The sequence below is a fragment of the Daphnia magna genome, unplaced genomic scaffold (genome assembly GCF_020631705.1).
Source record: "Daphnia magna isolate NIES unplaced genomic scaffold, ASM2063170v1.1 Dm_contigs262, whole genome shotgun sequence".
NCBI classification, from domain to species: Eukaryota; Metazoa; Arthropoda; class Branchiopoda; order Diplostraca; family Daphniidae; genus Daphnia; species Daphnia magna.
This window is the reverse complement of record NW_025533210.1, coordinates 4,780-76,868: the sequence shown is the minus strand read 5'-3', so window position 1 is coordinate 76,868 and position 72,089 is coordinate 4,780. Positions and strand designations below refer to the sequence as shown.

Genomic DNA, 72,089 nt, shown 5'->3' with positions numbered 1-72,089 from the left:
ACAGATAACAGTTTGGCTTGAGGCCTAGGGGAAGGAGAGCACTGAGAATGGATGACGCGACACGGGTTCCGATGACAGCTGCCATCAACTCGGTCTGCGGAATGGTTAGTAACTTTTTCTCCGTTTTCAGCGGGGCGACGCGAGACTTGGAGAACACGAACGAAGAGGAGTCGTCATTGCAAAAATATGCGACGGCCCCGTAGGCCAGTTGGCTTGCATCAACAAAAACATGGAGCTCTTTGATTTCTCCAGTCTTGAAGTAAGAGCGATTGAAAGAAGTTTTTGAGTCTTCGATGGAAGTTGCGATTCCTTTCCATCTTTCTATCAGCTCAAATGGAATGGGATCGTCCCAATCCAGCTTGAGTTTCCAAATTTCCTGGATGAGCATTCTTGCTGGAATGGTGAGGGGAGTAATGAAGCCAAGAGGGTCGTAGGTAGCTGAGATGCCACGCAACACTTCCCGTTTCGAAGTTTGTGGATGTGAAAGATGAGAGAGCTTAACACAGGGAACATGAAGACGATCTTCTTCACGTTCCCAGTCGAGGCCAAGGACTTTAGTGACTTGAGATTTGTCGCCGACTCCTTCACTTTTGCTGCTCTCACTGTGAGTTGGTCATCGTTTGACCCCCACGATTGAAGATTGAGACCGGCACTTTTTAACACATTGTTGGCTTCAGAAAAGTAAGACACTGCATCTTCGGAAGTTTCACAGCCTGAGATGAGGTTGTCGACATAAATGTTGCGATTGATGTCGTCAGCTAGTAGCGATGAACTATCTTGTAGATGTTTTTTGATCACTGACAGGAGGATGAAGGGCGAGCTGCTGGCACCAAACGGAATCACGCGGAAACGGTACGACTCGAAATCCGATTTTGAGTCGTATGGGTCCTTTAGCCAAAGGAACCGCACGAAATCTCGATCCTGCTCGTGTAGACCAACTTGATGAAACGCCTTTTCAATGTCGGCTGTCAAGCCGATTGTGTGTGCGCGAAAACGGAGAAGAATAGCCATCATGACGTTCTGTAGTGGAGGGCCAATTTCGAGGCAGTCGTTCAAACTCACTCCAGCTGAAGTTTTGCAAGAACAATCGTAGACAATACGAAGGGGTGTAGTAGCCGACTCTTTAAACACTCCGAAGTGAGGAATGTAATGAGATGGCTTGCTCATTTCACTAGATGGAACCTTCTCGATGAAGCCTCGGTCCAGCTGTTCTAGAATGATTTTGCTGTAGAGCTTGAGTCCATTTGGATTTTTTGATGCTAGTCGGTTGACGGTCCCTCTCGTTCGCTTTTGGCAAACTTGTAGATTGGACGAGAGGGGCGGATGATTTTCACTCCAAGGAAGCTTCGCGACGTATTTTCCATCACGAAACTCGACTGAATTCTTTTGATAAAACTCAGTTGTCTTTGTTGACTCCAGATCCGGCTGGATTCCCAGGGTCTCAAGATTCCAGAATTTAGTGACGTCGAGTGCTTCTTCCACCGAGATATGCAGACCAACAGTTTTCTGCTCGACTTTTTCACCTGAATATTGTAGACGTCCAGAGATGAGATAGCCGATTTTTGAGTCAACGGCCGTTGGGCCAGATCCACGGATGACCTGATCACCAACGATATTCCAGTAGGTGTCTGCACCTACTAGAATATCCACCTCGAATGTTGATTTTGTCGACACTGGGTGTGCCAACTTGAGCCTTTTCAGATGGGGAAGAGACAACAACTCGGCTCGATGTGGATCGGAGAGAGGGTCCACGATGTGAGGAATGACGATCGCTTGCACAACGATGGGAGATCCATGCCGATCGATAATAGAGAATTGTACGACGTCGTAGTGTTCGGCAACTCCACGGCACGAAGTGAAACCGAAAAGAATGAGGCTCTCACGTCTGAGAGGTGGTAGATTCAACAATTTAGCCAGCTTTGACGTGATGAATGTGCGTTGAGCACCTTTGTCGACTAAAATGTTGCCATCCAATTTAACAAATTGTGACTGAACTTTGGCAATTGCCGTTTCCAAAAATACAAAAGAGTTTTGTTCTACAACGTCTGTGGCCGATAACACCACTGACGTTGGGGGAGACCAAGAAAGAATAGTAGCGCCAGTAACTCTAGAAGGATCGGCTTTGTGCAGACTGGTATGATGAGCTCGATTGCATACACGACAGCGATACTTGGATGGGCAATCGGATGATGCCTGATGCATCTTTCTTAAACAGTTAAAACAGAGCTTTTTTACCTTTGCGATGTCGTACCGCTCTTCCACAGTTTTTGCTGTATCGCAGTCGGTGGGCCAATGATCTCCGGTGCAAAAGGGACAAAAGAGCTTGCGATGGGGAAACTCTTTTGTAGATGGCTTTGCTCCCAAGAGCATGACGTTTGTCTTTTTGGGAGGTTTTAATGCCGATGAGTGGGAGATTGAACTTTCACTGTCTTCGAGAATTTCGATTTCTTTGAGCAGGCTCTTTCGAAGGATATCGAGGTCCCACTCAGCGGCGTCACTTTGTCGTGCCAGGTTACGACGCAGATCAGCTGAGAGTTTGTCGAGAAGGATGCAGACGAGCAGATCGCCATATGAATCTGGCGTCTTGTTCAGAGCTTCGAGTCCACGGATGTGCGACTCCAGAGAATCCACAAACTTCCTTAACGAAGCTCGGTCAGTTCCGGGCTTCGGTAAGGCCACTAGCGCTCGCATGTGAGCCATGATGATCTTCGCCGGCTGGCCCAAAACGCTTTTTGAGTAGATCGATGGCGACAGTGTAGTTGTCGTTGGTTGGCACGAGGCCGAGAAGAAGCGCCTTTGCGTCGCCGGATAGACGAGAGTTAAGAAAGTTGAACTTAGTAGCATTGGAGTAGCTCTTTTTGAGATGAACTTCCACTTCGAATACGTCCCAGAACGCATTCCAGAGTAGAATATTTCCACCAAATTCAGGGAGATTAAACTTGGGGAGATGACTTGAATCGGTGGCAGTGGTCACGTTGATGGTTGGAGTGATTGTAGGTGCTGGAGGATTTGGATTGGCAGCTGCTGCTGCAGCCGCAGAGGCAGCAGCAGCTGGTGCTACTTCTGCGGCTTTTTCATCCATCAGAGTCTTGAGAGTGAATTCTGCTGCGTCACGAGCGTCGTACGCTACAGCATTGGTAGTACCAGCACTGGACATTTCAGCTTCCACATCAGCCGCGGCCAACAGGTCAACGATTTCGGTATCAAGCGCCTCAACTACCTTTATTTTGTCGTGAAGATCTTCCAACTTCTTGTTGAGTTCGTAGATTTTTCGGTCTCTGTGCATGGTAGCATCGGTGATGATGTCGGAAAGTTTGGTGATGAGTCGAGTGACCGCACCGCGATTGCCACCTCGCTTGGACGTGAGAGTAGCCACGCTCGCCATTTTTTTCGAAGGAAATGGTGAGCGTAAAAGATGATGATATCTAGCTTGTCAGTTGCTAGCGAAGGAAACCAAGCTTGGTAACCAGAGGAAGAGTTGGGCCAAGCGTGGCCACGAGGTCGATGATTTCACTGCTGTGAAAGATGAGAGAAAAGCCAGTCGACTATTCACTTGAGAGACGAAATGAGAGTAGAGATTGGCCAAGTCTGGCCACGAGGTCAGCACGTGGTGGCTGACGAAAGATCGAGAACACGAGGCTGAGCACAGCCACGAGATTCGTCACAAGCGAAAAGTGTCACGAATCTCGATAAATCAAGGTGAAAATTCAAACATCCGATGTTTAAAATTTCAGGGAAGTTAGTTTTAAAGTCAAAGTAAGTGTTAATCGCACAAGGAACAAGAGATGAACCCGAGGGACGAAGATATTGCCGACCACGCTAGGCCGACAAATCCTGGTTACGGCACCAATGTCGGAAAAAATGGAGCTAGAATTGCACGACTAACTTTGAGGGGGAGAAATTGAGAGGCACACGTAAATAAAGAAATACGTACACCGTGATTGAGTCCTACGTTGTGTTATTTTATTTATGATTGAGCCTGAGCGGACACTTAGTGGAACATTCTTGATAGCCATCAAGATTCAGACTGACGAGTCTAGACAGGAAGACTCGTCAGTCTCAGAACATAAAACAAAAGAAGGGTGAATCGCGATAGCTCGGGGGTGATTAGCAAAGGGGGTGAGAAAAGCCAAAACGAAAGGGGGAAAACATATTTTTAAGAGAAATGAAGTTTAAGTTGGAGAATTTTCGACAACCATGAGTTTTTACTTCTATATGTAAACTGCATGGAATATACTTGTATTCAATGTGAATACACTGTTATACCATGAGTTTTTAGTTCTATATGTATACTGCATGGAATATACTTGTATTCAATGTGAATACACTGTTATACCATGAGTTTTTACTTCTATATGTATACTGCATCAAATATACTTGTATTCAATGTGAATACACTGTTTTACCATGAGTTTTTTCTTCTATATGTATACTGCATCAAATATACTTGAATTCAATGTGAATACACTGTTATACCATGAGTTTTTACTTCTATATGTAAACAACATCAAATATACTTGTATTCAATGTGAATACACTGTTATACCATGAGTCTTTACTTCTATATTTAAACTGCATGGAATATACTTGTATTCAATGTGAATACACTGTTATACCATAAGTTTTTCCTTCTATATGTAAACAGCATCAAATATACTTGTATTCAATGTGAATACATTGTTATACCATGAGTTTTTACTTCTATATGTAAACTGCATGGAATATACTTGTATTCAATGTGAATACACTGTTATACCATGAGTTTTTACTTCTATATGTAAACTGCATGGAATATACTTGTATTCAATGTGAATACACTGTTATACCATGAGTTTTTACTTCTATATGTAAACAGCATCAAATATACTTGTATTCAATGTGAATACACTGTTATACCATGAGTTTTTACTTCTATATGTAAACTGCATGGAATATACTTGTATTCAATGTGAATACACTGTTATACCACGAGTTTTTACTTCTATATGTAAACAGCATCAAATATACTTGTATTCAATGTGAATACACTGTTATATCATAAGTTTTTACTTCTATATGTAAACTGCATGGAATATACTTGTATTCAATGGGAATACACTGTTATACCATGAGTTTTTACTTCTATATGTAAACTGCATGGAATATACTTGTATTCAATGTGAATACACTGTTATACCATGTGTTTTTACTTCTATATGTATACTGCATGGAATATACTTGTATTCAATGTAAATACACTGTTATACCTTGAGTTTTTACTTCTATTTGTATACTGCATGGAATATAATTGTATTCAATGTGAATACACTGTTATACCATGAGTTTTTAGTTCTATATGTAAACAGCATCAAATATACTTGTATTCAATGTGAATACACTTTTATACCATGAGTTTTTACTTCTATATGTAAACTGCATGGAATATACTTGTATTCTATGTGAATACACTGTTATACCATGAGTTTTTACTTCTATATGTAAACAGCATCAAATATACTTGTATTTAATGTGAATACACTGTTATACCATGAGTTTTTAGTTCTATATGTAAACAGCATGAAATATACTTGTATTCAATGTGAATACACTGTTATACCATGAGTTTTTACTTCTATATGTAAACAGCATGAAATATACTTGTATTCAATGTGAATACACTGTTATACCATGAGTTTTTACTTCTATATGTGTACTGCATGAAATATACTTGTATTCAATGTGAATACACTGTTATACCATGAGTTTTTACTTCTATATGTAAACTGCATGGAATATACTTGTATTCAATGTGAATACACTGTTATACCATGAGTTTTTAGTTCTATATGTAAACTGCATGGAATATACTTGTATTCAATGTGAATACACTGTTATACCATGAGTTTTTACTTCTATATGTATACTGCATGGAATATACTTGTATTCAATGTGAATACACTGTTATACCATGAGTTTTTACTTCTATATGTATACTGCATGGAATATACTTGTATTCAATGTGAATACACTGTGATACCATGAGTTTTTAGTTCTATATGTATACAGCATCAAATATACTTGTATTCAATGTGGATACACTGTTATACCATGAGTTTTTACTTCGATATGTAAACTGCATGGAATATACTTGTATTCAATGTGAATACACGTTTAGACCATGAGTTTTTACTTCTATATGTAAACTGCATGGAATATACTTGTATTCAATGTGAATACACTGTTATACCATGAGTTTTTACTTCTATATGTAAACAGCATCAAATATACTTGTATTCAATGTGAATACACTGTTATACCATGAGTTTTTACTTCTATATGTAAACTGCATGGAATATACTTGTATTCAATGTTAATACACTGTTATACCATGAGTTTTTACTTCTATATGTAAACAGCATCAAATATACTTGTATTCAATGTGAATACACTGTTATACCATAAGTTTTTACTTCTATATGTAAACTGCATGGAATATACTTGTATTCAATGTGAATACACTGTTATACCATGAGTTTTTACTTCTATATGTAAACTGCATGGAATATACTTGTATTCAATGTGAATACACTGTTATACCATATGTTTTTACTTCTATATGTATACTGCATGGAATATACTTGTATTCAATGTAAATACACTGTTATACCATGAGTTTTTACTTCTATATGTATACTGCATGGAATATACTTGTATTCAATGTGAATACACTGTGATACCATGAGTTTTTACTTCTATATGTATACTGCATCAAATATACTTGTATTCAATGTGAATACACTGTTATACCATGAGTTTTTACTTCTATATGTAAACTGCATGGAATATACTTGTATTCAATTTGAATACACGTTTATACCATGAGTTTTTACTTCTATATGTAAACTGTATGGAATATACTTGTATACAATGTGAATACACTGTTATACCATGTGTTTTTACTTCTATATGTATACTGCATGGAATATACTTGTATTCAATGTGAATACACTGTTATACCATGAGTTTTTACTTCTATATGTAAACAGCATCAAATATACTTGTATTCAATGTGAATACACTGTTATACCATGAGTTTTTACTTCTATATGTAAACAGCATCAAATATACTTGTATTCAATGTGAATACACTGTTATACCATGAGTTTTTACTTCTATATGTAAACAGCATCAAATATACTTGTATTCAATGTGAATACACTGTTATACCATGAGTTTTTACTTCTATATGTAAACTGCATGGAATATACTTGTATTCAATGTGAATACACTGTTATACCATGAGTTTTTACTTCTATATGTAAACAGCATCAAATATACTTGTATTCAATGTGAATACATTGTTATACCATAAGTTTTTACTTCTATATGTAAACTGCATGGAATATACTTGTATTCAATGTGAATACACTGTTATACCATGAGTTTTTACTTCTATATGTAAACTGCATGGAATATACTTGTATTCAATGTGAATACACTGTTATACCATGTGTTTTTACTTCTATATGTATACTGCATGGAATATACTTGTATTCAATGTAAATACACTGTTATACCATGAGTTTTTACTTCTATATGTATACTGCATGGAATATACTTGTATTCAATGTGAATACACTGTGATACCATGAGTTTTTACTTCTATATGTATACTGCATCAAATATACTTGTATTCAATGTGAATACACTGTTATACCATGAGTTTTTACTTCTATATGTAAACTGCATGGAATATACTTGTATTCAATGTGAATACACGTTTATACCATGAGTTTTTACTTCTATATGTAAACTGCATGGAATATACTTGTATACAATGTGAATACACTGTTATACCATGTGTTTTTACTTCTATATGTAAACTGCATGGAATATACTTGTATTCAATGTGAATACACTGTTATACCATGAGTTTTTACTTCTATATGTAAACAGCATCAAATATACTTGTATTTAATGTGAATACACTGTTATACCATGAGTTTTTACTTCTATATGTAAACAGCATGAAATATACTTGTATTCAATGTAAATACACTGTTATACCATGAGTTTTTACTTCTATATGTAAACAGCATCAAATATACTTGTATTCAATGTAAATACACTGTTATACCATGAGTTTTTACTTCTATATGTGTACTGCATCAAATATACTTGTATTCAATGTGAATACACTGTTATACCATGAGTTTTTACTTCTATATGTAAACTGCATGGAATATACTTGTATTCAATGTGAATACACTGTTATACCATGAGTTTTTACTTCTATATGTAAACAGCATCAAATATACTTGTATTCAATGTGAATACACTGTTATACCATGAGTTTGTACTTCTATATGTAAACTGCATGGGATATACTTGTATTCAATGTGAATACACTGTTATACCATGAGTTTTTACTTCTATATGTAAACTGCATGGAATATACTTGTATTCAATGTGAATACACTGTTATACCATGAGTTTTTACTTCTATATGTAAACTGCATGGAATATACTTGTATTCAATGTGAATACACTGTTATACCATGTGTTTTTACTTCTATATGTATACTGCATCGAATATACTTGTATTCAATGTGAATACACTGTGATACCATGAGTTTTTACTTCTATATGTATACTGCATCAAATATACTTGTATTCAATGTGAATACACTGTTATACCATGAGTTTTTACTTCTATATGTAAACTGCATGGTATATACTTGTATTCAATGTGAATACACTGTTATACCATGAGTTTTTACTTCTATATGTAAACTGCATGGAATATACTTGTATTCAATGTGAATACACTGTTATACCATGAGTTTTTACTTCTATATGTAAACAGCATCAAATATACTTGTATTCAATGTGAATACACTGTTATACCATGAGTTTTTACTTCTATATGTATACTGCATGGAATATACTTGTATTCAATGTGATAAACTGTTATACCATGAGTTTTTACTTCTATATGTAAACAGCATCAAATATACTTGTATTCAATGTGAATACACTGTTATACCATGAGTTTTTACTTGTATATGTAAACAGCATCAAATATACTTGTATTCAATGTGAATACACTGTTATACCATGAGTTTTTACTTCTATATGTAAACAGCATCAAATATACTTGTATTTAATGTGAATACACTGTTATACCACGAGTTTTTACTTCTATATTTAAACAGCATGAAATATACTTGTATTCAATTTGAACACACTGTTATACCATGAGTTTTTATTTCTACATGTAAACTGCATGGAATATACTTGTATTCAATTTGAATACACGTTTAGACCATGAGTTTTTACTTCTATATGTAAACTGCATCAAATATACTTGTATTCAATGTCAGTACACTGTTATACCATGAGTTTTTACTTCTATATGTAAACTGCATGGGATATACTTGTATTCAATGTGAATACACGTTTAGACCATGAGTTTTTACTTCTATATGTAAACTGCATGGAATATACTTGTATTCAATGTGAATACTCTGTTATACCATGTGTTTTTACTTCTATATGTATACTGCATGGAATATACTTGTATTCAATGTGAATACACTGTTATACCATGAGTTTTTACTTCTATATGTATACTGCATCAAATATACTTGTATTCAATGTGAATACACTGTTATACCATGAGTTTTTACTTCTATATGTAAACTGCATGGATATACTTGTATTCAATGTGAATACACTGTTATACCATGAGTTTTTATTTCTATATGTAAACTGCATGGAATATACTTGTATTCAATGTGAATACACTGTTATACCATGAGTTTTTATTTCTATATGTAAACTGCATGGAATATACTTGTATTCAATTTGAATACACGTTTAGACCATGAGTTTTTAATCTATATGTAAACTGCATGGAATATACTTGTATTCAATGTGAATACACTGTTATACCATGTGTTTTTACTTCTATATGTATACTGCATGGAATATACTTGTATTCAATGTGAGTACACTGTTATACCATGAGTTTTTACTTCTATATGTAAACAGCATCAAATATACTTCTATTCAATGTGAATACACAGTTATACCATGAGTTTTTACTTCTATATGTAAACAGCATCAAATATACTTGTATTCAATGTGAATACACTGTTATACCATGAGTTTTTACTTCTATATATAAATTGCATGGAATATACTTGTATTCAATGTGAATACACTGTTATACCACGAGTTTTTACTTCTATATGTAAACAGCATCAAATATACTTGTATTCAATGTGAATACACTGTTATACCATGAGTTTTTACTTCTATATGTAAACAGCATCAAATATACTTGTATTTAATGTGAATACACTGTTATACCACGAGTTTTTACTTCTATATGTAAACAGCATGAAATATACTTGTATTCAATTTGAACACACTGTTATACCATGAGTTTTTACTTCTATATGTAAACAGCATCAAATATACTTGTATTCAATGTGAATACACTGTTATACCATGAGTTTTTACTTCTATATGTAAACTGCATGGAATATACTTGTATTCAATGTGAATACACTGTTATACCATGAGTTTTTACTTCTATATGTAAACTGCATGGAATATACTTGTATTCAATTTGAATACACGTTTAGACCATGAGTTTTTACTTCTATATGTAAACTGCATGGAATATACTTGTATTCAATGTGAATACACTGTTATACCATGTGTTTTTACTTCTATATGTATACTGCATGGAATATACTTGTATTCAATGTGAATACACTGTTATACCATGAGTTTTTACTTCTATATGTATACTGCATCAAATATACTTGTATTCAATGTGAATACACTGTTATACCATGAGTTTTTACTTCTATATGTAAACTGCATGGAATATACTTGTATTCAATGTGAATACACTGTTATACCATGAGTTTTTACTTCTATATGTAAACTGCATGGAATATACTTGTATTCAATGTGAATACACTGTTATACCATGAGTTTTTATTTCTACATGTAAACTGCATGGAATATACTTGTATTCAATTTGAATACACTGTTATAGACCATGAGTTTTTACTTCTATATGTAAACTGCATGGAATATACTTGTATTCAATGTGAATACACTGTTATACCATGTGTTTTTATTTCTATATGTATACTGCATGGAATATACTTGTATTCAATGTGAATACACTGTTATACCATGAGTTTTTACTTCTATATGTAAACAGCATCAAATATACTTGTATTCAATGTGAATACACTGTTATACCATGAGTTTTTACTTCTATATGTAAACTGCATGCAATATACTTGTATTCAATGTGAATACACTGTTATACCATGAGTTTTTACTTCTATATGTAAACTGCATGGATATACTTGTATTCAATGTGAATACACTGTTATACCATGAGTTTTTATTTCTATATGTAAACTGCATTCAATATACTTGTATTCAATGTGAATACACTGTTATACCATGAGTTTTTATTTCTATATGTAAACTGCATGGAATATACTTGTATTCAATTTGAATACACGTTTAGACCATGAGTTTTTAATCTATATGTAAACTGCATGGAATATACTTGTATTCAATGTGAATACACTGTTATACCATGTGTTTTTACTTCTATATGTATACTGCATGGAATATACTTGTATTCAATGTGAGTACACTGTTATACCATGAGTTTTTACTTCTATATGTAAACAGCATCAAATATACTTGTATTCAATGTGAATACACAGTTATACCATGAGTTTTTACTTCTATATGTAAACAGCATCAAATATACTTGTATTCAATGTGAATACACTGTTATACCATGAGTTTTTACTTCTATATATAAATTGCATGGAATATACTTGTATTCAATGTGAATACACTGTTATACCACGAGTTTTTACTTCTATATGTAAACAGCATCAAATATACTTGTATTCAATGTGAATACACTGTTATACCATGAGTTTTTACTTCTATATGTAAACTGCGTGGAATATACTTGTATTCAATGTGAATACACTGTTATACCATGAGTTTTTACTTCTATATGTAAACAGCATCAAATATACTTGTATTTAATGTGAATACACTGTTATACCACGAGTTTTTACTTCTATATGTAAACAGCATGAAATATACTTGTATTCAATGTGAATACACTGTTATACCATGAGTTTTTACTTCTATATGTAAACAGCATCAAATATACTTGTATTCAATGTGAATACACTGTTATACCATGAGTTTTTACTTCTATATGTAAACTGCATGGAATATACTTGTATTCAATGTGAATACACTGTTATACCATGAGTTTTTACTTCTATATGTAAACTGCATGGAATATACTTGTATTCAATGTGAATACACGTTTAGACCATGAGTTTTTACTTCTATATGTAAACTGCATGGAATATACTTGTATTCAATGTGAATACACTGTTATACCATGTGTTTTTACTTCTATATGTATACTGCATGGAATATACTTGTATTCAATGTGAATACACTGTTATACCATGAGTTTTTACTTCTATATGTATACTGCATCAAATATACTTGTATTCAATGTGAATACACTGTTATACCATGAGTTTTTACTTCTATATGTAAACTGCATGGAATATACTTGTATTCAATGTGAATACACTGTTATACCATGAGTTTTTACTTCTATATGTAAACTGCATGGAATATACTTGTATTCAATGTGAATACACTGTTATACCATGAGTTTTTATTTCTATATGTAAACTGCATGGAATATACTTGTATTCAATGTGAATACACTGTTTAACCATGACCATGAGTTTTTACTTCTATATGTAAACTGCATGGAATATACTTGTATTCAATGTGAATACACTGTTATACCATGTGTTTTTACTTCTATATGTATACTGCATGGAATATACTTGTATTCAATGTGAATACACTGTTATACCATGAGTTTTTACTTCTATATGTAAACAGCATCAAATATACTTGTATTCAATGTGAATACACTGTTATACCATGAGTTTTTACTTCTATATGTAAACTGCATGCAATATACTTGTATTCAATGTGAATACACTGTTATACCATGAGTTTTTACTTCTATATGTAAACTGCATGGAATATACTTGTATTCAATGTGAATACACTGTTATACCATGAGTTTTTACTTCTATATGTAAACTGCATGGAATATACTTGTATTCAATGTGAATACACTGTTATACCATGAGTTTTTATTTCTATATGTAAACTGCATGGAATATACTTGTATTCAATGTGAATACACGTTTATACCATGAGTTTTTAATCTCTATATGTAAACTGCATGGAATATACTTGTATTCAATGTGAATACACTGTTATACCATGTGTTTTTACTTCTATATGTAAACTGCATGGAATATACTTGTATTCAATGTGAGTACACTGTTATACCATGAGTTTTTACTTCTATATGTAAACAGCATCAAATATACTTGTATTCAATGTGAATACACTGTTATACCATGAGTTTTTACTTCTATATGTAAACAGCATCAAATATACTTGTATTCAATGTGAATACACTGTTATACCATGAGTTTTTACTTCTATATATAAACTGCATGGAATATACTTGTATTCAATGTGAATACACTGTTATACCATGAGTTTTTACTTCTATATGTAAACAGCATCAAATATACTTGTATTCAATGTGAATACACTGTTATACCATGAGTTTTTACTTCTATATGTAAAACTGCGTGGAATATACTTGTATTCAATGTGAATACACTGTTATACCATGAGTTTTTACTTCTATATGTAAACAGCATCAAATATACTTGTATTCAATGTGAATACACTGTTATACCATGAGTTTTTACTTCTATATGTAAACAGCATGAAATATACTTGTATTCAATGTGAATACACTGTTATACCATGAGTTTTTACTTCTATATGTAAACAGCATGAAATATACTTGTATTCAATGTGAATACACTGTTATACCATGAGTTTTTACTTCTATATGTAAACTGCATGGAATATACTTGTATTCAATGTGAATACACTGTTATACCATGAGTTTTTACTTCTATATGTAAACTGCATGGAATATAACTTGTATTCAATGTGAATACACTGTTATACCATGAGTTTTTACTTCTATATGTAAACTGCATGGAATATACTTGTATTCAATGTGAATACACTGTTATACCATGTGTTTTTACTTCTATATGTAAACTGCATGGAATATACTTGTATTCAATGTGAATACACTGTTATACCATGAGTTTTTACTTCTATATGTAAACTGCATCAAATATACTTGTATTCAATGTGAATACACTGTTATACCATGAGTTTTTACTTCTATATGTAAACTGCATGGAATATACTTGTATTCAATGTGAATACACTGTTATACCATGAGTTTTTACTTCTATATGTAAACTGCATGGAATATACTTGTATTCAATGTGAATACACTGTTATACCATGAGTTTTTACTTCTATATGTAAACTGCATGGAATATACTTGTATTCAATGTGAATACACTGTTATACCATGAGTTTTTACTTCTATATGTAAACTGCATGGAATATACTTGTATTCAATGTGAATACACTGTTATACCATGAGTTTTTACTTCTATATGTAAACTGCATGGAATATACTTGTATTCAATGTGAATACACTGTTATACCATGAGTTTTTACTTCTATATGTAAACAGCATCAAATATACTTGTATTCAATGTGAATACACTGTTATACCATGAGTTTTTACTTCTATATGTAAACTGCATGCAATATACTTGTATTCAATGTGAATACACTGTTATACCATGAGTTTTTACTTCTATATGTAAACTGCATGGAATATACTTGTATTCAATGTGAATACACTGTTATACCATGAGTTTTTACTTCTATATGTAAACTGCCAAGAATATACTTGTATTCAATGTGAATACACTGTTATACCATGAGTTTTTACTTCTATATGTAAACTGCATGGAATATACTTGTATTCAATGTGAATACACTGTTTAAACCATGAGTTTTTAATTCTATATGTAAACTGCATGGAATATACTTGTATTCAATGTGAATACACTGTTATACCATGTGTTTTTACTTCTATATGTAAACTGCATGGAATATACTTGTATTCAATGTGAAGTACACTGTTATACCATGAGTTTTTACTTCTATATGTAAACAGCATCAAATATACTTGTATTCAATGTGAATACACTGTTATACCATGAGTTTTTACTTCTATATGTAAACAGCATCAAATATACTTGTATTCAATGTGAATACACTGTTATACCATGAGTTTTTACTTCTATATATAAACTGCATGGAATATACTTGTATTCAATGTGAATACACTGTTATACCATGAGTTTTTACTTCTATATGTAAACAGCATCAAATATACTTGTATTCAATGTGAATACACTGTTATACCATGAGTTTTTACTTCTATATAAATATGTAAAACTGCGTGAAGAAATATACTTGTATTCAATGTGAATACACTGTTATACCATGAGTTTTTACTTCTATATGTAAACAGCATCAAATATACTTGTATTCAATGTGAATACACTGTTATACCATGAGTTTTTACTTCATATATGTAAACAGCATCAAATATACTTGTATTCAATGTGAATACACTGTTATACCATGAGTTTTTACTTCTATATGTAAACTGCATGGAATATACTTGTATTCAATGTGAATACACTGTTATACCATGAGTTTTTATTTCTATATGTAAACTGCATGGAATATACTTGTATTCAATGTGAATACACTGTTATACCATGAGTTTTTATTTCTATATGTAAACTGCATGGAATATACTTGTATTCAATGTGAATACAACGTTTAGACCATGAGTTTTTAATTCTATATGTAAACTGCATGGAATATACTTGTATTCAATGTGAATACACTGTTATACCATGTGTTTTTACTTCTATATGTATACTGCATGGAATATACTTGTATTCAATGTGAGTACAAAACACTGTTATACCATGAGTTTTTACTTCTATATGTAAACAGCATCAAATATACTTGTATTCAATGTGAATACACTGTTATACCATGAGTTTTTACTTCTATATGTAAACAGCATCAAATATACTTGTATTCAATGTGAATACACTGTTATACCATGAGTTTTTACTTCTATATATAAACTGCATGGAATATACTTGTATTCAATGTGAATACACTGTTATACCATGAGTTTTTACTTCTATATGTAAACAGCATCAAATATACTTGTATTCAATGTGAATACACTGTTATACCATGAGTTTTTACTTCTATATGTAAACTGCGTGGAATATACTTGTATTCAATGTGAATACACTGTTATACCATGAGTTTTTACTTCTATATGTAAACAGCATCAAATATACTTGTATTTAACAATGTGAATACACTGTTATACCATGAGTTTTTACTTCTATATGTAAACAGCATGAAATATACTTGTATTCAATGTGAATACACTGTTATACCATGAGTTTTTACTTCTATATGTAAACAGCATCAAATATACTTGTATTCAATGTGAATACACTGTTATACCATGAGTTTTTACTTCTATATGTAAACTGCATGGAATATACTTGTATTCAATGTGAATACACTGTTATACCATGAGTTTTTACTTCTATATGTAAACTGCATGGAATATACTTGTATTCAATGTGAATACACTGTTATACCAATGAGTTTTTACTTCGTATATGTAAACAGCATCAAATATACTTGTATTCAATGTGAATACACTGTTATACCATGAGTTTTTACTTCTATATGTAAACAGCATCAAATATACTTGTATTCAATGTGAATACACTGTTATACCATGAGATTTTACTTCTATATGTAAACAGCATGAAATATACTTGTATTCAATGTGAATACACTGTTATACCATGAGTTTTTACTTCTATATGTAAACAGCATCAAATATACTTGTATTCAATGTGAATACACTGTTATTACCATGAGTTTTTACTTCTATATGTAAACAGCATCAAATATACTTGTATTCAATGTGAATACACTGTTATACCATGAGTTTTTACTTCTATATGTAAACAGCATGAAATATACTTGTATTCAATGTGAATACACTGTTATACCATGAGTTTTTACTTCTATATGTAAACAGCATCAAATATACTTGTATTCAATGTGAATACACTGTTATACCATGAGTTTTTACTTCTATATGTAAACAGCATGAAATATACTTGTATTCAATGTGAATACACTGTTATACCATGAGTTTTTACTTCTATATGTAAACAGCATCAAATATACTTGTATTCAATGTGAATACACTGTTATACCATGAGTTTTTACTTCTATATGTAAACTGCATGGGATATACTTGTATTCAATGTGAATACACTGTTATACCATGAGTTTTTACTTCTATATGTAAACAGCATCAAATATACTTGTATTCAATGTGAATACACTGTTATACCATGAGTTTTTACTTCTATATGTAAACTGCATGGAATATACTTGTATTCAATGTGAATACACTGTTATACCATGAGTTTTTACTTCTATATGTAAACTGCATGAAATATACTTGTATTCAATGTGAATACACTGTTATACCATGAGTTTTTACTTCTATATGTAAAATGCATGGAATATACTTGTATTCAATGTGAATACACTGTTTAGACCATGAGTTTTTACTTCGATATGTAAACTGCATGGAATATACTTGTATTCAATGTGAATACAATACACTGTTATACCATGAGTTTTTACTTCTATATGTAAACTGCATGGAATATACTTGTATTCAATGTGAATACACTGTTATACCATGAGTTTTTACTTCTATATGTAAACTGCATGGGATATACTTGTATTCAATGTGAATACACTGTTATACCATGAGTTTTTACTTCTATATGTAAACTGCTTGGAATATACTTGTATTCAATGTGAATACACTGTTATACCATGAGTTTTTACTTCTATATGTAAACAGCATCAAATATACTTGTATTCAATGTGAATACACTGTTATACCATGAGTTTTTACTTCTATATGTAAAATGCATGGAATATACTTGTATTCAATGTGAATACACTGTTATACCACGAAGTTTTTACTTCTATATGTAAACAGCATCAAATATACTTGTATTCAATGTGAATACACTGTTATACCATGAGTTTTTACTTCTATATGTAAACTGCGTGGAATATACTTGAATTCAATGTGAATACACTGTTGCACCATGAGTTTTTACTTCTATATGTAAACAGCATCAAATATACTTGTATTTAATGTGAATACACTGTTATACCACGAGTTTTTACTTCTATATGTAAACAGCATGAAATATACTTGTATTCAATTTGAACACACTGTTATACCATGAGTTTTTACTTCTATATGTAAACAGCATCAAATATACTTGTATTTAATGTGAATACACTGTTATACCACGAGTTTTTACTTCTATATGTAAACAGCATGAAATATACTTGTATTCAATTTGAACACACTGTTATACCATGAGTTTTAACTTCTATATGTAAACAGCATCAAATATACTTGTATTCAATGTGAATACACTGTTATACCATGAGTTTTTACTTCTATATGTAAACTGCATGGAATATACTTGTATTCAATGTGAATACACTGTTATACCATGTGTTTTTACTTTTATATGTATACTGCATGGAATATACTTGTATTCAATGTAAATACACTGTTAAACCATGATTTTTTACTTCTATATGTAAACTGCATGGAATATACTTGTATTCAATTTGAATACACGTATAGACCATGAGTTTCTACTTCTATATGTAAACTGCATGGAATATACTTGTATTCAATGTGAATACACTGTTATACCATGTGTTTTTACTTCTGTATGTATACTGCATGGAATATACTTGTATTCAATGTGAATACACTGTTATACCATGAGTTTTTACTTCTTTATGTAAACAGCATCAAATATACTTGTATTCAATGTGAATACACTGTTATACCATGAGTTTTTACTTCTATATGTAAACTGCATGGAATATACTTGTATTCAATGTGAATACACTGTTATACCATGAGTTTTTACATCTATATGTAAAAAGCATCAAATATACTTGTATTCAATGTGAATACACTGTTATACCATGAGTTTTTACTTCTATATGTAAACTGCATGGAATATACTTGTATTCAATGTGAATACACTGTTATACCATGAGTTTTTATTTCTATATGTAAACAGCATCAAATATACTTGTATTTAATGTGAATACACTGTTATACCACGAGTTTTTACTTCTATATGTAAACAGCATGAAATATACTTGTATTCAATTTGAACACAATGTTATACCATGAGTTTTTACTTCTATATGTAAACAGCATCAAATATACTTGTATTTAATGTGAATACACTGTTATACCACGAACCAGAGTTTTTACTTCTAATATGTAAACAGCATGGACTTTAGAAATATACTTGTATTCAAAAAATTTGAACACACTGTTATACCATGAGTTTTACTTCTATATGTTTACTTCTATAAACTGTAAACAGCATCAAATATACTTTTATTCAATGTGAATACACTGTTATACCATGAGTTTTTACTTCTATAGCATGTAAACTGCATGGGATATACTTGTATTCAATGTGAATACACTGTTATACCATGAGTTTTTACTTCTATATGTAAACAGCATCAAATATACTTGTATTCAATGTGAATACACTGTTATACCATGAGTTTTTACTTCTATGAAATGTAAACTGAAACATGGAATATACTTGTATTCAATGTGAATACACTGTTATACCACATATGTTTTTACTTCTATATGTATGATTTACTTCTATATGTAAACTGCATGGAATATACTTGTATTCAATGTAAATACACTGTTAAACCATGATATTTTTACTTCTATATGTATACTGCATGGAAATAAATATACTTGTATTCAATGTGAATACACTGTTATACCACAAAGTTTTTACTTCTATATGTAAACAGCATCAAATATACTTGTATTCAATAATGTGAATACACTGTTATACCATGAGTTTTTACTTCTATATGTAAACTGCATGGAATATACTTGTATTCAATGTGATAATACACTGTTATACAACATGAGTTTTTACAACACAAGTTTACTTCTATATGTAAACAGCATCAAATATAAAAAACTTGTATTTAATGTGAATACTACTGTTCACCATGAGTAATTTTTTTACTTCTATATGTAAACTGCATGGAATATACTTGTATTTAATGTGAATACACTGTTATACCACGACTTTTTACTTCTATATGTAAACAGCATGAAATATACTTGTATTCAATGTGAATACACTGTTATACCATGAGTTTTTACTTCTATATGTAAACTGCGTGGAATATACTTGTATTCAATTCGAATACACTGTTATACCATGATTTTTTACTTCTATATGTAAACAGCATCAAATATACTTGTATTTAATGTGAATACACTGTTATACCACGAGTTTTTACTTCTATATGTAAACAGCATGAAACATACTTGTATTAAATTTGAACACACTGTTATACCACGAGTTTTTACTTCTATATGTAAACAGCATCAAATATACTTGTATTTAATCTGAATACACTGTTATACCACGAGTTTTTACTTCTATACCCGGGTAGGAAACAATACTGACCATTCTTAATCCGATGTTGATTTTTGGTCGGTTCACGTCGTAAATGCGTTATAAGTTACATGAGATTGGTCCATGGTTGGAAAAATATTGGAATGTGGTTTTTCAAAAACCAACTCAATTCCATCCTGAGCCATTCTTAGAAAGTTGATTTTTAACGATGCATGTATCCCGCTACTAAACCAATGTAAATCCAATTTCGAACCTTTGCTGTTGTTCGATATCGACTAGCCAATAATAACCCAATGTCCAAAACACAAATTTCAACGATGTATATATCCCAATATTTATCCAATGTCAATACAATTTCCATTTTTTGCTGCTGTTCGATATCGAAATGCCAATAGTACCCCAAAAACAGAAACCCAAGTTTAAACGATACATATATCCATATACTAATTCAATGTTGGTACAATTTCGAATTTTTGCTGCTGTTTGATATCAAAATGCCACTAGTACCCCAAAGTTAGAAACTCAAGTTTAAACGATATATATATCCATATACTAATCCAATGTTGGTACAATATCAAATTTTTGCTGGTGTTTGATATCGAAATGCCACTAGTACCCCAAAGTCAGAAACCGAAGCTTAAACGATACATATATCCATATACTAATCCAATTTTGGTACAATTTTGAAGTTTTCCTGCTGTTCGATATCAAAATGCCACTAGTACCCCATAGTTAGAAACTCAAGTTTAAACGATATATATATCCATACACTAATCCAATGCTGGTACAATTTCGAATTTTTGCTGCTGTTCGATATCGAAATGCCACTAGTACCACAAAGTCAGAAACCGAAGTTTAAACGATTTATATATCAATATACTAATCCAATGTTGGTACAATTTCAAATTGTTGCTCTTGTTCGATATCGAAATGCCAATAGTATCCCAAAGTCAGAAACCGAAGTTTAAACGATTTATATATCCATATACTAATCCAATGTTGGTATAATTTCAATTTTTTGCTCTTGATCGATATCGATTAGCCAATTATAAGCCAATATTGGACAAACAAGATTAAACGATCTTTATACCACGATACCAACCAAATGTCGATGCGATACGAATTTTTGTTGTTGTTTAATGATAATATTATTGGTATGTATGTATATATGTATAGTTTTGGGGTAGAAGTCGGGGAACGGTAAACACCCTGTGTTTGGAACTGGTTTTTGGAACCGGGTTTAATTTTAGCGAGGAATTTTTAACATAGGTCCTACGATGTTACCTAGTCTCGTCATTCGATAACTGATATAAGTGCAGAATTCCATCATTGGCCGAGCATTGGCTTGCCAATAGAAAGCTTGTATTTTTGTGCATCAATCCAAGCCTATACGAACATCGGATTAGTTTTGGCGAATGTTGTTTCCTGCCCGGGGTATATATCGAACAATAACATAAATTCGAAATTGTATCGACATTAGATTAGTATCGGAATATATAGATCATTTAATCTTTTTTTCCTAATTTTGGTTTAGTATTGTCAAATTGATATCGATCAACAGCAAAAATTCGAAATTGTTTCAACATTAGATTAGTATCGGGAGATAAACATCGATTTCTGACATTGGTTTACTGTTGGCTAATCAATATCGAACAAGAGCAAAAATTTGAAATTGCACCAAAATTGGATTAGTATATGGATATATAAATATCGTTTAAACTTGGGTTTCTGACTTTGGGGTACTATTGGCATTTCGATATCGTACAAGAGCAAAAATTTGAAATTGTACCAACATTGGATTTGTATATGGATATATATATCGTTTAAACTTGGGTTTCTGACTTTCGGGTACGATTGGCATTTCAATATCGAACAAGAGCAAAATTTTGATATTGTACCAACATTGGATTAGTAGATAGATATTTACATCGTTTGAACTTGGGTTTTTGACTTTGGGGTACTATTGGCATTTTGATATCGAACAGCAGCTAAAATTTGGAATGGTACCAACATTGGATTAGTATATGGATATATATATCGTTTAAACTTGAATTTCTGACTTTGGGGTACTATTGGCATTTCGATATCAAACAGCATCAAAAATTCGAAATTGTATTGACATTGGATAAATATTGGGATATATAAATCGTTGAAATTTGGGTTTTGGACATTGGATTATTATTGGCTAGTCGATATCGAACAACAGCAAAGGTTCGAAATTGTATCGACATTGGTTTAGTAGCGGGATACATGCATCGTTAAAACTCAACTGTCTAAGAATGGCCCAGGATGGAATTGATTTGGTTTTTGGAAAACCACATTCCAATATTTTTCCAACCATGGACCAATCTCATGTAACTGATAACGCATTTACGATGTGATCCGACCTAAAATCAACATCGGATGAAGAAAACAGAATGGTCAGTATTGTTTCCTACCCGAGTGTGCTTTTTAAATTTGTTATTTTTAATTACATTTTTTGTTTTATTTTTGAAATGTTTGGTCTAAATTAACGATTAAACATGAAAATCAAATGATTGTTGTGTAAATTAGTATCTATAATCAGTAAAAATAATAAAACTGTAACCACGTACTAAATTTAAACTAACTTTGGTTTTCACTGGGAAATTTTTTCTAAGTTTTTAAACAAATTCCGGAATTACTCCGGAAAACATATTACTGAACATGTATAGAAATAGCTAAGTGGATAAAGCGTCTGAAAGATGAAGTTGTTGTACAGTGGTCTAGGGTTCAAATCCGGCAAATCCGGCTAGGTCTGTCTTTACTTTATGTTACGATGAATAAAGCTATTGTTTTGTTTTAGGCTACTATTTAATTTCTGATGTTGGAATGTTGAATGTTGGTCCAATGTTGTTTTGCGCCATTATTGGCTGCATATCGAAAACGCACATCGGCCCGGGTCATTTCCAACTTGAGTTGCCAAACCTTGTCCATTTCTGTTATGCCACTACTGATAAAATTATCCCGGATAAACACTGCTCGCCAATGTTCTACCAAAATAAATTTATAACATTGGTTAGGTGTTCAATTTTTTACATTGATACAATGTTGTTTTGCGCCATTATTGGCTGCATATCGAAATCGCACATCGGCCCGGGTAATTTCCAACTTGAGTCACCAAACCTTGTCCATTTCTGTTATGCCAATATTGATAAATTAATCCCGGATCAACACTGCTTGCCGGTGTTCTACCAAAATACATGTGTAATATTGGCATAGCAGAAATGGACAAGTTTGGCGACTCAAGTTGGAAATGACCCGGGCCGATGTGCGATTCTGATCCTGAACCAATGGCCGATTCTGTATCGGCAACAACATTGGACCTAGATAAAATTCCTACCCGGGATATGTAAACAGCATGAAATAAACTTGTATTCAATTTGAAAACACTGTTATACCATGAGTTTTTACTTCTATATGTATACTGCATCAAATATACTTGTATTCAATGTGAATACACTGTTATACCATGAGTTTTTACTTCTATATGTAAACTGCATGGAATATACTTGTATTCAATGTGAATACACTGTTACACCATGAGTTTTTACTTCTATATGTAAACTGCATGGAATATACTTGTATTCAATGTGAATACACTGTTATACCATGAGTTTTTACTTCTATATGTATACTGCATGGAATATACTTGTATTCAATGTGAATACACTGTTATACCATGAGTTTTTACTTCTATATGTATACTGCATCAAATATACTTGTATTCAATGTGAATACACTGTTATACCATGAGTTTTTACTTCTATATGTAAAATGCATGCAATATACTTGTATTCAATGTGAATACACTGTTATACCATGAGTTTTTACTTCTATATGTAAACCGCATCAAATATACTTGTATTCAATGTGAATACACTGTTATACCATGAGTTTTTACTTCTATATGGAAACTGCATGGAATATACTTGTATTCAATGTGAATTCACTGTTATACCACGAGTTTTTACTTCTATATTTAAACTGCATGGAATATAATTGTATTCAATGTGAATACACTGTTATACCATGAGTTTTTACTTCTATATGTAAACAGCATCAAATATACTTGTATTCAATGTGAATACACTGTTATACCATGAGTTTTTACTTCAATATGTAAACTGCATGGGATATACTTGTATTCAATGTGAATACACTGTTATACCATGAGTTTTTACTTCTATATGTAAACAGCATCAAATATACTTGTATTCAATGTGAATACACTGTTATACCATGGGTTTTTACTTCTATATGTAAACTGCATGGAATATACTTGTATTCAATGTGAATACACTGTTATACCATGTGTTTTTACTTCTATATGTATACTGAATGGAATATACTTGTATTCAATGTAAATACACTGTTAAACCATGATTTTTTACTTCTATATGTAAAATATACTTGGAATATACAATTGAATACACGTTAACAGAGTTTTACTCTATATGAAACAGCATCAAATATACTTGTATTCAATGTGAATACACTGTTATACCATGAGTTTTTACTTCTATATGTAAACTGCATGGAATATACTTGTATTCAATGTGAATACACTGTTATACCATGAGTTTTTATTTCTATATGTAAACTGCATGGGTATTCTTGTATTCAATGTGAATACACTGTTATACCATGAGTTTTTACTTCTATATGTAAACTGCATGGAATATACTTGTATTCGATGTGAATACACTGTTATACCATGAGTTTTTACTTCTATATGTAAACAGCATCAAATATACTTGTATTCAATGTGAATACACTGTTATACCATGAGTTTTTACTTCTATATGTAAACTGCATGGAATATACTTGTATTCAATATGAATAAACTGTTATACCATGAGTTTTTATTTTTACATGTAAAATGCATGGAATATACTTGTATTCAATTCGAATACACGTTTAGACCATGAGTTTTTACTTCGATATGTAAACTGCATGGAATATACTTGTATTCAATGTGAATACACTGTTATACCATGTGTTTTTACTTCTATATGTATACTGCATGGAATATACTTGTATTCAATGTGAATACACTGTTATACCATGAGTTTTTACTTCTATATGTAAACTGCATGGAATATACTTGTATTCAATTTGAATACACTGTTATACCATGAGTTTTTATTTCTATATGTAAACTGCATGGGTATACTTGTATTCAATGTGAATACACTGTTATACCATGAGTTTTTACTTCTATATGTAAACTGCATGGAATATACTTGTATTCAATGTGAATACACTGTTATACCATGAGTTTTTACTTCTATATGTAAACAGCATCAAATATACTTGTATTCAATGTGAATACACTGTTATACCATGAGTTTTTACTTCTATATGTAAACTGCATGGAATATACTTGTATTCAATGTGAATACACTGTTATACCATGAGTTTTTATTTTTACATGTAAAATGCATGGAATATACTTGTATTCAATTCGAATACACGTTTAGACCATGAGTTTTTACTCTATATGAAATACGAAAGTGAATACTTGATATGTTTTACTTCTATAAACTGCATGGAATATACTTGTATTCAATGTGAATACACTGTTATACCATGAGTTTTTACTTCTATATGTAAACTGCATCAAATATACTTGTATTCAATGTGAATACACTGTTATACCATGAGTTTTTACTTCTATATGTAAACTGCATGGAATATACTTGTATTCAATGTGAATACACTGTTATACCATGAGTTTTTACTTCTATATGTAAACCGCATCAAATATACTTGTATTCAATGTGAATACACTGTTATACCATGAGTTTTTACTTCTATATGTAAACTGCATGGAATATACTTGTATTCAATGTGAATACACTGTTATACCATGAGTTTTTACTTCTATATGTAAACTGCATGGAATATACTTGTATTCAATGTGAATACACTGTTATACCATGAGTTTTTACTTACTATATGTAAACAGCATCAAATATACTTGTATTCAATGTGAATACACTGTTATACCATGAGTTTTTACTTCTATATGTAAACTGCATGGGATATACTTGTATTCAATGTGAATACACTGTTATACCATGAGTTTTTACTTCTATATGTAAACAGCATCAAATATACTTGTATTCAATGTGAATACACTGTTATACCATGAGTTTTTACTTCTATATGTAAACTGCATGGAATATACTTGTATTCAATGTGAATACACTGTTATACCATGAGTTTTTACTTCTATATGTAAACTGCATGGAATATACTTGTATTCAATGTGAATACACTGTTATACCATGAGTTTTTACTTCTATATGTAAACTGCATGGAATATACTTGTATTCAATGTGAATACACTGTTATACCATGAGTTTTTACTTCTATATGTAAACTGCATGGAATATACTTGTATTCAATGTGAATACACTGTTATACCATGAGTTTTTACTTCTATATGTAAACTGCATGGAATATACTTGTATTCAATATGTTTTATCATAAGCATAAATACTTGTATTCAATGTGAATACACTGTTATACCATGAGTTTTTACTTCTATATGTAAACTGCATGGAATATACTTGTATTCAATGTGAATACACTGTTATACCATGAGTTTTTACTTCTATATGTAAACAGCATCAAATATACTTGTATTCAATGTGAATACACTGTTATACCATGAGTTTTTACTTCTATATGTAAACTGCATGGAATATACTTGTATTCAATGTGAATACACTGTTATACCATGAGTTTTTATTTCTTATATGTAAAATGCATGGAATATACTTGTATTCAATGTGAATACACGTTTATACCATGAGTTTTTACTTCGATATATGTAAACTGCATGGAATATACTTGTATTCAATGTGAATACACTGTTATACCATGAGTTTTTACTTCTATATGTAAACTGCATGGAATATACTTGTATTCAATGTGAATACACTGTTATACCATGAGTTTTTACTTCTATATGTAAACTGCATGGAATATACTTGTATTCAATGTGAATACACTGTTATACCATGAGTTTTTACTTCTATATGTAAACTGCATGGAATATACTTGTATTCAATGTGAATACACTGTTATACCATGAGTTTTTACTTCTATATGTAAACTGCATGGAATATACTTGTATTCAATGTGAATACACTGTTATACCATGAGTTTTTACTTCTATATGTAAACAGCATCAAATATACTTGTATTCAATGTGAATACACTGTTATACCATGAGTTTTTACTTCTATATGTAAACTGCATGGAATATACTTGTATTCAATGTGAATACACTGTTATACCATGAGTTTTTATTTCTATATGTAAACTGCATGGAATATACTTGTATTCAATGTGAATACACTGTTATACCATGAGTTTTTACTTCTATATGTAAACTGCATGGAATATACTTGTATTCAATGTGAATACACTGTTATACCATGAGTTTTTACTTCTATATGTAAACTGCATGGAATATACTTGTATTCAATGTGAATACACTGTTATACCATGAGTTTTTACTTCTATATGTAAACTGCATGGGATATACTTGTATTCAATGTGAATACACTGTTATACCATGAGTTTTTACTTCTATATGTAAACTGCATGGAATATACTTGTATTCAATGTGAATACACTGTTATACCATGAGTTTTTACTTCTATATGTAAACAGCATCAAATATACTTGTATTCAATGTGAATACACTGTTATACCATGAGTTTTTACTTCTATATGTAAACTGCATGGAATATACTTGTATTCAATGTGAATACACTGTTATACCATGAGTTTTTACTTCTATATGTAAACTGCATGGAATATACTTGTATTCAATGTGAATACACTTTTATACCATGAGTTTTTACTTCTATATGTAAACTGCATGGAATATACTTGTATTCAATGTGAATACACTGTTATACCATGAGTGTTTTTACTTCTATATGTAAACTGCATGGAATATACTTGTATTCAATGTGAATACACTGTTATACCATGAGTTTTTACTTCTATATATGTAAACTGCATGGAATATACTTGTATTCAATGTGAATACACTGTTATACCATGAGTTTTTACTTCTATATGTAAACTGCATGGAATATACTTGTATTCAATGTGAATACACTGTTATACCATGAGTTTTTACTTCTATATGTAAACAGCATCAAATATACTTGTATTCAATGTGAATACACTGTTATACCATGAGTTTTTACTTCTATATGTAAACTGCATGGAATATACTTGTATTCAATGTGAATACACTGTTATACCATGAGTTTTTACTTCTATATGTAAACTGCATGGAATATACTTGTATTCAATGTGAATACACTTTTATACCATGAGTTTTTACTTCGTATATGTAAACTGCATGGAATATACTTGTATTCAATGTGAATACACTGTTATACCATGAGTTTTTACTTCTATATGTAAACTGCATGGAATATACTTGTATTCAATGTGAATACACTGTTATACCATGAGTTTTTACTTCTATATGTAAACTGCATGGAATATACTTGTATTCAATGTGAATACACTGTTATACCATGAGTTTTTACTTCTATATGTAAACTGCATGGAATATACTTGTATTCAATGTGAATACACTGTTATACCATGAGTTTTTACTTCTATATGTAAACAGCATCAAATATACTTGTATTCAATGTGAATACACTGTTATACCATGAGTTTTTACTTCTATATGTAAACTGCATGGAATATACTTGTATTCAATGTGAATACACTGTTATACCATGAGTTTTTATTTCTATATGTAAACTGCATGGAATATACTTGTATTCAATGTGAATACACTTTTATACCATGAGTTTTTACTTCTATATGTAAACGGCATGGAATATACTTGTATTCAATGTGAATACACTGTTATACCATGAGTTTTTACTTCTATATGTAAACTGCATGGAATATACTTGTATTCAATGTGAATACACTGTTATACCATGAGTTTTTACTTCTATATGTAAACTGCATGGAATATACTTGTATTCAATGTGAATACACTGTTATACCATGAGTTTTTACTTCTATATGTAAACTGCATGGAATATACTTGTATTCAATGTGAATACACTGTTATACCATGAGTTTTTACTTCTATATGTAAACTGCATGGAATATACTTGTATTCAATGTGAATACACTGTTATACCATGAGTTTTTACTTCTATATGTAAACTGCATGGAATATACTTGTATTCAATGTGAATACACTGTTATACCATGAGTTTTTACTTCTATATGTAAACAGCATCAAATATACTTGTATTCAATGTGAATACACTGTTATACCATGAGTTTTTACTTCTATATGTAAACAGCATGAAATATACTTGTATTCAATGTGAATACACTGTTATACCATGAGGTTTTTACTTCTATATGTAAACAGCATCAAATATACTTGTATTCAATGTGAATACACTGTTATACCATGAGTTTTTACTTCTATATGTAAACAGCATGAAATATACTTGTATTCAATGTGAATACACTGTTATACCATGAGTTTTTACTTCTATATGTAAACTGCATGGAATATACTTGTATTCAATGTGAATACACTGTTATACCATGAGTTTTTACTTCTATATGTAAACTGCATGGAATATACTTGTATTCAATGTGAATACACTGTTATACCATGAGTTTTTACTTCTATATGTAAACTGCATGGAATATACTTGTATTCAATGTGAATACACTGTTATACCATGAGTTTTTACTTCTATATGTAAACAGCATCAAATATACTTGTATTCAATGTGAATACACTGTTATACCATGAGTTTTTACTTCTATATGTAAACTGCATGGAATATACTTGTATTCAATGTGAATACACTGTTATACCATGAGTTTTTACTTCTATATGTAAACAGCATCAAATATACTTGTATTCAATGTGAATACACTGTTATACCATGAGTTTTTACTTCTATATGTAAACTGCATGGAATATACTTGTATTCAATGTGAATACACTGTTATACCATGAGTTTTTACTTCTATATGTAAACTGCATGGAATATACTTGTATTCAATGTGAATACACTGTTATACCATGAGTTTTTACTTCTATATGTAAACTGCATGGAATATACTTGTATTCAATGTGAATACACTGTTATACCATGAGTTTTTACTTCTATATGTAAACAGCATCAAATATACTTGTATTCAATGTGAATACACTGTTATACCATGAGTTTTTACTTCTATATGTAAACTGCATGGAATATACTTGTATTCAATGTGAATACACTGTTATACCATGAGTTTTTACTTCTATATGTAAACAGCATCAAATATACTTGTATTCAATGTGAATACACTGTTATACCATGAGTTTTTACTTCTATATGTAAACTGCATGGAATATACTTGTATTCAATGTGAATACACTGTTATACCATGAGTTTTTACTTCTATATGTAAACAGCATCAAATATACTTGTATTCAATGTGAATACACTGTTATACCATGAGTTTTTACTTCTATATGTAAACTGCATGGAATATACTTGTATTCAATGTGAATACACTGTTATACCATGAGTTTTTACTTCTATATGTAAACAGCATCAAATATACTTGTATTCAATGTGAATACACTGTTATACCATGAGTTTTTACTTCTATATGTAAACTGCATGGAATATACTTGTATTCAATGTGAATACACTGTTATACCATGAGTTTTTACTTCTATATGTAAACAGCATCAAATATACTTGTATTCAATGTGAATACACTGTTATACCATGAGTTTTTACTTCTATATGTAAACTGCATGGAATATACTTGTATTCAATGTGAATACACTGTTATACCATGAGTTTTTACTTCTATATGTAAACAGCATCAAATATACTTGTATTCAATGTGAATACACTGTTATACCATGAGTTTTTACTTCTATATGTAAACTGCATGGAATATACTTGTATTCAATGTGAATACACACTGTAATACCATGAGTTTTTACTTCTATATGTAAACAGCATCAAATATACTTGTATTCAATGTGAATACACTGTTATACCATGAGTTTTTACTTCTATATGTAAACAGCATGAAATATACTTGTATTCAATGTGAATACACTGTTATACCATGAGTTTTTACTTCTATATGTAAACTGCATGGAATATACTTGTATTCAATGTGAATACACTGTTATACCATGAGTTTTTACTTCTATATGTAAACAGCATCAAATATACTTGTATTCAATGTGAATACACTGTTATACCATGAGTTTTTACTTCTATATGTAAACTGCATGGAATATACTTGTATTCAATGTGAATACACTGTTATACCATGAGTTTTTACTTCTATATGTAAACAGCATCAAATATACTTGTATTCAATGTGAATACACTGTTATACCATGAGTTTTTACTTCTATATGTAAACAGCATCAAATATACTTGTATTCAATGTGAATACACTGTTATACCATGAGTTTTTACTTCTATATGTAAACTGCATGGAATATACTTGTATTCAATGTGAATACACTGTTATACCATGAGTTTTTACTTCTATATGTAAACAGCATCAAATATACTTGTATTCAATGTGAATACACTGTTATACCATGAGTTTTTACTTCTATATGTAAACTGCATCAGGAATATACTTGTATTCAATGTGAATACACTGTTATACCATGAGTTTTTACTTCTATATGTAAAACATGCATGGAATATACTTGTATTCAATGTGAATACACTGTTATACCATGAGTTTTTACTTCTATATGTAAACTGCATGGAATATACTTGTATTCAATGTGAATACACTGTTATACCATGAGTTTTTACTTCTATATGTAAACAGCATCAAATATACTTGTATTCAATGTGAATACACTGTTATACCATGAGTTTTTACTTCTATATGTAAACTGCATGGAATATATACTTGTATTCAATGTGAATACACTGTTATACCATGAGTTTTTACTTCTATATGTAAACCAGCATCAAATATACTTGTATTCAATGTGAATACACTGTTATACCATGAGTTTTTACTTCTATATGTAAACTGCATGGAATATACTTGTATTCAATGTGAATACACTGTTATACCATGAGTTTTTACTTCTATATGTAAACAGCATCAGAATATACTTGTATTCAATGTGAATACACTGTTATACCATGAGTTTTTACTTCTATATGTAAACTGCATGGAATATACTTGTATTCAATGTGAATACACTGTTATACCATGAGTTTTTACTTCTATATGTAAACAGCATCAAATATACTTGTATTCAATGTGAATACACTGTTATACCATGAGTTTTTACTTCTATATGTAAACTGCATGGAATATACTTGTATTCAATGTGAATACACTGTTATACCATGAGTTTTTACTTCTATATGTAAACTGCATGAAATATACTTGTATTCAATGTGAATACACTGTTATACCATGAGTTTTTACTTCTATATGTAAACAGCATCAAATATACTTGTATTCAATGTGAATACACTGTTATACCATGAGTTTTTACTTCTATATGTAAACTGCATGGAATATACTTGTATTCAATGTGAATACACTGTTATACCATGAGTTTTTACTTCTATATGTAAACAGCATCAAATATACTTGTATTCAATGTGAATACACTGTTATACCATGAGTTTTTACTTCTATATGTAAACTGCATGGAATATACTTGTATTCAATGTGAATACACTGTTATACCATGAGTTTTTACTTCTATATGTAAACAGCATCAAATATACTTGTATTCAATGTGAATACACTGTTATACCATGAGTTTTTACTTCTATATGTAAACTGCATGGAATATACTTGTATTCAATGTGAATACACTGTTATACCATGAGTTTTTACTTCTATATGTAAACAGCATCAAATATACTTGTATTCAATGTGAATACACTGTTATACCATGAGTTTTTACTTCTATATGTAAACAGCATGAAATATACTTGTATTCAATGTGAATACACTGTTATACCATGAGTTTTTACTTCTATATGTAAACAGCATGAAATATACTTGTATTCAATGTGAATACACTGTTATACCATGAGTTTTTACTTCTATATAGTAAACAGCATGGAAATATACTTGTATTCAATGTGAATACACTGTTATACCATGAGTTTTTACTTCTATATGTAAACAGCATCAAATATACTTGTATTCAATGTGAATACACTGTTATACCATGAGTTTTTACTTCTATATGTAAACTGCATGGAATATACTTGTATTCAATGTGAATACACTGTTATACCATGAGTTTTTACTTCTATATGTAAACAGCATCAAATATACTTGTATTCAATGTGAATACACTGTTATACCATGAGTTTTTACTTCTATATGTAAACTGCATGGAATATACTTGTATTCAATGTGAATACACTGTTATACCATGAGTTTTTACTTTCTATATGTAAACTGCATGGAATATACTTGTATTCAATGTGAATACACTGTTATACCATGAGTTTTTACTTCTATATATAAACTGCATGGAATATACTTGTATTCAATGTGAATACACTGTTATACCATGAGTTTTTACTTCTATATGTAAACTGCATGGAATATACTTGTATTCAATGTGAATACACTGTTATACCATGAGTTTTTACTTCTATATGTAAACTGCATGGAATATACTTGTATTCAATGTGAATACACTGTTATACCATGAGTTTTTACTTCTATATGTAAACAGCATCAAATATACTTGTATTCAATGTGAATACACTGTTATACCATGAGTTTTTACTTCTATATGTAAACTGCATGGAATATACTTGTATTCAATGTGAATACACTGTTATACCATGAGTTTTTACTTCTATATGTAAACAGCATCAAATATACTTGTATTCAATGTGAATACACTGTTATACCATGAGTTTTTACTTCTATATGTAAACTGCATCAAATATACTTGTATTCAATGTGAATACACTGTTATACCATGAGTTTTTACTTCTATATGTAAACTGCATGGAATATACTTGTATTCAATGTGAATACACTGTTATACCATGAGTTTTTACTTCTATATGTAAACTGCATCAAATATACTTGTATTCAATGTGAATACACTGTTATACCATGAGTTTTTACTTCTATATGTAAACTGCATGGAATATACTTGTATTCAATGTGAATACACTGTTATACCATGAGTTTTTACTTCTATATGTAAACTGCATGGAATATACTTGTATTCAATGTGAATACACTGTTATACCATGAGTTTTTACTTCTATATGTAAACTGCATGGAATATACTTGTATTCAATGTGAATACACTGTTATACCATGAGTTTTTACTTCTATATGTAAACAGCATCAAATATACTTGTATTCAATGTGAATACACTGTTATACCATGAGTTTTTACTTCTATATGTAAACTGCATGGAATATACTTGTATTCAATGTGAATACACTGTTATACCATGAGTTTTTACTTCTATATGTAAACAGCATCAAATATACTTGTATTCAATGTGAATACACTGTTATACCATGAGTTTTTACTTCTATATGTAAACTGCATGGAATATACTTGTATTCAATGTGAATACACTGTTATACCATGAGTTTTTACTTCTATATGTAAACAGCATCAAATATACTTGTATTCAATGTGAATACACTGTTATACCATGAGTTTTTACTTCTATATGTAAACTGCATGGAATATACTTGTATTCAATGTGAATACACTGTTATACCATGAGTTTTTACTTCTATATGTAAACAGCATCAAATATACTTGTATTCAATGTGAATACACTGTTATACCATGAGTTTTTACTTCTATATGTAAACTGCATGGAATATACTTGTATTCAATGTGAATACACTGTTATACCATGAGTTTTTACTTCTATATGTAAACTAGCATGGAATATACTTGTATTCAATGTGAATACACTGTTATACCATGAGTTTTTACTTCTATATGTAAACTGCATGGAATATACTTGTATTCAATGTGAATACACTGTTATACCATGAGTTTTTACTTCTATATGTAAACAGCATCAAATATACTTGTATTCAATGTGAATACACTGTTATACCATGAGTTTTTACTTCTATATGTAAACTGCATGGAATATACTTGTATTCAATGTGAATACACTGTTATACCATGAGTTTTTACTTCTATATGTAAACAGCATCAAATATACTTGTATTCAATGTGAATACACTGTTATACCATGAGTTTTTACTTCTATATGTAAAACTGCATGGAATATACTTGTATTCAATGTGAATACACTGTTATACCATGAGTTTTTACTTCTATATGTAAACAGCATCAAATATACTTGTATTCAATGTGAATACACTGTTATACCATGAGTTTTTACTTCTATATGTAAACTGCATGGAATATACTTGTATTCAATGTGAATACACTGTTATACCATGAGTTTTTACTTCTATATGTAAACAGCATCAAATATACTTGTATTCAATGTGAATACACTTACACTATATAACCATGAAAATGTATTCAATGTAATAACTATTATACCATAAGTTTTACTTCATATGTAAACTGCATGGAAAATATACTTGTATTCAATGTGAATACACTGTTATACCATGAGTTTTTACTTCTATATGTAAACAGCATCAAATATACTTGTATTCAATGTGAATACACTGTTATACCATGAGTTTTTACTTCTATATGTAAACTGCATGAAATATACTTGTATTCAATGTGAATACACTGTTATACCATGAGTTTTTACTTCTATATGTAAACAGCATCAAATATACTTGTATTCAATGTGAATACACTGTTATACCATGAGTTTTTACTTCTATATGTAAACTGCATGGAATATACTTGTATTCAATGTGAATACACTGTTATACCATGAGTTTTTACTTCTATATGTAAACAGCATCAAATATACTTGTATTCAATGTGAATACACTGTTATACCATGAGTTTTTACTTCTATATGTAAACTGCATGGAATATACTTGTATTCAATGTGAATACACTGTTATACCATGAGTTTTTACTTCTATATGTAAACAGCATCAAATATACTTGTATTCAATGTGAATACACTGTTATACCATGAGTTTTTACTTCTATATGTAAACTGCATGGAATATACTTGTATTCAATGTGAATACACTGTTATACCATGAGTTTTTACTTCTATATGTAAACTGCATGGAATATACTTGTATTCAATGTGAATACACTGTTATACCATGAGTTTTTACTTCTATATGTAAACTGCATGGAATATACTTGTATTCAATGTGAATACACTGTTATACCATGAGTTTTTACTTCTATATGTAAACTGCATGGAATATACTTGTATTCAATGTGAATACACTGTTATACCATGAGTTTTTACTTCTATATGTAAACTGCATGGAATATACTTGTATTCAATGTGAATACACTGTTATACCATGAGTTTTTACTTCTATATGTAAACAGCATCAAATATACTTGTATTCAATGTGAATACACTGTTATACCATGAGTTTTTACTTCTATATGTAAACGCATGGAATATACTTGTATTCCAATGTGAATACACTGTTATACCATGAGTTTTTACTTCTATATGTAAACAGCATCAAATATACTTGTATTCAATGTGAATACACTGTTATACCATGAGGTTTTACTTCTATATGTAAACAGCATGAAATATACTTGTATTCAATGTGAATACACTGTTATACCATGAGTTTTTACTTCTATATGTAAACAGCATCAAATATACTTGTATTCAATGTGAATACACTGTTATACCATGAGTTTTTACTTCTATATGTAAACCCATGCATGGATATATACTTGTATTCAATGTGAATACACTGTTATACCATGAGTTTTTACTTCTATATGTAAACAGCATCAAATATACTTGTATTCAATGTGAATACACTGTTATACCATGAGTTTTTACTTCTATATGTAAACTGCATGGAATATACTTGTATTCAATGTGAATACACTGTTATACCATGAGTTTTTACTTCTATATGTAAACAGCATCAAATATACTTGTATTCAATGTGAATACACTGTTATACCATGAGTTTTTACTTCTATATGTAAACTGCATGGAATATACTTGTATTCAATGTGAATACACTGTTATACCATGAGTTTTTACTTCTATATGTAAACTGCATGGAATATACTTGTATTCAATGTGAATACACTGTTATACCATGAGTTTTTACTTCTATATGTAAACTGCATGGAATATACTTGTATTCAATGTGAATACACTGTTATACCATGAGTTTTTACTTCTATATGTAAACAGCATCAAATATACTTGTATTCAATGTGAATACACTGTTATACCATGAGTTTTTACTTCTATATGTAAACTGCATGGAATATACTTGTATTCAATGTGAATACACTGTTATACCATGAGTTTTTACTTCTATATGTAAACTGCATGGAATATACTTGTATTCAATGTGAATACACTGTTATACCATGAGTTTTTACTTCTATATGTAAACAGCATCAAATATACTTGTATTCAATGTGAATACACTGTTATACCATGAGTTTTTACTTCTATATGTAAACTGCATGGAATATACTTGTATTCAATGTGAATACACTGTTATACCATGAGTTTTTACTTCTATATGTAAACAGCATCAAATATACTTGTATTCAATGTGAATACACTGTTATACCATGAGTTTTTACTTCTATATGTAAACTGCATGGAATATACTTGTATTCAATGTGAATACACTGTTATACCATGAGTTTTTACTTCTATATGTAAACTGCATGGAATATACTTGTATTCAATGTGAATACACTGTTATACCATGAGTTTTTACTTCTATATGTAAACTGCATGGAATATACTTGTATTCAATGTGAATACACTGTTATATAACCATGAGTTTTTACTTCTATATGTAAACTGCATGGAATATACTTGTATTCAATGTGAATACACTGTTATACCATGAGTTTTTACTTCTATATGTAAACTGCATGGAATATACTTGTATTCAATGTGAATACACTGTTATACCATGAGTTTTTACTTCTATATGTAAACAGCATCAAATATACTTGTATTCAATGTGAATACACTGTTATACCATGAGTTTTTACTTCTATATGTAAACAGCATGAAATATACTTGTATTCAATGTGAATACACTGTTATACCATGAGTTTTTACTTCTATATGTAAACAGCATCAAATATACTTGTATTCAATGTGAATACACTGTTATACCACGATGAGTTTTTACTTCTATATGTAAACAGCATGAAATATACTTGTATTCAATGTGAATACACTGTTATACCATGAGTTTTTACTTCTATATGTAAACAGCATCAAATATACTTGTATTCAATGTGAATACACTGTTATACCATGAGTTTTTACTTCTATATGTAAACAGCATGGAATATACTTGTATTCAATGTGAATACACTGTTATACCATGAGTTTTTACTTCTATATGTAAACAGCATCAAATATACTTGTATTCAATGTGAATACACTGTTATACCATGAGTTTTTACTTCTATATGTAAACTGCATGGAATATACTTGTATTCAATGTGAATACACTGTTATACCATGAGTTTTTACTTCTATATGTAAACAGCATCAAATATACTTGTATTCAATGTGAATACACTGTTATACCATGAGTTTTTACTTCTATATGTAAACTGCATGGAATATACTTGTATTCAATGTGAATACACTGTTATACCATGAATTTTACTTCTATATGTAAACTGCATGGAATAAATACTTGTATTCAATGTGAATACACTGTTATACCATGAGTTTTTACTTCTATATGTAAACTGCATGGAATATACTTGTATTCAATGTGAATACACTGCTTTATACCATGAGTTTTTACTTCTATATGTAAACTGCATGGAATATACTTGTATTCAATGTGAATACACTGTTATACCATGAGTTTTTACTTCTATATGTAAACTGCATGGAATATACTTGTATTCAATGTGAATACACTGTTATACCATGAGTTTTTACTTCTATATGTAAACAGCATGAAATATACTTGTATTCAATGTGAATACACTGTTATACCATGAGTTTTTACTTCTATATGTAAACAGCATCAAATATACTTGTATTCAATGTGAATACACTGTTATACCATGAGTTTTTACTTCTATATGTAAACAGCATGAAATATACTTGTATTCAATGTGAATACACTGTTATACCATGAGTTTTTACTTCTATATGTAAACAGCATCAAATATACTTGTATTCAATGTGAATACACTGTTATACCATGAGTTTTTACTTCTATATGTAAACTGCATGGAATATACTTGTATTCAATGTGAATACACTGTTATACCATGAGTTTTTACTTCTATATGTAAACTGCATGGAATATACTTGTATTCAATGTGAATACACTGTTATACCATGAGTTTTTACTTCTATATGTAAACTGCATGGAATATACTTGTATTCAATGTGAATACACTGTTAGACCATGAGTTTTTACTTCTATATGTAAACTGCATGGAATATACTTGTATTCAATGTGAATACACTGTTATACCATGAGTTTTTACTTCTATATGTAAACTGCATGGAATATACTTGTATTCAATGTGAATACACTGTTATACCATGAGTTTTTACTTCTATATGTAAACAGCATCAAATATACTTGTATTCAATGTGAATACACTGTTATACCATGAGTTTTTACTTCTATATGTAAACTGCAGGAAGGAATATACTTGTATTCAATGTGAATACACTGTTATACCATGAGTTTTTACTTCTATATGTAAACAGCATCAAATATACTTGTATTCAATGTGAATACACTGTTATACCATGAGTTTTTACTTCTATATGTAAACTGCATGGAATATACTTGTATTCAATGTGAATACACTGTTATACCATGAGTTTTTACTTCTATATGTAAACAGCATCAAATATACTTGTATTCAATGTGAATACACTGTTATACCATGAGTTTTTACTTCTATATGTAAACTGCATGGAATATACTTGTATTCAATGTGAATACACTGTTATACCATGAGTTTTTACTTCTATATGTAAACAGCATCAAATATACTTGTATTCAATGTGAATACACTGTTATACCATGAGTTTTTACTTCTATATGTAAACTGCATAGAATATACTTGTATTCAATGTGAATACACTGTTATACCATGAGTTTTTACTTCTATATGTAAACAGCATGGAAATATACTTGTATTCAATGTGAATACACTGTTATACCATGAGTTTTTACTTCTATATGTAAACAGCATCAAATATACTTGTATTCAATGTGAATACACTGTTATACCATGAGTTTTTACTTCTATATGTAAACTGCATGGAATATACTTGTATTCAATGTGAATACACTGTTATACCATGAGTTTTTACTTCTATATGTAAACAGCATCAAATATACTTGTATTCAATGTGAATACACTGTTATACCATGAGTTTTTACTTCTATATGTAAACTGCATGGAATATACTTGTATTCAATGTGAATACACTGTTATACCATGAGTTTTTACTTCTATATGTAAACTGCATGGAATATACTTGTATTCAATGTGAATACACTGTTATACCATGAGTTTTTACTTCTATATGTAAACTGCATGGAATATACTTGTATTCAATGTGAATACACTGTTATACCATGAGTTTTTACTTCTATATGTAAACAGCATCAAATATACTTGTATTCAATGTGAATACACTGTTATACCATGAGTTTTTACTTCTATATGTAAACTGCATGGAATATACTTGTATTCAATGTGAATACACTGTTATACCATGAGTTTTTACTTCTATATGTAAACAGCATCAAATATACTTGTATTCAATGTGAATACACTGTTATACCATGAGTTTTTACTTCTATATGTAAACTGCATGGAATATACTTGTATTCAATGTGAATACACTGTTATACCATGAGTTTTTACTTCTATATGTAAACAGCATCAAATATACTTGTATTCAATGTGAATACACTGTTATACCATGAGTTTTTACTTCTATATGTAAACAGCATGAAATATACTTGTATTCAATGTGAACACACTGTTATACCATGAGTTTTTACTTCTATATGTAAACAGCATCAAATATACTTGTATTCAATGTGAATACACTGTTATACCATGAGTTTTTACTTCTATATGTAAACTGCATGGGATATACTTGTATTCAATGTGAATACACTGTTATACCATGAGTTTTTACTTCTATATGTAAACAGCATCAAATATACTTGTATTCAATGTGAATACACTGTTATACCATGAGTTTTTACTTCTATATGTAAACTGAATGAAATATACTTGTATTCAATGTAAATACACTGTTATACCATGTGTTTTTACTTCTATATGTAAACTGCATGGAATATACTTGTATTCAATGTAAATACACTGTTATACCATGAGTTTTTACTTCTATATGTAAACTGCATGGAATATACTTGTATTCAATGTGAATACACTGTTATACCATGAGTTTTTACTTCTATATGTAAACAGCATCAAATATACTTGTATTCAATGTGAATACACTGTTATACCATGAGTTTTTACTTCTATATGTAAACTGCATGGAATATACTTGTATTCAATGTGAATACACTGTTATACCATGAGTTTTTACTTCTATATGTAAACAGCATCAAATATACTTGTATTCAATGTGAATACACTGTTATACCATGAGTTTTTACTTCTATATGTAAACTGCATGGAATATACTTGTATTCAATGTGAATACACTGTTATACCATGAGTATTTACTTCTATATGTAAACAGCATCAAATATACTTGTATTCAATGTGAATACACTGTTATACCATGAGTTTTTACTTCTATATGTAAACTGATTGGAATATACTTGTATTCAATGTGAATACACTGTTATACCATGAGTTTTTACTTCTATATGTAAACAGCATCAAATATACTTGTATTCAATGTGAATACACTGTTATACCATGAGTTTTTACTTCTATATGTAAACAGCATGAAATATACTTGTATTCAATGTGAATACACTGTTATACCATGAGTTTTTACTTCTATATGTAAACAGCATCAAATATACTTGTATTCAATGTGAATACACTGTTATACCATGAGTTTTTACTTCTATATGTAAACAGCATGAAATATACTTGTATTCAATGTGAATACACTGTTATACCATGAGTTTTTACTTCTATATGTAAACAGCATCAAATATACTTGTATTCAATGTGAATACACTGTTATACCATGAGTTTTTACTTCTATATGTAAACTGCATGGAATATACTTGTATTCAATGTGAATACACTGTTATACCATGTGTTTTTACTTCTATATGTAAACTGCATGGAATATACTTGTATTCAATGTAAATACACTGTTAAACCATGAGTTTTTACTTCTATATGTAAACTGCATGGAATATACTTGTATTCAATGTGAATACACTGTTATATCATGAGTTTTTACTTCTATATGTAAACTGCATGGAATATAGTTGTATTCAATGTGAATACACTGTTATACCATGAGTTTTTATTTCTATATGTAAACTGCATGGAATATACTTGTATTCAATTTGAATACACGTTTAGACCATGAGTTTTTACTTCTATATGTAAACGGCATGGAATATACTTGTATTCAATGTGAATACACTGTTATACCATGTGTTTTTACTTCTATATGTATACTGCATGGAATATACTTGTATTCAATGTGAATACACTGTTATACCATGAGTTTTTACTTCTATATGTTAACAGCATCAAATATACTTGTATTCAATGTGAATACACTGTTATACAATGAGTTTTTACTTCTATATGTAAACTGCATGGAATATACTTGTATTCAATGTGAATACACTGTTATACCATGAGTTTTTACTTCTATATGTAAACAGCATCAAATATACTTGTATTCAATGTGAATACACTGTTATACCATGAGTTTTTACTTCTATATGTAAACTGCATGGAATATACTTGTATTCAATGTGAATACACTGTTATACCACGAGTTTTTACTTCTATATGTAAACAGCATCAAAAATACTTGTATTCAATGTGAATACACTGTTATACCATGATTTTTTACTTCTATATGTAAACTGCATGGAATATACTTGTATTCAATGTGAATACACTGTTATGCCACGAGTTTTTACTTCTATATGTAAACAGCATCAAATATACTTGTATTCAATGTGAATACACTGTTATACCATGAGTTTTTACTTCTATATGTAAACTGCATGGAATATACTTGTATTCAATGTGAATACACTGTTATACCATGAGTTTTTACTTCTATATGTAAACAGCATCAAATATACTTGTATTTAATGTGAATACACTGTTATACCACGAGTTTTTACTTCTATATGTAAACAGCATGAAATATACTTGTATTCAATTTGAACACACTGTTATACCATGAGTTTTTACTTCTATATGTAAACAGCTTCAAATATACTTGTATTTAATGTGAATACACTGTTATACCACGAGTTTTTACTTCTATATGTAAACCGCATGAAATATACTTGTATTCAATTTGAACACACTGTTATACCATGAGTTTTTACTTCTATATGTAAACAGCATCAAATATACTTGTATTCAATGTGAATACACTGTTATACCATGAGATATTACTTCTATATGTAAACTGCATGGGATATACTTGTATTCAATGTGAATACACTGTTATACCATGAGTTTTTACTTCTATATGTAAACAGCATCAAATATACTTGTATTCAATATGAATACACTGTTATACCATGAGTTTTTACTTCTATATGTAAACTGCATGGAATATACTTGTATTCAATGTGAATACACTGTTATACCATGTGTTTTTACTTCTATATGTATACTGCATGGAATATACTTGTATTCAATGTAAATACACTGTTAAACCATTATTTTTTACTTCTATATGTATACTGCATGGAATATACTTGTATTCAATGTGAATACAATGTTATACAATGAATTTTTACTTCTATATGTAAACAGCATCAAATATACTTGTATTCAATGTGAATACACTGTTATACCATGAGTTTTTACTTCTATATGTAAACTGCGTGGAATATACTTGTATTCAATGTGAATACACTGTTATACCATGAGTTTTTACTTCTATATGTAAACAGCATCAAATATACTTGTATTTAATGTGAATACACTGTTATACCACGAGTTTTTACTTCTATATGTAAACAGTATGAAATATACTTGTATTCAATTTGAACACACTGTTATACCATGAGTTTTTACTTCTATATGTAAACAGCATCAAATATACTTGTATTTAATGTGAATACACTGTTATACCACGAGTTTTTACTTCTATATGTAAACAGCATGAAATATACTTGTATTCAATTTGAACACACTGTTATACCATGAGTTTTTACTTCTATATGTAAACAGCATCAAATATACTTGTATTCAATGTGAATACACTGTTATACCATGAGTTTTTACTTCTATATGTAAACTGCATGGGATATACTTGTATTCAATGTGAATACACTGTTATACCATGAGTTTTTACTTCTATATGTAAACAGCATCAAATATACTTGTATTCAATTTTGAATACACTGTTATACCATGAGTTTTTACTTCTATATGTAAACTGCATGGAATATACTTGTATTCAATGTGAATACACTGTTATACCATGTGTTTTTACTTCTATATGTATACTGCATGGAATATACTTGTATTCAATGTAAATACACTGTTAAACCATGATTTTTAACTTCTATATGTATACTGCATGGAATATACTTGCATTCAATGTGAATACACTGTTATACCATGAGTTTTTACTTCTATATGTAAACAGCATCAAATATACTTGTATTCAATGTGAATACACTGTTATACCATGAGTTTTTACTTCTATATGTAAACTGCATGGAATATACTTGTATTCAATGTGAATACACTGTTATACCATTAGTTTTTACTTCTATATGTAAACTGCATGGATATACTTGTATTCAATGTGAATAAACTGTTATACCATGTGTTTTTACTTCTATATGTATACTGCATGGAATATACTTGTATTCAATGTGAATACACTGTTAAACCATGAGTTTTTACTTCTATATGTAAACAGCATCAAATATACTTGTATTCAATGTGAATACACTGTTATACCATGAGTTTTTACTTCTATATGTAAACTGCATGGAATATACTTGTATTCAATGTGAATACACTGTTATACCATGAGTTTTTACTTCTATATGTAAACAGCATCAAATATACTTGTATTCAATGTGAATACACTATTATACCATGAGTTTTTACTTCTATATGTAAACTGCATGGAATATACTTGTATTCAATGTGAATACACTGTTATACCACGAGTTTTTACTTCTATATGTAAACAGCGTCAAATATACTTGTATTCAATGTGAATACACTGTTATACCATGAGTTTTTACTTCTATATGTAAACTGCATGGAATATACTTGTATTCAATGTGAATACACTGTTATACCACAAGTTTTTACTTCTATATGTAAACAGCATCAAATATACTTGTATTCAATGTGAATACACTGTTATACCATGACTTTTTATTTCTATATGTAAACTGCATGGAATATACTTGTATTCAATTTGAATACACGTTTAGACCATGAGTTTTTACTTCTATATGTAAACTGCATGGAATATACATGTATTCAATGTGAATACACTGTTATACCATGTGTTTTTACTTCTATATGTATACTGCATGGAATATACTTGCATTCAATGTGAATACACTGTTATACCATGAGTTTTTACTTCTATATGTAAACAGCATCAAATATACTTTTCATCGTTTTACTTATGAAAAGTACACTTTTCTCTTACGTTCACTTATGTACACTATAAGTTACTCTATCATATAATTAGGTTCCAAGCAAGCAAATGGGTAGCACCCCAACACTCAATTCCAGGTATCAGGTGATTAGCATCTGGAGCACCCTCGCGGATGATTTTCTCTCGGTCGGGTACAGCCTCGATGAATCCTGCCAGTTTTGCTCTGGCAGTGGCCAGTTCTTCTACCGTAAGAGATTCCCAGTCTTGTGGGAAAAAAGGTTTCGCCATAGTGAAAATTTCCTCGATCAGGAATAGTCCAAAAACACACTGTTTTCGAGAATTGGAACACAAAAATAATTGCAAAAAAGTACAAAAGTTCAAAGTGTGTCAAGTTTAACGTGTGTTCCCAGTCGTGAATTGCTTGTGAATGGTTGTCTGCTACAGTGTTGGGAACACTGTTGCCAGATAGTCTTATATAAGACTATATGGTTTTACAACCATTCACTCCATAGAAAAGTGGTCACTTTTCATCGTTTTACTTATGAAAAGTACACTTTTCTCTTACGTTCACTTATGTACACTATAAGTTACTCTATCATATAATTAGGTTCCAAGCAAGCAAATGGGTAGCACCCCAACACTCAATTCCAGGTATCAGGTGATTAGCATCTGGAGCACCCTGAAATAAAAGTGGCAAGCAGGAAGGGGAACCATATTTTGGCTGTCACTGTTTTTAGTGTCAATATGTTGAATAAAACTCATTAGTCAACATTGCTTTGAGATTGCCGTCGTCTGCTTTTAATTTCGAGTCTGCTATCAGATTTCAAAGTGTAAAACATGGAGAGCCAAAATTCAGTGACCGATTCTTTTGGAGACCGAAACTCCGAGTTGTCGATGGGGCTTGATGCCGCTCGATACTATCTTTCCAAGTCTGTGAAAAATTCAACAAAACAGCAGGTATGAAACATTTCCTACCATTTTGTGAAAGAAAAAAGATGGCCATGGAACTTATAGAAGCTTTATAACTCTTGAACTTATAGTACGACCGCGTGTATGATGTTTGGCGGAATTTTTGTCAAAGAAACGAATTGGAAGAGTTTGGAGCCAGCCATGAACAATTAGCCGCTTGTCTCTCCCTCGTGATGATGCGAGACAAATCATATTCGAAAGTCGTAATGCTGAGTGCCGCGGTTACTAATGAGTACCGTATTCGCATGCTGCCATCGCCTACGACTCACGAAACGATATCCACATTGTTTCGTGGATTCCGAAATGAACATCCTCAAACACGTACTGCTAAGTTACCTATTACTGAAGAAATTCTTGACAAGTTTTATAACCACCTCTACCAAACTAAACATGGGAGGGATGGATTGCGTGCGTCTGTCGTTTTGTGGCGCACAATTTGGAGAATTTCAATGGAGTATCATACTCTTGGAAGGTTTAGCGATATCGTCAAGTTGCGTAGGAGTGACGTCAAATACGTTACGGATCCTTCACCCCATTTGAGGATCCTATTCAAGGGCGGAAAAAATGACCTGTACACTGAAGGAGCCGAGCGAGTAGTTGCATCGAATCCAACTGTCAGGCGTTGTCCTGTTCAGCTCACTTTAAACTACTTCAAATATTTAGGAACATCCTATATCGGCTATCTTGTTCCTTCGTGTTTGGCAAAAAATTTTCCGAATCCAGACAAATCGGTACCTTATAGTGGAGCCCTGGCTGACATGAAGAAATTAATGGACTCCTTGGGGTATGATGGGAAACTTTATGGTGAGCATTCCGGAAAAAGAGGTGGAGCGACAACCGCCGCAGCCCATGGTGCAACTGACAAACAACTCAAACGTCTTGGAGGCTGGCGTTCCGACGCGATGCCTGCCAAATATGTAGATCTTTCGATTCCAAGTCGTTTATCAATGTCAGAGTTGTTGCAGAAAAATCAAAATGATACAAACACAGTCTGATGGGAATTTTCTTTTGTCGTGCAATGAAATTAAACAAAAAAGCTGCCATAAATTGTTTCCGCATTTTTTTTTTTTTTTTATTTGATCATCCAACAGATATCAACGTTGTAAACGTGAATTAAAATGTAGTTGAATAAAATCAAATTTTGTTCGTCCAGAGAATGGAGAGCGTGGGTTATGGGTTTCTTGAACGATGAAAGGCCTACATGTTTCTGCAGAACTAAACGGCCACAAAAGACTGTTTCTGTCGTCAAAAATTTCTGCCCAATAATCTGCCGTTTTCCATTTGGGTACGAATAATACCCCGTTCATTCTCGAGATCTTCAATTTCCTAACAATCCTGGTGATTTCTTGGATGGGTGGGCAGATCCAAGCTACTTCCTCGTCCCAAGAATGCGAAAAAGCGTCGATACCTGATGTATTAGTGCAATAGAAGTTGGAATAAAATTTTTTGCATTTTGAATTACGATCGGAAGCGAACAAATCGATTGTGAAGTTGTATTTATCCTTGTTTTTTTGAAAAGTTTCGTCGTCGATCTGCCAGTCGTCCGTGTCCACCGTTTTTGAGCCGTCGTCTGCTATCTTGATTCGGGGATCGTCTCGTAGCAAATGAATTGGAATTATTCTGATGTTGAGCCTTTTGCATTGAATCATGATTTTGAAAACCTCCTTCTGGATGTGACTTTTCCCTGATCCCTTTGTTAGAAAAGTCACCATATTTTGACTATCGGTGAGCCAATATATATTCGTAGCTTTGTTTTTAATCTTGCCTGTGTGTTCGTAATATGTCAACGTTTTAGCGACGGCCAATAGTTCTCGGTGTCCGGATGATAGCATTCTCTCGTCTTTACTTAACGTTCCACGAAAATAGAGGTGATCCCCTTTGATGGAATAGGCACATGTCGCGTATCCTGACGCGTCACTTGCCCAAATCTTCTCTTCGTTCGTGCGCACGTGATTTGCGACAAAACTAGACTTCATAAAAGAATTTGGCGGTCCTATGATAGATAGAACAGAGATTTCCGTGGCGGCTGATCGGATGGGTGAATTGTCAAATTTTGAACAGTTATCGGCAAAAAACTTTAGACTGTCCTGAGCCTCCTGGCTCATTACTACCGTTGTATTCCATCCTTTCCGTCTTGTGGCTTCTTCCAAAACTGCATAAGAAGCCCTTGCTACCATGATTACTATTGGCCCCAGTGCTGGCTCTGTAGCTACTATTTTTCCGAGGATTCCGGCCAATTGTTTGGCAAGAAATGGCTTTGATCCATGTGATATCGTCTCCCAAACTTTTTGTAGTATGCGTTGTTTCTTGGCTTCTTGGAGACGAACTGTCATGCTGTTGGTGTCAATAATGAAGCCGAGGTATTCCTTGGCATGGTTGGTGTCTCCCTCTTTATCAGATTTTTCCACTTCCAGAATCCATCCTGAATTTTTTAGAATTTTGTAGACAGACAAACGCTGTTCCTCCGCTCTACACTTCGTTTCTGCAATTATCCTACCATCGTCCAAATAAATGGAGTGTCGGATTCCCTTTCCATGGATATAGGCATTCAATGGTTTAAAAAGCTTCGTTAGGCAATGGACAGCAGAGGACAGGCCAAAGGGGAGATACAAGAAAACAAAATACTGCGTGCCACCGTCTGGTTTTGGTATAGATGCGCCCAAATATTTGGTCTGTGATGGATGGATTCGGACATGATGATAAGCCGCCTTGAGATCGTAAACCACTTGAAAATCCCCTTTTCTTGTGATCTCCAATGCTCTCTGTAAATGTGAGAGCACAACTTTTTGGATTCTGATAAATAAATTGACCCATCTGGATCCATCCCAACAAAGTCTATTCTTGATTTTACCATCTCTGCCGTATTTCTTGGACACTGTCAAGGGAGACACGCAAGTTGGCTTCTCGTCCCTAAACTCAATTACTCCCACTTTTTTTAGATCTGCGACCGCTTGGAGGACAAAGGGCATGTCATTAATAGCCGATTTGTTGTTGTTCTCTTCGTAAGCTGGAGGATTTTCGACAAAGGGAATGACATAACCCTCCTGTAAAACGTCCATGACCCATGCGCCAGCACATAGTTCCGTTCGCCAGAAATCTCTAACTTCTTCCGAATGTATCGAGCCAGGAAAAAATTCTTTTATAGTAGCATTTTCCTGTCGATCACCACTGTTGTTATTTCTCAGTCTATCTAAATCAGCATCGCCTTGTCCAGTATCAGTGTTATCAAGATCTACTTGATCACTATAGTAGTTGATCACAAGAAATTTTGAAAACAAAATTGCGTATGAGTCTCATATACAAAACATTTTATTCTTTGTATAGTTTAATTTGATATTGGCATCGTAATGATTACTTTTTTGTTGGACATTGTTTGAAAAAATGTCCTGGATCGCCGCAGAGATGACATTTTTGTTCTGGTCCCGGTCGTTTTCCACCTCGGAAACTTCCGCCTCGACCCCCATAACTTCCACCTCCGCCGTGTCCGCCATAACTTCCTCCGTGTCCGCCATAACTTCCTCCGTAGCCTCCTCCGCCGTACCCGTATCCAAAACCACCACGTCCACCGGTATGATAGGTTCCGTGATCTAATGTACTCGGTCTGGAATCGCCGCGGTATGACGAGTCACTCCTGTAGCGTTTTGATCGATTGCCGAATTTGTCCCTGTCTTTCTCTCTTTCGTGTTTCTCCCGATCCATTTTCTTCTCCCGTTCCTCCAAAACTTTTGCCAGTTCTGGGTCCAAGTATTCTCCAGCCTTTCGCCGTGCAAGCTTGTCGGCCGTCTCCTGATCGTATTTGCGCCACACTTGCAGTAAGAAAAGACGATCTCTCATGGACTCCTCCGATTTCCGTAACTCGACTAAAATATTTTCGGCTTCTCTTTTCGTGGCACCCGCAGCGAGTGTGGAGATCAGAGTCGCAGATGCAATAATACCATTTTGGAGGGGCAATAGAGCCTTCTGTGTAGCTTCCAATTGCTAGAATAGACAGACGAAACAATTTGCTGTAATCTTTGTCTGGTTACATGCAGCTGTCTGATTACATACATTCGATACACAGCGTCTCCGCTTGTCGATTTACTACATTTTCATGACATGTATAATCGAGTCGTGGCTCATGACTGGTTACATGCAGCTCAGATTTTGGAATACGTTACACAATCAAAATTGATTGTTGATTTTCACAAATAACAGTATTCATAGCCTTATTAAACAACTAGATTAAGCTGAAAGTCCTGCTCATGTCTGGTTACATGCAGCTGTCTGAAACAATTTGGTGTAATCTTTCGTTTGAAAAAATTAAAAGACTAGATATGCCACAAATCATGCTCATGTCTGGTTACATGCAGCTGTCTGGTTACATATAATCAATACAAAGCATCTCCGATGGTCGATTCACTACATTTTCGTGACATGTAATCGAGTCGTGTCTCATGGCTGGTTACATGCAGCTCAGATTTTGGAATGTGTCCACAATCAAAATTGATTGTCAATTTCCACAAATAACAGAATTCGTAGTCTTATATAACGATTATTAGTAGTTTCAAATAATTATTACCTCGCGAAGGATTTTCTCTCGGTCGGGTACAGCCTCGATGAATCCTGCCAGTTTTGCTCTGGCAGTGGCCAGTTCTTCTACCGTAAGAGATTCCCAGTCTTGTGGGAAAAAAGGTTTCGCCATAGTGAAAATTTCCTCGATCAGGAATAGTCCAAAAACACACTGTTTTCGAGAATTGGAACACAAAAATAATTGCAAAAAAGTACAAAAGTTCAAAGTGTGTCAAGTTTAACGTGTGTTCCCAGTCGTGAATTGCTTGTGAATGGTTGTCTGCTACAGTGTTGGGAACACTGTTGCCAGATAGTCTTATATAAGACTATATGGTTTTACAACCATTCACTCCATAGAAAAGTGGTCACTTGTATTCAATGTGAATACACTGTTATACCATGAGTTTTTACTTCTATATGTAAACTGCATGGAATATACTTGTATTCAATGTGAATACACTGTTATACCATGAGTTTTTACTTCTATATGTAAACAGCATCAAATATACTTGTATTCAATGTGAATACACTGTTATACCATGACTTTTTACTTCTATATGTAAACTGCATGGAATATACTTGTATTCAATGTGAATACACTGTTATACCACGAGTTTTTACTTCTATATGTAAACAGCATCAAATATACTTGTATTCAATGTGAATACACTGTTATACCATGATTTTTTACTTCTATATGTAAACTACATGGAATATACTTGTATTCAATGTGAATACACTGTTATACCATGAGTTTTTACTTCTATATGTGTACTGCATCAAATATACTTGTATTCAATGTGAATACACTGTTATACCATGAGTTTTTACTTCTATATGTAAACTGCATGGAATATACTTGTATTTAATGTGAATACACTGTTATACCACGACTTTTTACTTCTATATGTAAACAGCATGAAATATACTTGTATTCAATTCGAATACACGTTTAGACCATGAGTTTTTACTTCGATATGTAAACTGCATGGAATATACTTGTATTCAATGTGAATACACTGTTATACCATGTGTTTTTACTTCTATATGTATACTGCATGGAATATACTTGTATTCAATGTGAATACACTGTTATACCATGAGTTTTTACTTCTATATGTAAACTGCATGGGATATACTTGTATTCAATGTGAATACACTGTTATACCATGAGTTTTTACTTCTATATGTAAACTGCATGGAATATACTTGTATTCAATGTGAATACACTGTTATACCATGAGTTTTTACTTCTATATGTAAACAGCATCAAATATACTTGTATTCAATGTGAATACACTGTTATACCATGAGTTTTTACTTCTATATGTAAACTGCATGGAATATACTTGTATTCAATGTGAATACACTGTTATACCATGAGTTTTTATTTTTACATGTAAAATGCATGGAATATACTTGTATTCAATTTGAATACACGTTTAGACCATGAGTTTTTACTTCGATATGTAAACTGCATGGAATATACTTGTATTCAATGTGAATACACTGTTATACCATGTGTTTTTACTTCTATATGTATACTGCATGGAATATACTTGTATTCAATGTGAATACACTGTTATACCATGAGTTTTTACTTCTATATGTAAACTGTATGGGATATACTTGTATTCAATGTGAATACACTGTTATACCATGAGTTTTTACTTCTATATGTAAACTGCATGGAATATACTTGTATTCAATGTGAATACACTGTTATACCATGAGTTTTTACTTCTATATGGAAACAGCATCAAATATACTTGTATTCAATGTGAAAACACTGTTATACCATGAGTTTTTACTTCTATATGTAAACTGCATGGAATATACTTGTATTCAATGTGAATACACTGTTATACCATGAGTTTTTATTTTTACATGTAAAATGCATGGAATATACTTGTATTCAATTTGAATACACGTTTAGACCATGAGTTTTTACTTCGATATGTAAACTGCATGGAATATACTTGTATTCAATGTGAATACACTGTTATACCATGTGTTTTTACTTCTATATGTAAACAGCATGAAATATACTTGTATTCAATTTGAACACACTGTTATACCATGAGTTTTTACTTCTATATGTAAACAGCATCAAATATACTTGTATTTAATGTGAATACACTGTTATACCACGAGTTTTTACTTCTATATGTAAACAACATGAAATATACTTGTATTCAATTTGAACACACTGTTATACCATGAGTTTTTACTTCTATATGTAAACAGCATCAAATATACTTGTATTCAATGTGAATACACTGTTATACCATGAGTTTTTACTTCTATATGTAAACTGCATGGGATATACTTGTATTCAATGTGAATACACTGTTATACCATGAGTTTTTACTTCTATATGTAAACAGCATCAAATATACTTGTATTCAATGTGAATACACTGTTATACCATGAGTTTTTACTTCTATATGTAAACTGCATGGAATATACTTGTATTCAATGTGAATACACTGTTATACCACGAGTTTTTACTTCTATATGTAAACAGCATCAAATATACTTGTATTCAATGTGAATACACTGTTATACCATGAGTTTTTACTTCTATATGTAAACTGCATGGAATATACTTGTATTCAATATGAATACACTGTTATACCATGAGTTTTTACTTCTATATGTAAACTGCATGGAATATACTTGTATTCAATGTGAATACACTGTTATACCATGAGTTTTTACTTCTATATGTAAACTGCATGGAATATACTTGTATTCAATGTGAATACACTGTTATAGCATGAGTTTTTACGTCTATATGTATACTGCATGGAATATACTTGTATTCAATGTAAATACACTGTTATACCATGAGTTTTTACTTCTATATGTATACTGCATCAAATATACTTGTATTCAATGTGAATACACTGTTATATAATGAGTTTTTACTTCTATATGTAAACTGCATGGAATATACTTGTATTCAATGTAAATACACTGTTATACCATGAGTTTTTACTTCTGTATGTAAACTGGATTGAAAATACTTGTATTCAATGTGAATACACTGTTATACCATGTGTTTTTACTTCTATATGTAAACTGCATGGAATATACTTGTATTCAATGTTAATACACTGTTATACCATGAGTTTTTACTTCTATATGTAAACTGCATGGAATATACTTGTATTCAATGTGAATACACTGTTATAACATGAGTTTTTACTTTTATATGTATACTGCATGGAATATACTTGTATTCAATGTGAATACACTGTTATACCACGAGTTTTTACTTCTATATGTATACTGCATCAAATATACTTGTATTCAATGTGAATACACTGTTATACCATGAGTTTTACTTCTATATGTAAACAGTATCAAATATACTTGTATTCAATGTGAATACACTGTTATACCATGAGTTTTTACTTCTATATGTATACTGCATGAAATATACTTGTATTCAATGTGAATACACTGTTATACCATGAGTTGTTAAATCTATATGTATACTGCATCAAATATACTTTTATTCAATGTGAATACACTGTTATACCATGAGTTTTAACTTCTATATTCAAACAGCTTCAAATATACTTGTATTCAATGTGAATACACTGTTATACCATGAGTTTTTACTTCTATATGTAAACTTTATGGAATATACTTGTATTCAATGTGAATACACTGTTATACCATGAGTTTCTACTTCTATATGTAAACAGCATCAAATATAATTGTATTCAATGTGAATACACTGTTATACCATGAGTTTTTACTTCTATATGTAAACTGCATGGAATATACTTGTATTCAATGTGAATACACTGTTATACCATGAGTTTTTACTTCTATATGTAAACTGCATGGAATATACTTGTATTCAATGTGAATACACTGTTATAGCATGAGTTTTTACTTCTATATGTAAACAGCATCAAATATACTTGTATTTAATGTGAATACACTGTTATACCAAGAGTTTTTACTTCTATATGTAAACAGCATCAAATATACTTGTATTCAATGTGAATACACTTTTATACCATGAGTTTTTACTTCTATATGTAAACTGCATGGAATATACTTGTATTCAATGTGAATACACTGTTATACCATGAGTTTTTACTTCTATATGTAAACTGCATGGAATATACTTGTATTCAATGTGAATACACTGTTATACCATGAGTTTCTACTTCTATATGTAAACAGCATCAAATATAATTGTATTCAATGTGAATACACTGTTATAGCATGAGTTTTTACTTCTATATGTAAACAGCATCAAATATACTTGTATTTAATGTGAATACACTGTTATACCAAGAGTTTTTACTTCTATATGTAAACAGTATCAAATATACTTGTATTCAATGTGAATACACTGTTATACCATGAGTTTTTACTTCTATATGTATACTGCATGGAATATACTTGTATTCAATGTGAATACACTGTTATACCATGAGTTTTTACTTCTATATGTATACTGCATCAAATATACTTTTATTCAATGTGAATACACTGTTATACCATGAGTTTTAACTTCTATATTCAAACAGCTTCAAATATACTTGTATTCAATGTGAATACACTGTTATACCATGAGTTTTTACTTCTATATGTAAACTGCATGGAATATACTTGTATTCAATGTGAATACACTGTTATACCATGAGTTTCTACTTCTATATGTAAACAGCATCAAATATAATTGTATTCAATGTGAATACACTGTTATACCATGAGTTTTTACTTCTATATGTAAACTGCATGGAATATACTTGTATTCAATGTGAATACACTGTTATACCATGAGTTTTTACTTCTATATGTAAACTGCATGGAATATACTTGTATTCAATGTGAATACACTGTTATACCACGAGTTTTTACTTTTATATGTAAACAGCATCAAATATACTTGTATTCAATGTGAATACACTGTTATACCATGAGTTTTTAGTTCTATATGTAAACAGCATCAAATATACTTGTATTCAATGTGAATACACTGTTATACCATGAGTTTTTACTTCTATATGTAAACTGCATGGAATATACTTGTATTCAATGTGAATACACTGTTATACCATGAGTTTTTAATTCTATATGTAAACAGCATCAAATATACTTGTATTTAATGTGAATACACTGTTATACCACGAGGTTTTACTTCTATATGTAAACAGCATCAAATATACGTGTATTCAATGTGAATACACTGTTATACCATGAGTTTTTACTTCTATATGTAAACAGCATCAAATATACTTGTATTCAATGTGAATACACTGTTATACCATTAGTTTTTACTTCTATATGTAAACAGCATCAAATATACTTGTATTCAATGTGAATACACTGTTATACCATGAGTTTTTACTTCTATATGTAAACTGCATGGAATATACTTGTATTCAATGTGAATACACTGTTGTACCATGAGTTTTTACTTCTATATGTAAACTGCATGGAATATACTTGTATTCAATGTGAATACACTGTTATACCATGTGTTTTTACTTCTATATGTAAACTGCATGGAATATACTTGTATTCAATGTGAATACACTGTTATACCATGAATTTTTACTTCTATATGTAAACTGCATGGAATATACTTGTATTCAATGTGAATACACTGTTATACCATGAGTTTTTACTTCTATATGTAAACAGCATCAAATATACTTGTATTCAATGTGAATACACTGTTATACCCAAGGTTTTACTTCTAAATGTAAACAGCATCAAATATACGTGTATTCAATGTGAATACACTGTTATACCATGAGTTTTTACTTCTATATGTAAACATCATCAAATATACTTGTATTCAATGTGAATACACTGTTGTACCATGAGTTTTTACTTCTATATGTAAACTTCATGGAATATACTTGTATTCAATGTGAATACACTGTTATACCATTTGTTTTTACTTCTATATGTAAACTGCATGGAATATACTTGTATTCAATGTGAATACATTGTTATACCATGAATTTTTACTTCTATATGTAAACTGCATGGAATATACTTGTATTTAATGTGAATACACTGTTATACCATGAGTTTTTACTTCTATATGTAAACTGTATGGAATATACTTGTATTCAATGTGAATACACTGTTATACCATGAGTTTTTACTTCTATATGTAAACTGCATGGAATATACTTGTATTCAATGTGAATACACTGTTATACCATGAGTTTTTACTTCTATATGTAAACTGCATGGAATATACTTGTATTCAATGTGAATACACTGTGATACCATGAGTTTTTACTTCTATATGTAAACAGCATGGAATATACTTGTATTCAATGTGAATACACTGTTATACCATGAATTTTTACTTCTATATGTAAACAGTATCAAATATACTTGTATTCAATGTGAATACACTGTTATACCCATGAGTTTTTATTTCTATATGTAAACTGCATGGAATATACTTGTATTCAATGTGAATACACTGTTATACCATGAGTTTTTACTTCTATATGTAAACTGCATGGAATATACTTGTATTCAATGTGAATACACTGTTATACCATGAGTTTTTACTTCTATATGTAAACTGCATGGAATATACTTGTATTCAATGTGAATACACTGTTGTACCATGAGTTTTTACTTCTATATGTAAACTTTATGGAATATACTTGTATTCAATGTGAATACACTGTTATACAATGTGTTTTTACTTCTATATGTAAACTGCATGGAATATACTTGTATTCAATGTGAATACATTGTTATACCATGAATTTTTACTTCTATATGTAAACTGCATGGAATATTCTTGTATTCAATGTGAATACACTGTTATACCATGAGTTTTTACTTCTATATGTAAACTGTATGGAATATACTTGTATTCAATGTGAATACACTGTTATTCCATGAGTTTTTACTTCTATATGTAAACTGCATGGAATATACTTGTATTCAATGTGAATACACTGTTATACCATGAGTTTTTACTTCTATATGTAAACAGCATCAAATATACTTGTATTCAATGTGAATACACTGTTATACCCCAAGGTTTTACTTCTAAATGTAAACAGCATCAAATATACGTGTATTCAATGTGAATACACTGTTATACCATGAGTTTTTACTTCTATATGTAAACATCATCAAATATACTTGTATTCAATGTGAATACACTGTTGTACCATGAGTTTTTACTTCTATATGTAAACTGCATGGAATATACTTTAATTCAATGTGAATACACTGTTATACCATGAGTTTTTACTTCTATATGTAAACTGCATGGAATATACTTGTATTCAATGTGAATACACTGTTATACCATGAGTTTTTACTTCTATATATAAACTGCATGGAATATACTTGTATTCAATGTGAATACACTGTTATACCATGAGTTTTTACTTCTATATGTAAACTGCATGGAATATACTTGTATTCAATGTGAATACACTGTTATACCATGAGTTTTTACTTCTATATGTAAACTGCATGGAATATACTTGTATTCAATGTGAATACACTGTTATACCATGAGTTTTTACTTCTATATGTAAACTGCATGGAATATACTTGTATTCAATGTGAATACACTGTTATACTTTTATTCTATATGTATACTGCATCAAATATACTTGTATTCAATGTGAATACACTGTTATACCATGAGTTTTTACTTCTATATGTAAACTGCATGGAATATACTTGTATTCAATGTGAATACACTGTTATACCATGAGTTTTTACTTCTATATATAAACTGCATGGAATATACTTGTATTCAATGTGAATACACTGTTATACCATGAGTTTTTACTTCTATATGTAAACTGCATCAAATATACTTGTATTCAATGTGAATACACTGTTATACCATGAGTTTTTACTTCTTTATGTAAACTGCATGGAATATACTTGTATTCAATGTGAATACACTGTTATACCATGAGTTTTTACTTCTATATGTAAACTGCATCAAATATACTTGTATTCAATGTGAATACACTGTTATACCATGAGTTTTTACTTCTATATGTAAACTGCATGGAATATACTTGTATTCAAAGTGAATACACTGTTATACCATGAGTTTTTAGTTCTATATGTAAACTGCATGGAATATACTTGTATTCAATGTGAATACACTGTTATACCATGAGTTTTTACTTCTATATGTATACTGCATCAAATATACTTGTATTCAATGTGAATACACTGTTATATCATGAGTTTTTACTTCTATATGTGAACTGCATGGAATATACTTGTATTCAATGTGAATACACTGTTATACCATGAGTTTTTACTTCTATATGTAAACTGCATTGAATATACTTGTATTCAATGTGAATACACTGTTATACCATGAGTTTTTACTTCTATATGTATACTGCATCAAATATACTTGTATTCAATGTGAATACACTGTTATACCATGAGTTTTTACTTCTATATGTAAACTGCATGAAATATACTTGTATTCAATGTGAATACACTGTTATACCATGAGTTTTTACTTCTATGTGTAAACAGCATCAAATATACTTGTATTCAATGTGAATACACTGTTATACCATGAGTTTTTACTTCTATATGTAAACTGCATGGAATATACTTGTATTCAATGTAATTACACTGTTATACCATGAGTTTTTACTTCTATATGTAAACTGCATGGAATATACTTGTATTCAATGTGAATACACTGTTATACCATGAGTTTTTACTTCTATATGTAAGAACAAGCATTAAATATACTTGTATTCAATGTGAATACACTGTTATACCATGAGTTTTTACTTCTATATGTAAACTGCATGGAATATACTTGTATTCAATGTGAATACACTGTTATACCATGAGTTTTTACTTCTATATGTAAACTGCATGGAATATACTTGTATTCAATGTGAATACACTGTTATACCATGAGTTTTTACTTCTATATGTAAACTGCATCAAATATACTTGTATTCAATGTGAATACACTGTTATACCATGAGTTTTTACTTCTATATGTAAACTGCATGGAATATACTTGTATTCAATGTGAATACACTGTTATACCATGAGTTTTTAGTTCTATATGTAAACTGCATGGAATATACTTGTATTCAATGTGAATACACTGTTATACCATGAGTTTTTACTTCTATATGTAAACTGCATCAAATATACTTGTATTCAATGTGAATACACTGTTATACCATGAGTTTTTACTTCTATATGTAAACTGCATGGAATATACTTGTATTCAATGTGAATACACTGTTATACCATGAGTTTTTACTTCTATATGTAAACAGCATCAAATATACTTGTATTCAATGTGAATACACTGTTATACCATGAGTTTTTACTTCTATATGTAAACTGCATGGAATATACTTGTATTCAATGTGAATACACTGTTATACCATGAGTTTTTACTTCTATATGTAAAAACTGCATGGAATATACTTGTATTCAATGTGAATACACTGTTATACCATGAGTTTTTACTTCTATATGTAAACTGCATGGAATATACTTGTATTCAATGTGAATACACTGTTATACCATGAGTTTTTACTTCTATATGTAAACTGCATGGAATATACTTGTATTCAATGTGAATACACTGTTATACCATGAGTTTTTACTTCTATATGTAAACTGCATGGAATATACTTGTATTCAATGTGAATACACTGTTATACCATGAGTTTTTACTTCTATATGTAAACTGCATGGAATATACTTGTATTCAATGTGAATACACTGTTATACCATGAGTTTTTACTTCTATATGTAAACAGCATCAAATATACTTGTATTCAATGTGAATACACTGTTATACCATGAGTTTTTACTTCTATATGTAAACAGCATCAAATATACTTGTATTCAATGTGAATACACTGTTATACCATGAGTTTTTACTTCTATATGTAAACTGCATGGAATATACTTGTATTCAATGTGAATAAACTGTTATACCATGAGTTTTTACTTCTATATGTATACTGCATCAAATATACTTGTATTCAATGTGAATACACTGTTATACCATGAGTTTTTACTTCTATATGTAAACTGCATGGAATATACTTGTATTCAATGTGAATACACTGTTATACCATGAATTTTTACTTCTATATGTAAACTGCATGAAATATACTTGTATTCAATGTGAATACACTGTTATACCATGAGTTTGTACTTCTATATGTAAACTGCATGGAATATACTTGTATTCAATGTGAATACACTGTTATACCATGAGTTTTTACTTCTATATGTAAACAGCATCAAATATACTTGTATTCAATGTGAATACACTGTTATACCATGAGTTTTTACTTCTATAGGTAAACAGCATCAAATATACTTGTATTCAATGTGAATACATTGTTATACCATGAGTTTTTACTTCTATATGTAAACTGCATGGAATATACTTGTATTCAATGTGAATACACTGTTATACCATGAGTTTTTACTTCTAGATGTAAACAGAATCAAATATACTTGTATTCAATGTGAATACACTGTTATACCATGAGTTTTTACTTCTATATGTAAACTGCATGGAATATACTTGTATTCAATGTGAATACACTGTTATACCATGAGTTTCTACTTCTATATGTAAACAGCATCAAATATACTTGTATTCAATGTGAATACACTGTTATACCATGAGTTTTTACTTCTATATGTAAACAGCATCAAATATACTTGTATTCAATGTGAATACACTGTTATACCATGAGTTTTTACTTCTATATGTAAACTGCATGGAATATACTTGTATTCAATGTGAATAAACTGTTATACCATGAGTTTTTACTTCTATATGTATACTGCATCAAATATACTTGTATTCAATGTGAATACACTGTTATACCATGAGTTTTTACTTCTATATGTAAACTGCATGGAATATACTTGTATTCAATGTGAATACACTGTTATACCATGAGTTTTTACTTCTATATGTAAACTGCATGGAATATACTTGTATTCAATGTGAATACACTGTTATACCATGAGTTTTTACTTCTATATGTAAACTGCATGGAATATACTTGTATTCAATGTGAATACACTGTTATACCATGAGTTTTTACTTCTATATGTAAACTGCATCAAATATACTTGTATTCAATGTGAATACACTGTTATACCATGAGTTTTTACTTCTATATGTAAACTGCATGGAATATACTTGTATTCAATGTGAATACACTGTTATACCATGAGTTTTTACTTCTATATGTAAACAGCATCGAATATACTTGTATTCAATGTGAATACACTGTTATACCATGAGTTTTTACTTCTATATGTAAACTGCATGGAATATACTTGTATTCAATGTGAATACACTGTTATACCATGAGTTTTTACTTCTATATGTAAACTGCATGGAATATACTTGTATTCAATGTGAATACACTGTTATACCATGAGTTTTTACTTCTATATGTAAACTGCATGGAATATACTTGTATTCAATGTGAATACACTGTTATACCATGAGTTTTTACTTCTATATGTAAACTGCATGGAATATACTTGTATTCAATGTGAATACACTGTTATACCATGAGTTTTTACTTCTATATGTAAACTGCATGGAATATACTTGTATTCAATGTGAATACACTGTTATACCATGAGTTTTTACTTCTATATGTAAACTGCATGGAATATACTTGTATTCAATGTGAATACACTGTTATACCATGAGTTTTTACTTCTATATGTAAACTGCATGGAATATACTTGTATTCAATGTGAATACACTGTTATACCATGAGTTTTTACTTCTATATGTAAACTGCATGGAATATACTTGTATTCAATGTGAATACACTGTTATACCATGAGTTTTTACTTCTATATGTAAACTGCATCAAATATACTTGTATTCAATGTGAATACACTGTTATACCATGAGTTTTTACTTCTATATGTAAACTGCATGGAATATACTTGTATTCAATGTGAATACACTGTTATACCATGAGTTTTTACTTCTATATGTAAACTGCATGGAATATACTTGTATTCAATGTGAATACACTGTTATACCATGAGTTTTTACTTCTATATGTAAACTGCATGGAATATACTTGTATTCAATGTGAATACACTGTTATACCATGAGTTTTTAGTTCTATATGTAAACTGCATGGAATATACTTGTATTCAATGTGAATACACTGTTATACCATGAGTTTTTACTATTTATATGTAAACTGCATGGAATATACTTGTATTCAATGTGAATACACTGTTATACCATGAGTTTTTACTTCTATATGTAAACTGCATGGAATATACTTGTATTCAATGTGAATACACTGTTATACCATGAGTTTTTAGTTCTATATGTAAACTGCATGGAATATACTTGTATTCAATGTGAATACACTGTTATACCATGAGTTTTTACTTCTATATAGTAAACTGCATGGAATATACTTGTATTCAATGTGAATACACTGTTATACCATGAGTTTTTACTTCTATATGTAAACTGCATGAAATATACTTGTATTCAATGTGAATACACTGTTATACCATGAGTTTTTACTTCTATATGTAAACTGCATCAAATATACTTGTATTCAATGTGAATACACTGTTATACCATGAGTTTTTACTTCTATATGTAAACTGCATCAAATATACTTGTATTCAATGTGAATACACTGTTATACCATGAGTTTTTACTTCTATATGTAAACTGCATGGAATATACTTGTATTCAATGTGAATACACTGTTATACCATGAGTTTTTACTTCTATATGTAAACTGCATGGAATATACTTGTATTCAATGTGAATACACTGTTATACCATGAGTTTTTACTTCTATATGTAAACTGCATGAAATATACTTGTATTCAATGTGAATACACTGTTATACCATGAGTTTTTACTTCTATATGTAAACTGCATGAAATATACTTGTATTCAATGTGAATACACTGTTATACCATGAGTTTTTACTTCTATATGTAAACTGCATCAAATATACTTGTATTCAATGTGAATACACTGTTATACCATGAGTTTTTACTTCTATATGTAAACTGCATGGAATATACTTGTATTCAATGTGAATACACTGTTATACCATGAGTTTTTACTTCTATATGTAAACTGCATGGAATATACTTGTATTCAATGTGAATACACTGTTATACCATGAGTTTTTACTTCTATATGTAAACTGCATGGAATATACTTGTATTCAATGTGAATACACTGTTATACCATGAGTTTTTACTTCTATATAGTAAACTGCATGAAATATACTTGTATTCAATGTGAATACACTGTTATACCATGAGTTTTTACTTCTATATGTAAACAGCATCAAATATACTTGTATTCAATGTGAATACACTGTTATACCATGAGTTTTTACTTCTATATGTAAACAGCATCAAATATACTTGTATTCAATGTGAATACACTGTTATACCATGAGTTTTTACTTCTATATGTAAACTGCATGAAATATACTTGTATTCAATGTGAATACACTGTTATACCATGAGTTTTTACTTCTATATGTAAACTGCATGGAATATACTTGTATTCAATGTGAATACACTGTTATACCATGAGTTTTTAGTTCTATATGTAAACAGCATCAAATATACTTGTATTCAATGTGAATACACTGTTATACCATGAGTTTTTACTTCTATATGTAAACAGCATCAAATATACTTGTATTCAATGTGAATACACTGTTATACCATGAGTTTTTACTTCTATATGTAAACTGCATGGAATATACTTGTATTCAATGTGAATACACTGTTATACCATGAGTTTTTACTTCTATATGTAAACTGCATCAAATATACTTGTATTCAATGTGAATACACTGTTATACCATGAGTTTTTACTTCTATATGTAAACTGCATGGAATATACTTGTATTCAATGTGAATACACTGTTATACCATGAGTTTTTACTTCTATATGTAAACTGCATGGAATATACTTGTATTCAATGTGAATACACTGTTATACCATGAGTTTTTACTTCTATATGTAAACAGCATCAAATATACTTGTATTCAATGTGAATACACTGTTATACCATGAGTTTTTACTTCTATATGTAAACTGCATGGAATATACTTGTATTCAATGTGAATACACTGTTATACCATGAGTTTTTACTTCTATATGTAAACAGCATCAAATATACTTGTATTCAATGTGAATACACTGTTATACCATGAGTTTTTACTTCTATATGTAAACTGCATGGAATATACTTGTATTCAATGTGAATACACTGTTATACCATGAGTTTTTACTTCTATATATGTAAACTGCATGGAATATACTTGTATTCAATGTGAATACACTGTTATACCATGAGTTTTTACTTCTATATGTAAACTGCATGGAATATACTTGTATTCAATGTGAATACACTGTTATACCATGAGTTTTTACTTCTATATGTAAACTGCATGGAATATACTTGTATTCAATGTGAATACACTGTTATACCATGAGTTTTTACTTCTATATGTAAACTGCATGGAATATACTTGTATTCAATGTGAATACACTGTTATACCATGAGTTTTTACTTCTATATGTAAACGCATCAAATATACTTGTATTCAATGTGAATACACTGTTATACCATGAGTTTTTACTTCTATATGTAAACAGCATCAAATATACTTGTATTCAATGTGAATACACTGTTATACCATGAGTTTTTACTTCTATATGTAAACTGCATGGAATATACTTGTATTCAATGTGAATACACTGTTATACCATGAGTTTTTACTTCTATATGTAAACTGCATCAAATATACTTGTATTCAATGTGAATACACTGTTATACCATGAGTTTTTACTTCTATATGTAAACTGCATGGAATATACTTGTATTCAATGTGAATACACTGTTATACCATGAGTTTTTACTTCTATATGTAAACTGCATGGAATATATACTTGTATTCAATGTGAATACACTGTTATACCATGAGTTTTTACTTCTATATGTAAACTGCATGGAATATACTTGTATTCAATGTGAATACACTGTTATACCATGAGTTTTTACTTCTATATGTAAACAGCATGAAATATACTTGTATTCAATGTGAATACACTGTTATACCATGAGTTTTTACTTCTATATGTAAACAGCATGAAATATACTTGTATTCAATGTGAATACACTGTTATACCATGAGTTTTTACTTCTATATGTAAACTGCATGGAATATACTTGTATTCAATGTGAATACACTGTTATACCATGAGTTTTTACTTCTATATGTAAACAGCATCAAATATACTTGTATTCAATGTGAATACACTGTTATACCATGAGTTTTTACTTCTATATGTAAACTGCATGGAATATACTTGTATTCAATGTGAATACACTGTTATACCATGAGTTTTTACTTCTATATGTAAACAGCATCAAATATACTTGTATTCAATGTGAATACACTGTTATACCATGAGTTTTTACTTCTATATGTAAACTGCATGAAATATACTTGTATTCAATGTGAATACACTGTTATACCATGAGTTTTTACTTCTATATGTAAACTGCATGGAATATACTTGTATTCAATGTGAATACACTGTTATACCATGAGTTTTTACAGTTCTATATGTAAACAGATGAAATATACTTGTATTCAATGTGAATACACTGTTATACCATGAGTTTTTACTTCTATATAGAAACTGCATGGAATATACTTGTATTCAATGTGAATACACTGTTATACCCATGAGTTTTTACTTCTATATGTAAACTGCATGGAATATACTTGTATTCAATGTGAATACACTGTTATACCATGAGTTTTTACTTCTATATGTAAACTGCATCAAATATACTTGTATTCAATGTGAATACACTGTTATACCATGAGTTTTTACTTCTATATGTAAACTGCATGGAATATACTTGTATTCAATGTGAATACACTGTTATACCATGAGTTTTTACTTCTATATGTAAACTGCATGGAATATACTTGTATTCAATGTGAATACACTGTTATACCATGAGTTTTTAACTTTTTCTATATGTAAACTGCATGGAATATACTTGTATTCAATGTGAATACACTGTTATACCATGAGTTTTTACTTCTATATATAAAAACTGCATGGAATATACTTGTATTCAATGTGAATACACTGTTATACCATGAGTTTTAACTTCTATATATAAACTGCATGGAATATACTTGTATTCAATGTGAATACACTGTTATACCATGAGTTTTTACTTCTATATGTAAACATGCATGGAATATACTTGTATTCAATGTGAATACACTGTTATACCATGAGTTTTTACTTCTATATGTAAACTGCATGGAATATACTTGTATTCAATGTGAATACACTGTTATACCATGAGTTTTTACTTCTATATGTAAACTGCATGGAATATACTTGTATTCAATGTGAATACACTGTTATACCATGAGTTTTTACTTCTATATGTAAACTGCATGGAATATACTTGTATTCAATGTGAATACACTGTTATACCATGAGTTTTTAGTTCTATATGTAAACTGCATCAAATATACTTGTATTCAATGTGAATACACTGTTATACCATGAGTTTTTACTTCTATATGTAAACTGCATGGAATATACTTGTATTCAATGTGAATACACTGTTATACCATGAGTTTTTACTTCTATATGTAAACTGCATGGAATATACTTGTATTCAATGTGAATACACTGTTATACCATGAGTTTTTACTTCTATATGTAAACTGCATGAAATATACTTGTATTCAATGTGAATACACTGTTATACCATGAGTTTTTACTTCTATATGTAAACTGCATGGAATATACTTGTATTCAATGTGAATACACTGTTATACCATGAGTTTTTACTTCTATATGTAAACTGCATCAAATATACTTGTATTCAATGTGAATACACTGTTATACCATGAGTTTTTACTTATATATGTAAACTGCATGGAATATACTTGTATTCAATGTGAATACACTGTTATACCATGAGTTTTTAGTTCTATATGTAAACTGCATGGAATATACTTGTATTCAATGTGAATACACTGTTATACCATGAGTTTTTAGTTCTATATGTAAACTGCATCGAATATACTTGTATTCAATGTGAATACACTGTTATACCATGAGTTTTTACTTCTATATGTAAACTGCATGGAATATACTTGTATTCAATGTGAATACACTGTTATACCATGAGTTTTTAGTTCTATATATAAACTGCATGGAATATACTTGTATTCAATGTGAATACACTGTTATACCATGAGTTTTTACTTCTATATGTAAACTGCATGGAATATACTTGTATTCAATGTGAATACACTGTTATACCATGAGTTTTTACTTCTATATGTAAACTGCATGAAATATACTTGTATTCAATGTGAATACACTGTTATACCATGAGTTTTTACTTCTATATGTAAACTGCATGAAATATACTTGTATTCAATGTGAATACACTGTTATACCATGAGTTTTTAGTTCTATATGTAAACTGCATCAAATATACTTGTATTCAATGTGAATACACTGTTATACCATGAGTTTTTACTTCTATATGTAAACTGCATGGAATATACTTGTATTCAATGTGAATACACTGTTATACCATGAGTTTTTACTTCTATATGTAAACTGCATGGAATATACTTGTATTCAATGTGAATACACTGTTATACCATGAGTTTTTAGTTCTATATGTAAACTGCATGAAATATACTTGTATTCAATGTGAATACACTGTTATACCATGAGTTTTTACTTCTATATGTAAACTGCATGAAATATACTTGTATTCAATGTGAATACACTGTTATACCATGAGTTTTTAGTTCTATATGTAAACAGCATCAAATATACTTGTATTCAATGTGAATACACTGTTATACCATGAGTTTTTACTTCTATATGTAAACTGCATGGAATATACTTGTATTCAATGTAAATACACTGTTATACCATGAGTTTTTACTTCTATATGTAAACTGCATGGAAATATACTTGTATTCAATGTGAATACACTGTTATACCATGAGTTTTTACTTCTATATGTAAACTGCATGGAATATACTTGTATTCAATGTGAATACACTGTTATACCATGAGTTTTTACTTCTATATAGTAAACTGCATGGAATATACTTGTATTCAATGTGAATAACACTGTTATACCATGAGTTTTTAGTTCTATATGTAAACTGCATCAAATATACTTGTATTCAATGTGAATACACTGTTATACCATGAGTTTTTAGTTCTATATGTAAACAGCATGGAAATATACTTGTATTCAATGTGAATACACTGTTATACCATGAGTTTTTACTTCTATATGTAAACTGCATGGAATATACTTGTATTCAATGTGAATACACTGTTATACCATGAGTTTTTACTTCTATATGTAAACTGCATGGAATATACTTGTATTCAATGTGAATACACTGTTATACCATGAGTTTTTAGTTCTATATGTAAACTGCATCAAATATACTTGTATTCAATGTGAATACACTGTTATACCATGAGTTTTTACCTCTATATGTAAACTGCATGGAATATACTTGTATTCAATGTGAATACACTGTTATACCATGAGTTTTTAGTTCTATATGTAAACTGCATGGAAATATACTTGTATTCAATGTGAATACACTGTTATACCATGAGTTTTTACTTCTATATGTAAACTGCATGAAATATACTTGTATTCAATGTGAATACACTGTTATACCATGAGTTTTTACTTCTATATGTAAACTGCATGGAATATACTTGTATTCAATGTGAATACACTGTTATACCATGAGTTTTTACTTCTATATGTAAACTGCATGAAATATACTTGTATTCAATGTGAATACACTGTTATACCATGAGTTTTTACTTCTATATGTAAACTGCATGAAATATACTTGTATTCAATGTGAATACACTGTTATACCATGAGTTTTTACTTCTATATGTAAACTGCATGGAATATACTTGTATTCAATGTGAATACACTGTTATACCATGAGTTTTTAGTTCTATATGTAAACTGCATGGAATATACTTGTATTCAATGTGAATACACTGTTATACCATGAGTTTTTATTCTATATGTAAACAGCATCGAAATATACTTGTATTCAATGTGAATACACTGTTATACCATGAGTTTTTACTTCTATATGTAAACTGCATGGAATATACTTGTATTCAATGTGAATACACTGTTATACCATGAGTTTTTACTTCTATATGTAAACTGCATGGAATATACTTGTATTCAATGTGAATACACTGTTATACCATGAGTTTTTACTTCTATATGTAAACTGCATGGAATATACTTGTATTCAATGTGAATACACTGTTATACCATGAGTTTTTACTTCTATATGTAAACTGCATGGAATATACTTGTATTCAATGTGAATACACTGTTATACCATGAGTTTTTAGTTCTATATGTAAACTGCATGGAATATACTTGTATTCAATGTGAATACACTGTTATACCATGAGTTTTTACTTCTATATGTAAACTGCATGGAATATACTTGTATTCAATGTGAATACACTGTTATACCATGAGTTTTTACTTCTATATGTAAACTGCATGGAATATACTTGTATTCAATGTGAATACACTGTTATACCATGAGTTTTTAGTTCTATATGTAAACAGCATGAAATATACTTGTATTCAATGTGAATACACTGTTATACCAT

At 30.4% G+C, this 72,089-nt stretch overlaps 3 protein-coding genes and 1 pseudogene across 3 annotated transcripts in view; 1 reads left to right on the top strand and 3 right to left on the bottom strand.

Moving 5' to 3' along the window:
- Positions 1–3,385, bottom strand: part of LOC123468017 — a 5,382-nt gene extending 1,997 nt beyond the window's left edge. The window contains exons 1-4 of the mRNA XM_045167700.1: positions 3,214–3,385; positions 2,835–3,072; positions 662–2,728; positions 1–602 (exon numbers count right to left, since the gene is read on the bottom strand). The exon at positions 1–602 is cut by the window's left edge and continues 1,141 nt beyond it. Coding sequence (XP_045023635.1) covers positions 1–602; positions 662–2,728; positions 2,835–3,072; positions 3,214–3,385 — 3,079 coding nt within the window. The remainder of the gene's footprint in view (positions 603–661; positions 2,729–2,834; positions 3,073–3,213) is intronic.
- A 43,728-nt stretch (positions 3,386–47,113) lies between these two features.
- Positions 47,114–48,781, top strand: LOC123468015. The gene is made up of 2 exons (XM_045167698.1): positions 47,114–47,722; positions 47,806–48,781. Exons 1-2 carry the CDS (start codon positions 47,603–47,605, stop codon positions 48,727–48,729), a joined length of 1,044 nt encoding a protein of 347 aa, XP_045023633.1. The 5' UTR covers positions 47,114–47,602; the 3' UTR covers positions 48,730–48,781.
- A 373-nt stretch (positions 48,782–49,154) lies between these two features.
- LOC123468014 lies at positions 49,155–51,042 on the bottom strand (annotated as a pseudogene).
- Positions 51,043–51,077: 35 nt separating this feature from the next.
- On the bottom strand, positions 51,078–52,556 carry LOC123468016 (keratin, type II cytoskeletal 1-like). The gene is made up of 2 exons (XM_045167699.1): positions 52,293–52,556; positions 51,078–51,712 (listed from the first exon to the last, which is right to left on the bottom strand). The coding sequence occupies exons 1-2, from the start codon at positions 52,413–52,415 to the stop codon at positions 51,086–51,088; spliced, it is 750 nt and encodes a 249-aa protein (XP_045023634.1). The 5' UTR covers positions 52,416–52,556; the 3' UTR covers positions 51,078–51,085.
- Between the last annotated feature and the right edge of the window lie 19,533 nt (positions 52,557–72,089).

Excerpts from the sequence above, each read along its gene's own strand:
- LOC123468015 (XM_045167698.1), top strand. The coding sequence starts at position 47,603 with ATGGAGAGCCAAAATTCAGTGACCGATTCTTTTGGAGACCGAAACTCC. Across the intron at positions 47,723-47,805 it reads AAAATTCAACAAAACAGCAG|TACGACCGCGTGTATGATGT; the intron begins GTATGAAACATT and ends TTGAACTTATAG.
- LOC123468016 (XM_045167699.1), bottom strand. The coding sequence starts at position 52,415 with ATGGCGAAACCTTTTTTCCCACAAGACTGGGAATCTCTTACGGTAGAA. Across the intron at positions 51,713-52,292 it reads GAGAGAAAATCCTTCGCGAG|CAATTGGAAGCTACACAGAA; the intron begins GTAATAATTATT and ends TGTCTATTCTAG.